The 67,797-nt window shown below is 49.0% G+C and overlaps 24 protein-coding genes across 24 annotated transcripts; 12 read left to right on the top strand and 12 right to left on the bottom strand.

The window, feature by feature from the left end:
- Nucleotides 1-249: 249 nt before the first annotated feature.
- ANOM_001688 (DNA/RNA non-specific endonuclease) lies at nt 250-1,329 on the top strand (the record flags this gene model as incomplete). Its single annotated transcript, XM_015546945.1, has 1 exon — nt 250-1,329. The coding sequence occupies one exon, from the start codon at nt 250-252 to the stop codon at nt 1,327-1,329; it is 1,080 nt and encodes a 359-aa protein (XP_015410830.1).
- Nucleotides 1,330-2,124: 795 nt separating this feature from the next.
- ANOM_001687 (uncharacterized protein) lies at nt 2,125-5,092 on the top strand (the record flags this gene model as incomplete). The annotated part of the gene is made up of 5 exons (XM_015546944.1): nt 2,125-2,215; nt 2,267-3,357; nt 3,547-3,674; nt 3,739-3,760; nt 3,818-5,092. 5 exons carry the CDS (start codon nt 2,125-2,127, stop codon nt 5,090-5,092), a joined length of 2,607 nt encoding a protein of 868 aa, XP_015410833.1.
- A 988-nt stretch (nt 5,093-6,080) lies between these two features.
- On the top strand, nt 6,081-7,761 carry ANOM_001686 (amino acid transporter; the record flags this gene model as incomplete). The annotated part of the gene is made up of 6 exons (XM_015546943.1): nt 6,081-6,253; nt 6,319-6,332; nt 6,395-6,467; nt 6,524-6,855; nt 6,916-7,059; nt 7,118-7,761. 6 exons carry the CDS (start codon nt 6,081-6,083, stop codon nt 7,759-7,761), a joined length of 1,380 nt encoding a protein of 459 aa, XP_015410832.1.
- Nucleotides 7,762-10,574: 2,813 nt separating this feature from the next.
- On the top strand, nt 10,575-14,617 carry ANOM_001685 (uncharacterized protein; the record flags this gene model as incomplete). Its single annotated transcript, XM_015546942.1, has 8 exons — nt 10,575-10,699; nt 10,753-11,215; nt 11,264-11,458; nt 11,507-11,765; nt 12,285-12,570; nt 12,621-13,974; nt 14,037-14,115; nt 14,169-14,617. 8 exons carry the CDS (start codon nt 10,575-10,577, stop codon nt 14,615-14,617), a joined length of 3,210 nt encoding a protein of 1,069 aa, XP_015410835.1.
- A 506-nt stretch (nt 14,618-15,123) lies between these two features.
- ANOM_001684 (putative MFS sugar transporter) lies at nt 15,124-17,293 on the bottom strand (the record flags this gene model as incomplete). The annotated part of the gene is made up of 6 exons (XM_015546941.1): nt 15,124-15,866; nt 15,920-16,327; nt 16,392-16,636; nt 16,693-16,837; nt 16,891-17,171; nt 17,229-17,293. 6 exons carry the CDS (start codon nt 17,291-17,293, stop codon nt 15,124-15,126), a joined length of 1,887 nt encoding a protein of 628 aa, XP_015410834.1.
- A 3,553-nt stretch (nt 17,294-20,846) lies between these two features.
- ANOM_001683 (TDT family transporter) lies at nt 20,847-22,343 on the bottom strand (the record flags this gene model as incomplete). The annotated part of the gene is made up of 5 exons (XM_015546940.1): nt 20,847-21,005; nt 21,061-21,346; nt 21,403-21,699; nt 21,759-22,127; nt 22,192-22,343. Coding segments are annotated over 5 exons (1,257 nt in total), but the record flags the coding sequence as incomplete, so codon positions are not given.
- A 632-nt stretch (nt 22,344-22,975) lies between these two features.
- Nucleotides 22,976-23,866, top strand: ANOM_001682 (MBL fold metallo-hydrolase; the record flags this gene model as incomplete). The annotated part of the gene is made up of 1 exon (XM_015546939.1): nt 22,976-23,866. One exon carries the CDS (start codon nt 22,976-22,978, stop codon nt 23,864-23,866), a length of 891 nt encoding a protein of 296 aa, XP_015410836.1.
- Nucleotides 23,867-25,286: 1,420 nt separating this feature from the next.
- ANOM_001681 (uncharacterized protein) lies at nt 25,287-26,312 on the top strand (the record flags this gene model as incomplete). The annotated part of the gene is made up of 2 exons (XM_015546938.1): nt 25,287-25,339; nt 25,403-26,312. 2 exons carry the CDS (start codon nt 25,287-25,289, stop codon nt 26,310-26,312), a joined length of 963 nt encoding a protein of 320 aa, XP_015410839.1.
- Nucleotides 26,313-26,692: 380 nt separating this feature from the next.
- ANOM_001680 (type 1 glutamine amidotransferase domain-containing protein) lies at nt 26,693-27,382 on the bottom strand (the record flags this gene model as incomplete). The annotated part of the gene is made up of 1 exon (XM_015546937.1): nt 26,693-27,382. One exon carries the CDS (start codon nt 27,380-27,382, stop codon nt 26,693-26,695), a length of 690 nt encoding a protein of 229 aa, XP_015410838.1.
- A 2,561-nt stretch (nt 27,383-29,943) lies between these two features.
- On the top strand, nt 29,944-32,096 carry ANOM_001679 (glycoside hydrolase family 15 protein; the record flags this gene model as incomplete). The annotated part of the gene is made up of 3 exons (XM_015546936.1): nt 29,944-31,705; nt 31,765-31,829; nt 31,878-32,096. 3 exons carry the CDS (start codon nt 29,944-29,946, stop codon nt 32,094-32,096), a joined length of 2,046 nt encoding a protein of 681 aa, XP_015410873.1.
- A 227-nt stretch (nt 32,097-32,323) lies between these two features.
- Nucleotides 32,324-34,574, bottom strand: ANOM_001678 (DUF4139 domain-containing protein; the record flags this gene model as incomplete). Its single annotated transcript, XM_015546935.1, has 2 exons — nt 32,324-34,411; nt 34,464-34,574. 2 exons carry the CDS (start codon nt 34,572-34,574, stop codon nt 32,324-32,326), a joined length of 2,199 nt encoding a protein of 732 aa, XP_015410874.1.
- Nucleotides 34,575-35,326: 752 nt separating this feature from the next.
- ANOM_001677 (HET domain-containing protein) lies at nt 35,327-37,168 on the bottom strand (the record flags this gene model as incomplete). Its single annotated transcript, XM_015546934.1, has 1 exon — nt 35,327-37,168. One exon carries the CDS (start codon nt 37,166-37,168, stop codon nt 35,327-35,329), a length of 1,842 nt encoding a protein of 613 aa, XP_015410869.1.
- A 565-nt stretch (nt 37,169-37,733) lies between these two features.
- On the bottom strand, nt 37,734-39,242 carry ANOM_001676 (uncharacterized protein; the record flags this gene model as incomplete). Its single annotated transcript, XM_015546933.1, has 1 exon — nt 37,734-39,242. The coding sequence occupies one exon, from the start codon at nt 39,240-39,242 to the stop codon at nt 37,734-37,736; it is 1,509 nt and encodes a 502-aa protein (XP_015410870.1).
- Nucleotides 39,243-40,552: 1,310 nt separating this feature from the next.
- Nucleotides 40,553-42,706, bottom strand: ANOM_001675 (uncharacterized protein; the record flags this gene model as incomplete). Its single annotated transcript, XM_015546932.1, has 9 exons — nt 40,553-40,955; nt 41,016-41,231; nt 41,293-41,506; nt 41,567-41,710; nt 41,769-41,930; nt 42,004-42,103; nt 42,155-42,205; nt 42,268-42,486; nt 42,596-42,706. The coding sequence occupies 9 exons, from the start codon at nt 42,704-42,706 to the stop codon at nt 40,553-40,555; spliced, it is 1,620 nt and encodes a 539-aa protein (XP_015410871.1).
- A 2,767-nt stretch (nt 42,707-45,473) lies between these two features.
- On the top strand, nt 45,474-46,620 carry ANOM_001674 (putative short chain dehydrogenase/reductase; the record flags this gene model as incomplete). Its single annotated transcript, XM_015546931.1, has 5 exons — nt 45,474-45,573; nt 45,629-45,677; nt 45,725-45,790; nt 45,849-46,289; nt 46,344-46,620. 5 exons carry the CDS (start codon nt 45,474-45,476, stop codon nt 46,618-46,620), a joined length of 933 nt encoding a protein of 310 aa, XP_015410872.1.
- Nucleotides 46,621-48,131: 1,511 nt separating this feature from the next.
- Nucleotides 48,132-50,426, top strand: admA (ADAM family of metalloprotease ADM-A; the record flags this gene model as incomplete). The annotated part of the gene is made up of 3 exons (XM_015546930.1): nt 48,132-48,195; nt 48,242-49,352; nt 49,406-50,426. 3 exons carry the CDS (start codon nt 48,132-48,134, stop codon nt 50,424-50,426), a joined length of 2,196 nt encoding a protein of 731 aa, XP_015410865.1.
- Nucleotides 50,427-50,528: 102 nt separating this feature from the next.
- ANOM_001672 (bZIP transcription factor) lies at nt 50,529-51,482 on the bottom strand (the record flags this gene model as incomplete). Its single annotated transcript, XM_015546929.1, has 2 exons — nt 50,529-51,253; nt 51,317-51,482. 2 exons carry the CDS (start codon nt 51,480-51,482, stop codon nt 50,529-50,531), a joined length of 891 nt encoding a protein of 296 aa, XP_015410866.1.
- Nucleotides 51,483-52,050: 568 nt separating this feature from the next.
- On the bottom strand, nt 52,051-53,281 carry ANOM_001671 (uncharacterized protein; the record flags this gene model as incomplete). Its single annotated transcript, XM_015546928.1, has 2 exons — nt 52,051-52,330; nt 52,380-53,281. The coding sequence occupies 2 exons, from the start codon at nt 53,279-53,281 to the stop codon at nt 52,051-52,053; spliced, it is 1,182 nt and encodes a 393-aa protein (XP_015410867.1).
- A 589-nt stretch (nt 53,282-53,870) lies between these two features.
- Nucleotides 53,871-54,787, top strand: ANOM_001670 (uncharacterized protein; the record flags this gene model as incomplete). Its single annotated transcript, XM_015546927.1, has 3 exons — nt 53,871-54,250; nt 54,310-54,541; nt 54,605-54,787. The coding sequence occupies 3 exons, from the start codon at nt 53,871-53,873 to the stop codon at nt 54,785-54,787; spliced, it is 795 nt and encodes a 264-aa protein (XP_015410868.1).
- Nucleotides 54,788-56,024: 1,237 nt separating this feature from the next.
- Nucleotides 56,025-58,081, bottom strand: ANOM_001669 (mevalonate kinase; the record flags this gene model as incomplete). The annotated part of the gene is made up of 7 exons (XM_015546926.1): nt 56,025-56,413; nt 56,472-56,725; nt 56,774-57,069; nt 57,150-57,284; nt 57,309-57,468; nt 57,532-57,929; nt 57,980-58,081. 7 exons carry the CDS (start codon nt 58,079-58,081, stop codon nt 56,025-56,027), a joined length of 1,734 nt encoding a protein of 577 aa, XP_015410844.1.
- Nucleotides 58,082-59,867: 1,786 nt separating this feature from the next.
- ANOM_001668 (uncharacterized protein) lies at nt 59,868-60,344 on the top strand (the record flags this gene model as incomplete). The annotated part of the gene is made up of 1 exon (XM_015546925.1): nt 59,868-60,344. One exon carries the CDS (start codon nt 59,868-59,870, stop codon nt 60,342-60,344), a length of 477 nt encoding a protein of 158 aa, XP_015410843.1.
- A 305-nt stretch (nt 60,345-60,649) lies between these two features.
- Nucleotides 60,650-61,858, bottom strand: ANOM_001667 (uncharacterized protein; the record flags this gene model as incomplete). Its single annotated transcript, XM_015546924.1, has 1 exon — nt 60,650-61,858. One exon carries the CDS (start codon nt 61,856-61,858, stop codon nt 60,650-60,652), a length of 1,209 nt encoding a protein of 402 aa, XP_015410842.1.
- An 892-nt stretch (nt 61,859-62,750) lies between these two features.
- Nucleotides 62,751-63,664, bottom strand: ANOM_001666 (putative short chain oxidoreductase/dehydrogenase; the record flags this gene model as incomplete). The annotated part of the gene is made up of 2 exons (XM_015546923.1): nt 62,751-63,318; nt 63,372-63,664. 2 exons carry the CDS (start codon nt 63,662-63,664, stop codon nt 62,751-62,753), a joined length of 861 nt encoding a protein of 286 aa, XP_015410841.1.
- Nucleotides 63,665-64,694: 1,030 nt separating this feature from the next.
- Nucleotides 64,695-65,503, top strand: ANOM_001665 (uncharacterized protein; the record flags this gene model as incomplete). Its single annotated transcript, XM_015546922.1, has 2 exons — nt 64,695-65,041; nt 65,098-65,503. 2 exons carry the CDS (start codon nt 64,695-64,697, stop codon nt 65,501-65,503), a joined length of 753 nt encoding a protein of 250 aa, XP_015410840.1.
- Nucleotides 65,504-67,797: the final 2,294 nt, after the last annotated feature.

Here is a 67,797-nt window from a genome sequence, read left to right as displayed (position 1 = left end):
TATCATATTTTGTGGGATGTAACCGATGCATTGCATGCAGGCAGAGTAGCGGTGTCTCCTTCCACATAAACTGCTCTTCATCCGTCCTCCTATTTTCTTTTCTCTGTTCTTCCAACATCCTGTGTGCTTCATAACATTATTTTCTTCCTTTTTCGTTTTCCATTTCTACTGCAGGAGGCAATGTTCAGCTAACTCATGACTAATTCCAAAATACACAACAGCAAGAAGGGTTGTTGACCACATTGTGCCATGTCTGGAATAAGACAAGCAGCGATAGCAGCAGCCAGCGCTGCAGCAGGCGCAGGTGCAGCGCTTCTATACACATCAACAGTTCAATCACGTCAGCCTGAACCGACACTCGAGATCATTCCTCCGGATTCGCAAGGTATCTCTCCGCTACCTGGTATCCGAACCAAAGCTCTTCCAGTCCCAATTCCCTCTCCCGGTCTTGCGATACCACCCTCCATTTTTCCCAAGGTCGATCCAACCGGCATTCTAAAATACGGCCACCCGGGCCCAGTGATTGACGAATTAAAAGCCCTCCCTTTCTACGGCGCCTACGACCGTCGCACGCGGAATCCACTTTGGGTTGCAGAACACATAACACCAGAATCACTCGCTCAGACAATCTCATCACGCAGGGACAATTTTCGGGAAGATCGCAGCATCCCCAAGATATTTCGCGCAAAGGTCAGCGACTACTCCAAAAGCGGGTATGACCGCGGGCATCAAGTCCCCGCTCAAGATGCGAGGTGGGATCAAAAAGCTCTCGACGAGACCTTCAAGATGTCCAACATGTGTCCGCAGGTCGGCAAAGGGTTTAACAGCGGCTATTGGCTTCGCCTGGAGGAGTTCTGCCGTAATCTGACCACAAAGTATCCCTCTGTGCGGATCGTGACCGGTCCTTTATACCTGCCGCGTAAGGATGACAATGGCAAATGGCGCGTAAGCTATGAGGTTATTGGCTCCAGTGAGGTTGCCGGTGCAGAGGATATCAGCCTGAGGGAGAATAACAACTTTGCGCCGAACGTAGCCGTTCCTACGCATTTCTTCAAGATTGTCTATGGGGAGGAAGAACCCCAGGATGAAGACGGGAATGAGAGTTCCACGGGTGAAGTTGCGCTTGGGGCGTTCGTCCTGCCAAACGCTCCGATAGATACCTCCAAGAAGCTGGCAGACTTCGAGGTCGATGTTGCCCACATCGAGCGCGCCAGTGGGCTGGAGTTTGTGAAGAATCTGGATCCCAAACGGCGGAAACGGCTCTGTGAAGAGGTTGAGTGCGATATCTTAGTTAAGGATTTCAGCGACAAGATGAAATCGAAGCTGTGATAAACATTGTCATAGCTTTTGTTTCTAGTGAGACAAAAGAAAAAGTAACGGAGCTTAACTTAGGGATATAATCTGTCTTCTTTACTTCAGGGCTTCCAACGACAGCATATGACATCTGCAATGAGGTTATCCCAGAGTGGAAAGGCTGGATGGTACGCCAAGGTGCTACAAGAAATATCTACGGATTGCTTGAAGATAGGAGCGAAGTCTTTTGTAAGCATGCACTTCCTTGTGTGAGCAGGTTTAATGTTTTACGTTTTGATTTGAGCATTCGCGTCCTCTTGCTTTCCATCTTGCTTTGTCTGTCCGATCGTTGTGGATGTCTGGTATACGTTAATCTATCCCACCTTCTCACGACTGTGTCTACTGGAGTATATTTTAGATGTGGGTCACCGAGTACCCACAAATTTTACGAAAATAGTAAACTACTGCATGCTTCGCCCAGTGTCGTCCAAGAGATGTTAATCCCTGCTTGCTTTCCAGTTTCTTGAATAGCTCCAAAGTGGTATCCTTGGATGCTCTTTGTTCCTGATAACGCTTACTGGTTCCCGCTAAATACAAGTGGGTTGTTCTCAAAGGTCTAGCCATGAGGGCCGAACGTGTTTGGCCAAAGGCCTGGATGGTGAGATTATAGTGTACCTTAGCTCGATGCCAACTACGCAACGAACTTGTCGCCTCGCGCAGCTTCGTTTGACCTCCAAGTGCTCTCTCTACTGTTCTCTACCACACATGCTTCAGCGAAACCCACAACTCTAAATCTATGCTGACAACTACAACTCTGCAAAGCGATAGAAAATGTCCGACTTCGACGCCCTCCTCGCCGACTACACTTCGAAAGAAAACCCGAAGGTACACGGAGTAATATGCAAATGCGTAGATAAGAATGGTATTACATGTTGAACATAACTCCATCCTCAGATCCTAATATGAACCCCAGGAAAGGAAATTTACAACAAAATAGCGGGCTACAACTCCCTCGCCGCAGATGCCGCACCCCTCCATGAATCCGCCGTCCTCAAACTCGCCAGCGCCACAAAGCTCATCACCAGCATCGCACTCCTCCAATGCATCGAAAAAGGCCTCATTACCCTCGATTCACCCCTCGCCGAGATCCTCCCTGAGTTCGCCAACGTCCAAATCCTCACCGACGTCGCGGGATCAGACTTCACCTTCGAACCAAACAAAACCGGCATCACGGCGCGACATCTTCTGTCGCATACTTCCGGATTGGGATATCCGTTCACCAATCGATTACTGGGTCTTAGGGCAGAGGCCAGAAAGCATCTTACACCTTCGCTCCGCGTGACGGAGAAATATGGGTATCCGTTAGTGTTCGAACCGGGCAGTGGATGGTTATATGGCTGTAGCCTCGACTGGGCTGGGGTGGTTGTCAGTCGTCTACATGACGGGATGTCCTTAGAAGAATACATGATCGAGAACATCTGGAAGAAAGTAGGCCTTTCGGCTCCCTTCCCGCGATTCAATATCTCAACCCATCCCGAATACAACGCACGGATCATGCACGGCGCCGTGCAAACCAGCGACGGACGACTGGAACCCTGCGATAGCTGGGCCTTCGATAACCCCGAAGATCAAGAAGGGGGCAGCGGCCTCTCCTCCACGACGAAGGACTTTCTCGCCGTGCTGGCAGATTTGATCTCGGAGACTCCCAAACTATTGAAACCGGAAACCATCTCGGAGATGTTTACGCCGCAGCTTGTGCCTGGTTCGGCCAGTGTGAAGATGCTCCTAGAGTTACGGCCTGCCTGGGCAACCGTGGCTGGGCCTGTGGCGGACGATGCGGTGAATCATGGGTTGGGTGGTGTGTTGTGTACTGGGCCGGTACCTGAGATAGGGCAGCCTGCGAATGTGCTGGCGTGGGGCGGGGCGACTAATATTGCCTGGTGGGTTAGTCGCGAGTTGGGTGTCGCGGGCTTTTTTGCGACGCAGCAGGCTCCGTTTGGTAATCCGACAGTGACGGGGCTTGTGAATGCCTGGAAGAGAGATTTTTGGAGGGGGTTTAATCGGGTGGGTCATGTCTAGGTAGGACTTCGTTTGCTTGGAGTATCCGTAGAATGACACTATTTAAGCCACAAACTGTCTGACACGATGTAAGTGGGCATGGTGAGACACTTCGGACCTGAATTGTCTTGGAGCTATATGAATTATGTAATAAATTTAAGGGTAGGCCATAAGATGGATAATAAAATGACTCAGGGTCGGAGCAAGTGCCGGCACAGCTCCGGGTTGCGGAATCCCCATGGGGAAGATGCCGGAGATACACCATCTGCGAACCACTCGGCGCAGAGCGAACATGATAGCCAACGTCCCGGTGGGGTTAACGGGTGGGGTGCAATAAAAAGCGTAGTGCTGCGGTTCAGTTAGAACAATCGCGACAAGCAAATTCAGGGGGTCCAGGAAGATGCTGCTCGTAAGTCCCCATCCCCGGTTTCTCTTATTCTTTTACCTAATGTGGGCCCTATCTTAGAATAGAGTAACAACCGGATACGCGGCAATTATTGCTCTCAGCATTGGCTTGGCTCATGCCACCGTATTCGATATACCTGGCATATTCCCGGCCATCCCTGGCGTGGCCCCATTCGAGTCCATCGACACGGCACAGTATTTCAAAAGAAACCCTGGAGACTTTGTCCATCCCGGGATTTGGCATACGCACGAGGACCTCGAGCGCATGCGGGACAATGTGCTCCGTAGCAAAGAACCCTGGGCATCGGCGTACCAACGCTTCCGCGCCGACCAATACTCCCTCGCCAATTACACGATGGAGGGACCCGCCGCTGTGATTTCCCGGGGTAAAATCAGTAACTATACGTCGTTTGCGCATGACGCACGAGCCGCATGGCAGAACGCCCTGATGTGGTATATCACCCGCGACCAATCGCATTGGAGCCGCAGCACCAGCATCCTGGACGCGTGGGGGTCGAATCTGACGGATATTGTCGGTATTGACCGGTCGCTGCTGATTGGACTGGACGGAGACCTATTCGTCAATGCAGCGGAGATCATGCGATGGGAAGGGAATTGGACTGAGTCCGGTAGTAGATGGCAGGGGGGCAGTGGGTTCAGCAATCAGCTGTACTGGCTGTTCTCCCGACAGTCCGTTGCCATTGGGCAGGCGAACTACGGAATGGCCAGCATTAAGGCATTGATGAGCTTCGCGGTGTATCTGGACGATGTGCAATTGTATAATTATGCCGTTCATGCGTTCATTCACGATCGTTGTGCCGGGTTATTGGCCATGTACCACCCCAAGACAGGGCAGTCGGTGGAAGCGGGGCGTGATCAAGGTACAGTACCTCCTTACTTTGCTGATTCAAGACCGACCGATAAGGCAAGCATGCTGACAGCATCAGGCCACACCATGTCGGGCATCGGGTGGACGGCATACGGCGCTCGTGTTGGGCAAAGCCAAGGCAGCGATCTTTATAGTCTCGGGGGTGGCTTGTTACTCCGAGCGGCCGAGTACGCCGCGACGTATAACCTGAACCACACCGTCTTTTATGACCCCCAATGGTACCGGTGTGAAGCAGTGCTGGTCAATGGCCCGTGGCAGAACATATCCGAGGCCAATCGTGGAGTCACCAGCAAGAACCCCATGTGGGACATTCTATTTTATGAATACGTGGTGACGCGGGGAAATGACGGGCCCTGGACCACAGCCGCGAAGGAGGCCCAGGGGTTCGCTGGTGGAGTCTCCTCCAACGACCACCCCAGCTGGGGAGATCTGATCTGGGCGCGGTAATTCGTGAGGTTCATGCGGGGTTCGTCGGTCACTCCGACGGAGTTGCGAGCACTAGTACAGGTCTAATACCTGGAGAGGAAGTCCTTGCGGATGTCACCCTATGCTGCCAGGGAGACGGGGTTGAGACGCCAGATGAGATAATAGATATTATTCATTTCCGTTCCGTTCCGACCGGGTAGACAGAAATTGGGTCAGGGTCCATCTCTCCATGACAACATGATCATCCCCATGCGTAGAAAATAACATGAGAGAGTCATAAACAAGTACTGAAGCATTGTTTGGTGGCGACATGAGTGATAATCTGTCATCCTCAACCTAATTGTTTGTCAGGGTCCAGCTCGAGACCATGTGCCGGCAACTCTGAGCCGAAGAGGCGCTAAGACCCGAAACGGGAACGGCGTAGAAGATTCCGTTTTGAGCATGCGGAGAGAAAGTGCCCAGACACAGACGAGTCAAACAGTCCAAACGTGATCCGCACGAAGCCGCCGATTAGAGTTGCGCCACCGCCGCATCCGTTGACAAACCTTAAAACCTTGGAGATCCGTTATGGAACACGTGCCAGGTCTGGAGCCGACGGATTGACAGGATTCAACACCGTGTGTCAATGATCAGGAGACCGTCGACACTAGTTTGCAATCGGTAGGTGATTTGACGTCTCATGAATGGCATTGTGTCTCGATCCTCGTTTGCCCAGGGCCTGTTTTCTCTGACTCACACTAATGCTGACGAAGTGGAGCCGGCAGCGGCTCTAATGCAGGTTGCGCCCCCGACATCGGACCAGTCGGACGGAAAACTCTTAATTTGCCTTCCGATTTGCCAATCATCGCCTGCTATTAACTAACGCATTCCTCCCGCGTCCATAAGGTTTCGCCTCTCGCCTTCTCTCTCCTTCCTCTGCAATTTATTTACTACTTTAACACGCCTTCCTCCCCGCGCACACACATCTTCAACACCGTGTGTGCATTTGGTTTGCAATATTGCAATCATCATGGCGTCGTCGGATGTCAAAGATATCGAACATGGCTTGGATCGGAGGGAGAATGACTCCGAGAAACCTCCTTTCGATGAGGACAACTTGAAGGAGGAGCCTCCTCAGCTCGAAATGGACGCTTTCGGTGCGGAAGAGACGGCGGAGGTCAAGTACAAGACCTTGGATTGGTGGTATGTGTGATCGACATTCCCGGGAATCCTTCTAGAAGCCCGACTGACACAACGTGCTATGATAGGCAATGTGGAATCCGTACGACTCCCCGCGCACAATGACGAAATACGTGAATGAGTATACTAACCCTCATGATATAGTCATGATCGCTGAAACGGTCTCCGTCGGTGTCCTATCACTGCCGGCCACTCTCGCATCCATTGGTCTTATCCCGTAAGCATTGCGCCACGTTCACTTCCTCTGACACCACCGTTACTGACCCGGTCTAGGGCAATCATCCTCATCGTCGGTCTTGGTATTGTCACCACCTACTCGGGTTATACCATCGCACAATTCCGACACAAATATCCCTACGTGCATAGCATGGCCGATGCAGGTTTCATCCTCATGGGTCCCATCGGTCGTTATGTCATCGAAGTCGGACAGCTGCTGTTCTTCTTGTTCGCTTGTGGCAGTCACCTGTTGACCTTCACCGTCATGATGAACACCTTGACGGACCACGGCACCTGTTCCATCGTGTTCGGTGTCGTCGGCTTGGTCCTCTCCTTGATCTTCTCCTTGCCCCGAACCATGAAGAACGTCTCCTGGCTTGCCGTGACCTGTAAGAACCCATTGATCTCTGTGCTATGATATAATCCGTCGGTTGACCATGGAATTCTAGCCTTCTTGAGTATCTTCACCGCCGTCGTCATCACTATGATCGGTGTCGGCATTGAGCGCCCCGGATATGACGAGATGCAGCTCACTCGCAAGACCAACTTCGTCACCGGCTTCACCGCAGTAACCAACATTGTTTTTGCGTACTGTAAGTCTTCTCTTCGATCTTCTATGTTCAACAACACGTGGCTAATATGTGCGCGCAGGTGGCCATCCCGCCTTCTTTGGTTTCATCGCAGAGATGAAGAACCCGCATGATTTCCCCAAGTCCCTGTGCATGTTGCAGGGCTTCGAAATCATCCTGTACACCGTTGCTTCGGCCGTCATCTACCGCTACGCGGGACAGAACGTCGCCTCCCCCGCTCTGGGCTCCGCGGGTCCGGTAGTGCGGAAAGTTGCCTACGGTATCGCCATCCCGACCATTGTCATCGCTGGTGTGGTTCTGGGCCACGTGGCCATCAAGAACGTCTACGTGCGCATGCTTCGTGGAACTGAGTTGATGCACAAGCGGAATTGGCGCAGCATTGGTGTCTGGATTGGTCTGGCCGTAGTCTTCTGGGTCATTGCCTGGATCATTGCCGAGGCCATCCCCGTGTTCAGCAACCTGCTCAGTCTGGTCAGCGCGCTCTTTGTCAGTTGGTTCACCTTCGGTCTTCCCGGTGTCTTCTGGCTTTACATCTATAAGGGCCAATACTTTGCCTCGCCGATGAAGATCTTCCTCACTCTGTGCAACGTATGCTTGTTCATTTTCGGTGTCATGATCTGTGCCCTGGGCCTGTGGGTGTCCGGCGTGGCCATCCACAACGATAAATCGCACGGCAGCTTCACCTGCGCCAATAACGCCGTATAAACCCCGGTGGTTTACGTTTCCATAATAATCTCCTAATCGGCCGATCACTCAAAGACTCTACTCCTACCAGACTTCCACCGTGCAATTCGCGACGGTTTTCCCGTGAGAAACCATGACGATGCATCCTCCCGTCGCGTTTCTCGCTACATTCATATTCCCTTGCAACAACGCCCGCATTCGTTGATATCTACGGACCTGAAAAACGGCCATTCATTCGCGACTGCAGTTGTACCGAATCAAGGGAAACACCCCACCGTTTCTAGCGAGCCCGCCCGAGCTCATACATCATCGGGCACGATATTAACACCACCCTCCCTGCATCACGGCGTGAATGGGTTTTAGAGTTGGGAGCATTGAAGTTTTGAGCATTGATTGTGGCCATTGTACAGTCGACCAATGCATTGTATTATAGATTATGCATCACAATTATACCCCCATAGAATTCTTATCTCTCCATGTGTAACGTTTGGTTTTCATCAGGTCCTGTGGGGCTGTTTCTCTAATTTAGCCGTGTGATTAGATTCTTCAGCAAATCTCACGTTCCTTGGTTCGTCCTATGCAGCAATGGCGATAGGCGGCACCTTAATCACGACGGTCATCGATCGCCGAACCTTAATAGATTAACATTCGGTTGGTCGCATCTGTCACTTACCCTTTTTGGAGATATGTTTGTCTGTAGGGCTTAGCGTGAAGAACTGCTGGTAGAACTACTACTAGTATATCTTCCTCCCCGACCAACCACAGTTCAGCAATTACCACATCTTATCCCTAGACCAGAAAATACTTACTGTGGACATACTGAGGTTGCTCCAGTCTATACTTGATTCTCATGTTGCACAATGATCATGTATCGATGACTCGGTACGCTTGGACTTCATATATATATTTCGTTGCATGTCCGGATAGACCGAAGAATAAATCCATGCGCGCAACAGAAGCGATTGTGCCCCAATATGATAAATCAAGGAATCCAGCTCAACATTGTCAACCTAACCATTTACTTTCCGTCATTATTGAACGGCCCAGTGCAGGTATCTGCTCGAATACCTACTGGTAAGTCTAACGTCGTGGTGTAACTTGGACATGCACAGAACCGGGCTAGTCCGACTCTGGTTAGGTACGACCGAGCGGGCGAGTTCACGTGGCAACTCCCTTTGAGGAAGGATGGGAGAAAGTCAATCGGGAGAATCGGCGACGACATGAGAAAGTTATTGATGACAAATTTAGGAATCTTAGAGCTCAAAATAAATTGACGCAGAGCGACGGCCCTACACCGAGTGCTTGACCCGTGCTTGTGGCGTGGAAAACCATTGCTGATGGCAAAGATTTGACCATGGTACACCACGGCATTTCATGCTATGATATACCTTTATATTCCCAGCTTAGTCATCAATTGGGAGAATAGCTCAGTTGGGAGAGCGTTTGACTGAAGTCTACTTCGATCAGCAACTACCATTAGGTAATCAGAAGGTCACCGGTTCGATCCCGGTTTGTCCCATTTTTGTCGTTTTTGCATCTTTAGAGACATGCCTAATCCGCGTACCGAGCAGTAATACATAAAGAACACTGGAAATTCGGAAAAATTGAGCACGGAACAAGGTGCGTTGCATAAACCACGGGCTCTAGTGAGGAAATTGTCATGAAGTTGACCGCCACCCCTACATATATGCATGGCATGGTCATACTCAATGTATAGCGCTTTGAACTTTCAGAGCAGTGCACTGGACTGATTGATCAAGCCTTGCGGTTTGATCCTTTACATCTATACTATCCAAATATGCTTTGTGGGAGTTGGCGGCCCGGCTGATATTCGAGAACACACCAAGAGAAGGGAAACGGGCAGTAGAAAGTGTTAAGTCCGATTCAGTTACATGCTTGATCACATTCTCACAATAAATCTGTGGACTATTCGCCGCCACAATTGGCCATCCTTTCTTTCCCTCTTCCCTTCCCTTCCGACTGCGTGGAGTGGGCCGAGTAATCGACGTAGCAACGGCTTAAAACCAACAGGCTTAAAACCCATATAAGCTCACATATATCAAGCAAAACCGGTGTAACGAAGAAGATGTTTTTGCACGGAGCACTTCATTTGGATAGAAGTTAAAACTTATCGTATCTCAACATCGGTTGAGTTTCCAATCGACCAGCAACAATAGCGGATGTTAAATATATATTGCTTTTTCATACCAACGTAGCGAATGCCTGGCACATGGACAACCACAGTACCCTAACGTATTATGAGCTGAATTATTCGAAGAAATTAATATATTTTACTTCAAGAACCCACAACCACGCAATGAACTATGAGTTACTATCGGAAGCCCTAATCCTGAAATATGGCCTGTTTTTACCCTATTTCCCAAATAGGCTACTAACTTGATATATGCCTAGATAGGAATCAAAGAGGTTACCGAATTAGGGTACCAGTTACCAAGATAGGTGATGTTCTGACCCATATTTACTGCAATATTGGTTCTATTTGATGGAGTGGCCAGAGTGGGTAAGGGAACGTGGCGTGTCTGAGGTGGGTACCAATAATGAACGAGAATCCCCAGCCTGCGAGGGTATTTATGTACAGACCACATCGTTTTCGTTCTAGTTTAGCTAGAATAAAGCGTATTAACCCTGGTTAAGGTTGCACAATGAATAATCGATATCCCATAAGCGCTGGACTATTTTGCAGATCAACTGATTTAGTGACGTCCGCGCCCTGCTCTCTGACACTTGGAGCATGAAATTTCTGACCTAGTGGAGTATTGCTGCGTATATAAAAATCCATCCCGTGAACTTTCCCTGATTGCCAAGTTGGTATTATGTTTACCCCTCTGATTAGAGACGCTGTTGCCCGCCAGAAGATGTACAGGCCCGCCACTAAGAATGAGTGGTGGTTTTGTGGGACTCTTTTGATGCAATTGTTCCTGGTCCTTATCTTGGAAATGTCAGTGTAATTGTCCACAGGCATTAATTCTTTATCCGTCTAACTAGTAACAGATACATCCTCGTTCAGTGGAAATCGTGGGTCCAGCCCAATATCATCCAAATCGCCCCTTCCTACGTGATTCCCGTGGGCATGGGTATTGTCATTTTCGCATGTGTTTACGAAGTCGGTCTATCCCTGGATGCAATCCACCACAAAAACAATATTTCCTTGCTTGCTATATGCCTCACCAACGTCTGCATTGTGGTGTATGCAGTCCTGCAGTACATTAAAATGCGAGATGTTACCTATTCACTACAAGGAACAACCGACGGGATGGGCAATCACCTCGTGGATTGGTCTCGGGATATCTGGCCATCAATGCAGCCGGCTGAAGTAGCTATTCAGGCTGTTCTAGCCGTTTCTTCGCTCGTTATCATACCTGCTGCCTATCGGCTACACACGGACTATGCTTGGGCAATTTATAAATGCATCCATGGCAGCCCAGAGCTGCGGTTGCGGTATCTAGCCTACGAGGTACGCATCTCGGACATGATCTCTCGCGATCGGACTGACCTCGTCCAGATCTACTTGGTCCTAATTAAATTCGATTTCTTTTTCCTGACTGGCTTTATCATCCAGTATGACCTGATTGACGTGCATTTCATGGGGCCTGAATATTCCTTGACAATGGCACTCATTCCCGTTTCATTACTGGTGATGGTCGCCGGTACCTACTGCGTAAAGTCGGGGCTCAAACTTGCCTTGATGGTTGTGATCGTGAGCCTCCCTTCACGTGGCCGAGTCCTAAGTACTGACGATATATAGGCATGCTACCTCGGATCAATTGCATATCTCCTTAGCCGGATCGTTGCGCTTTGCGGTAACTCACTGCTCGGCAGAACTGCAGGCAAGGAAATGATGTTGTTTTTTGCCGCTGTCGCGTTGGTTCTTATCGTACTGACTGTGGGGTGTGCAGTGCAATGCATCTTGAATCTCAACTACGGGTTAAAGGTTGCTCCAGGCGACAGTCAAGGGCAACAGAGTTCTCATGGTTTCCAAACACTTGCTGCGCCCATGAGCCCTTGTATTGATACTTTATCTCATCGTCGCCTGTCACTTGATTAGTTGCAAAGAATAGTACTCCGTGCAACGGCTTCCAGCGGCAACAGTTTTCCCGGTAGCCTGTTTTAGAGTCGGACTAGCGCCCGATGGCCTTTCCTGATCCCGTAAGGTGTGAAAGCTTACCACGAGCCGAGCGTCTAACAGCCAATTATAGCTCTTTGCCAGACGCTGCCAAGGCCGCCGGAGTCTTCGATCCGAAGCCCTAGTCTATTTTTGTCTTTCTGGAAAATTTCTGGTCTCCAACGTGTTGCCTGTGATGAATTAAAGTGCTGCAGATCCAGCTGAGCCACTTGACCCCAACATTCTTGAGCTGAAATGTTGTAAGACATACATCTTTCTCTTTCCGCTCACCCCCCGGCGAGTCTCGAAGGATCTGCATCCTGTGAGCCACTATCATGTGCTCCTTCTTAAGACATAATGTGCCACAGGAATAACTTCGGGGTTTTGTTGATATCACTCCTACTTTTACCTGTACATGCAGCGTTTATTCGCCGTTTAGACTGCAGTCCGTCGGACGTTGCGTCCGTCGATCCTATCTTTGAGCCACTTTCCTTCACAGGCTATCTAGACACTAAACATGCAAACACAACAATACTGTCCTTAACGTTAAAGGGCAATTATGAGTCCCATAATTGTGAAGCCTTGGGCGGCGCATTGGCGCGGATGTCAATTGATGCTAGAGTGCTTGGTCGTTCGGTCGTCACTGATGACCGCTTGTTGGATTCCAGTGGTATCTGCCCGGAGCTCTCTCCTATCGATTACCCAAGGTACGCAGTGCATCCCCCAACAGGAAGGTCACTCAACGCTGACGATCCAGGTGGGATCCTCGAACGTACGCAACGTACCGAGCCTCGTACTCATTGGATCATGCGTACCGCATGAACACCTTGGCCACGACCGTTCGCCTTCGGCTCAATGACACCGATATTTTATGTACCGCCGCTAATATCACCCCGTATATTGGCTCGACAGCATCAGGCTTATTGAAGGGGATCCCGCTACTCATCATGATTCTCACCGGGGTCATAAGCGGTGCCCTCATGATCTGTCGACGTCGTGGACGAAGAGTTTTCCGGTACGAGCTCGCGAATGCATCACGGGATCCGGCAGAGTCTTATTTCCCGGGGATAGGCGACTGCTTGCAGTACATCCAGTTTGTCTTTCTGACGGGATGTTTGACGCTATCCTATCCTGGGTTCTTCCGGGCATCAGTAGGCGAGCTCGCCTGGTCATCACTCATTCTAAGAAACTGGCCCGTCACACATCAGTTCATCTACCCCGGTGTTGAAGACAATATTTACGCCGTAAATGCGACTTACGGCTTCGAAGAGATGGCCCAGTATCTTGGGGCAACCACGATGAGTGATCTCTGGACCAACGCCGTCGTCAATCTTGCCCTAGTCATTCTCGGAGTTATAGTGGCAGCCCAAATCATATGGTTAATCAAATGGGCCTGGCAGCTGTTTCCAACCCGCGGCTCAACTCATGTGATAGATCTTCCAACGGAGTTCCTCACCCACATCCAGCACGTGGGCTGGAGTGTCGCACGGATCCTCCTGAACTACTTTCTCCATCCCATCGTTGCGTTATCTCTCTACCAAACACGCTTGGCCACATGGTTTCCCGTTTATCGCACATTTCTCGCTGTGTCCTTCGTCGCAGCTTTGGCCGCATCGTTGGCATTTATCGTTCGTTACTTGGCCAAGGACGACCGACAAAACACCTTCTTCAACAAGGGCTCCTACCCCAGAACCTCGTCCCAAGACTGGCTTTCTGATACGTTATACATGGTCCCGTTCCTGCGGGGCTTAGCTATCGGCGCCCTACAAACGTCTGGACTCGGTCAGATACTCGTTCTCATATCCTGTGAGATCTTTATCTTGGCCTGTCTGCTATGGAACTGGCGGGCACAACGGGCCTGGAGACATGCTTGCTTCGCAACCGTCCGCCTGGTCATTATCGGGATGAGCTGTGCATTCCTCCCTAGGGCCGGCCTGCGTGAGGGAAACAAAGCCTTAGTGGGATACTTTATTATATCCCTACACGCTGCCGTCCTGTTCACCGGATTCCTCGTCGATTGCGTCTACGAGATGGTCCGGTTTTCCTTGTCGAAAATGGGCATCATCGATCCCCGTCCAGCCGACCTGGATCATCACTCTGATAAAGCTCCTGTACGTCTCTCCCCAGAAACTCACACCGAAATCAAACAAAGAAAATACTAATGAAAACGAAGGTCTTTGGCATCGGCCAACTCTCCCGACGCTCAACCCGCCGCATGTCATTTGCACGTCTCCCCGCCCTAAACCCAGCAGGTGAGTCCTCCATCTAACGAACTAAATACTGCATAAATACTAAACCAACCCAGAAATCTCAATCCCCTACACTCAACGACCCTCAACCCCCCGCCGACCATCTTTTCTAGGTGACCTCCCTACCAGAGACGAGTATTCGTCTTTCTTCCGCGCCCCAAGATCAGAAACCACCTCCATCCGCTCAGCCTGGAGCGTCGTCTCTCCCTCGTCACCACCTCAATCCGAAAGTGAATCCCGCGGCTCCAGCATGGAATCTGTGGAATTGGAAGCTCTGGATTTGGAGTCTAAATCGAGTAGACATGTGGATTACTCTTATCGTGAGGCAGATCAGTATTATGGTCGGCCGCCGACTTCTGCGCCGGTTGTTCAGAGTATGGGGCAGAGTCGGGGTGAATCTTCGAACCGAGGGAAGGAAAAGAAGAAGGGACCTTGGAGCTGGAAAAGGAAGCAGAAGGAGAAGGGGTTTGAGGTTATTAGACCGAAGCGGACAGTTGATCAGTAATCTTATATTGGTTATATTTTAGTTATTACATGCCCGATGAGAGGCTTGGAATAATGTTGTATAATGTCTAAGTGTAACTTCAAACAGCACATCTTACGGAATATGTCTACTCAATATTGAGAGAAGTAGAGACCGTGTCATATTCCCTAAGGTCATAACCAAACATTAGACAAGGTAGTATTAAATGAGCCTGGAGTGAGCATGCTCAATCTATCATCGGATAAAGGGCCGTGGTCGAAATAGCGAGCATACTTTGAAACTACTGTATGTAGCATAATTGACAGATCTAAAAACATATCAACCGTATGATACAACATAAATCCACCAGCTCCATCACTCATTAGATATCATTCCTCGTCTAAAACACGTACGCCCGAGAGGTAACGCTGCTCGCATCTTCATCATCGACAGCATAATAATCAAAAGCCAAATGGAGAGTCCAGAAGAACACACAATTAAAGCCAGTAGCTAGAAAGGCAATACTCTATCTGTATTAAGCCCCAATCTCACACATTCACATTCTCAAGCTGCACAACATTCCCAGACTTGAAGTTCCTCGGTACGACATTGACCGCGAAATGCTCATCATACAGATCCCGACAGACGGCGTTCTTCTGGCGGAACACGTACCGTTTGAACCACCACGGCAGCGCCTCAGTGAGCTGGTACTTGGCATGAGCGCGGGTCGACACGCTGAAGACACGGTCCAACTCCTCGAGAGATCTCTGCTTGGTCTCAGGCAGGAAGAGGAAGATCAGGACTAAGGCGACAATGTTCAGACCCGCGTAGAAGCCGAACGCACCCTGCGGCTTGAACTCTCGCAGGATGTACGGGAATGTGAGCGATAGTACAGCGGCCCAGAAGTTGTTCGTTGCGACTGCCCATGCCATGCCAATTTCTCGATGGGACACTGGGAATACTTCGGCAGAGTAGGTAAAAGGCACAGGGCCTTCACCGGGTGAGTAGAAGACGTTGAAGAGGTAAATGAACAGTGCGATCGCGCCCAGATGAGCGCTCTTTTGCTCTTCTGGAATCCAGAAACAGAAGCCTGCTGCTAAGAGGGTCCAGCACATGTTGGGGAAGGTGGCGAGCAGGAGCCAGCGACGACCGAAGGTGTCGATGGTCCACACAGCGGGCCAGGCGAAGAGGAAGTTGACGAAGCCGAAGCCGAAGGATGCGAGGAGCGCCTCGATGTTGCTAGCACCGGCCTTGGCAAAGATAGAAGAAGAGTAGAACGCGATAATGTTGACTGCGAACGTTAGTATGACAGTACTCGTAGGAGGGAGCGTGGGTAATACGTACTGCCGCACATCTGCTGTCCGATCATAACAATACCAGAGGCCTGTGTAGCGCGACGGTTTCGTGGAACGGTGAATAGTTCGATGAAACGCACAATCATGTTATCGTTCTTAGAGAATTCCGCAGAAGTCTCAATGAGCTTCTTCTCCATTTTCATCTGAGAGTGGATCTTGTAGAGGTCACGGGCTGCCTGAAGAGGACTGTTCCGGAGTCGCAGCAGTGAGTTATATGCCTTGCGGGCCTTGTTCTTGGTCAGGAGCCAACGAGGGGACTCTGGACACCAATATACTCCAAGGAGCAATGGAACAGCGGGGATAAAAGCTGAACCAAGCTGGAGTCTCCATGCGATCGCACCTGTGTTGACCACGGCCAGATTCGCGCACGTTCCCAAGAAGATACCAAACGCAGTCCCTGATGAGTAGGAGAAAGGTTAGACACTGTTCGATACACGTCCATATGAGCATAGAGTACTTACAGATCTGCCAGGACATGACGAGACCTCCACGGACATTAGTAGGTGCATTTTCAGCCGAAAGGACCGGAACGGTCACTTCCTTCAGACCCATTCCAATTCCAAGTAGTACACGACAGGCCATTAACTGACCCCACGACTGGGTCACGGCGCACGCAATGGGAGCAACCAAGCTGAACACGGCAGCAATGAAGATAACCCACTTGCGACCAAGCCAATGGTTCAAAGGATCGGAAATCCAGCCAGCACTGCGAGGTATTGTTAGCTCGCCGACCAAATGGAAGTTAGGTAGGATATTACCCACAAAATAGCGATCGTCATGTAAGGTACGGAGTTGATGGCTCCGACAATCCACTGGTTGCGACTGCATTCAGCGGGAGATGTGCAGTCGGGAGGATCCTGTGGGATGCCGAACTGATGCGCAAAGGTAAGATTGGCGCCGTTGGAGCCTACAGAGAATGTCAGTGAAATGTCAAAAAGCTATCACACCGGCTGGATTTACCTGTCTGGTCCCATCCTTGAATAGCAGCAGCGATGGAATTAAGAATGATGGTGTAATAGAGCGCCCATGGGTGCTTCCAGCGATTGGTCGTCTCTTGGCGCAAGTACTGACGATCCTCAGGGCTCAACTCTGGGATGTCGTCGTACTGATCCGGCCTTTGGGCCACTAGGGCGCCCTTCTTCAAGAGAGGAAGGATATCGTTCAGGTCATACTCTTGCGCATAGTCTTCCACATCGCGAAGGAGTTGATCTCGAGGAATACCCTGCAAGGGGTTCTCGATGCTAAGGTTGAGAGATCAGCAGAGGGGCTACGGCCAAAGTATCTGGGGGAAGACATACTCAATAGGTCCCTGTGTTGTCACGTCTATCTGGCGCTCATGCGCAGCATACTTGGTTTCGTCCATTCTAAGAGATGAAGATTGTTAGGTGAAATAGCGCAAGGAGGGGGAAAATGGCACGACGCACATTACGTCCACGTTGCTCCCTGGCCCGAAGTCAAGGCACACAAGAAGATCATAGAGTTGTTGAATATTTTGGAACACTCTGCAGGAATCAACCGAGTACAAATACTCGATGCGGATCTGGGGTCGATGATCTGGGGTTGTTGGTGGTTCCAAGGATCCAATCTCCCAGTCTCCACAAATATGGAGGAAGGTTTGTAGGAAATGCCTCCCCCCAGACCTCACTTGTCCAATACACGCTGGACCACTGTTAATGCCGCACACCGGGCAAGAGCTGTAGCCCCACGAAGAAAGTATAGCGGGTTTCAAACCCGACGGTGGTCATTGACGGTTTGGCTTGGTAGAATACGGGTTATCCTTTGTTGCTTCACGCCACCGCCAAGTGCCATTGGTAGGGTTGAAGCCAAGCCCCCCATGGAACCAAATAAAAGCCAATCTGGGGAGGTCTGAATGCTACTCTGGACTAAGTCACTTAGTGCCCGAGCCTTAGCTTGCATGCCAGCCAAGTCTCTTTAAGCGAGTCGCGTGCCCTGTCATTGTCCGCATCCGGCAAAAATGAAGGCAAATCCATCTTCGCTTACTGGGTGATGTGCAGCTCCCCAGTACGCTAGAATCTCGGGCGATTTTCTCTGCAAGCTCGACTGACGCCTGTTGGCCATTGCATACAGATCGGAATTAACCCAATTGCTGCTGACAGGTACGGTCCTAATTCACTGCAAAGTGCAAGGGATTTGTAACTGATTGGCTGTTTAAGGCACCAGAATTTAGGCAGCCAGCGAGACGGTAGCATTTTAGGATGCGAGCCCTTACCGCGAGTCTAATCGTATTCACTGTCTCTATTTCTGCATGGACAGAACTTAAAATCTGTAGATGGTGTCATGCCGTTCCATCGCCCACCGCTACCGATCCATACCAGCTGTGTCACTCGGTACCACCACCATAGCAGTCATTCACCGGTGCTGAAAATGAGGATAGTCGAGTTCAGAAGTCTTGTTGGACCAATTTGGTTTCTCTGTCGCCACCATGGTGCAAGCCACAGATCACACCACCAATATCGTTGGCCTTTTTCCCCGGGCCGATGACGCTTTTGTAAATCCCTATCCTACGCCCAGTCCTGCCGTGACCTGCGAACAAAGACCTGTGAATTCTTCACTATACCAGTGACGGAAGCTTTTATTAGCCCTATTGGGTTCGTTTTCCCCCAGAACCCTCTAAGAAGCTGTTGAGGGACGGTATTCTTTGTCCTTCGTATAGAAAGTATAAGCATACGCCGGATGCAGCATTGACGCAGTTTCAATGTAAACCCAAAATTCCTTCGTCCGTAGACTGGTCAGGTGGTGTGAAGATTCGATGCATCATCAATGAACTTAGTAAAAAACCTTTTCTGCTGCTTTCTGTTAGTGCCCATAATCATTCTAGAAGCCTTGGCAAAGACTATCTCTCCCCCGGCCAATATGTGCCTGATTTCGAAGCTCGCACGGCCAGCCGAATAGAATTTCCCTCTAAAATGCAGTGCTTAGTGACTTTGCTATTGTAGATAAGCACCAACAGCTGGCATGACAATGCTGCAGGATCGCTTTATCATCAGGTTTATGTCTTACTAAGGGTCTTATACGATTGGTTAAGCTACACAGCTCTTACCATTGGACATAGAGGAGGTGTGCGCTCACAACTGTGTCTCCTCTTGTGTGAGGCTTTGCTGATGCGCGGCAATTCTCGGTAACATAATTCGGCAGCAATAGATTTTGCCTTGTCATACCTATAGCCCAAGATGAGCTAAGGCCGACCAAATCCCACCTCTTCCTGTCTCGGAAGATTTTTACCTAGGTTGACTAATAATTACCTCGCCGGCCAGCCACATGACTTGGTCTTTGTCGTCGATTTGGCGTTGTAGGGCCCTTGAATCCAATAATCCCGACCCGTGGAGTAATTTCACCTTGCGGTTTGTCCGTCCCTGTGCTTCTTCGAACATTAATTCTAACCGTATCTCGGCTCGGAGTATTTTATTATTCTATTTATAAATCATAACTGGGGAGTGTCAAAAGCCGATTGATTCCATCGGACTCGTGTTTGCGGTTCGGCTGTCAAACGACTGACTTCGCACAGGTGCCGGCATTATCAATGAATCCGGAGGTTGGTATTACACAGTCTCCCGGTATGATCCTTTCAATTGTTTAAGGAGAATGAACTCCCTTGATTGATTATCTTATAGTTCGTAAAAACTCTCATTCGGGTGATATATTTCCATACCAGAATGGCCGCCTTCCTAGAGGACGTTGGATAGGGCTGGCTTTCCAACGTGACTATCCAGCAGCTACCCCGCCAGAGCTTGTATCTAAGAGTATCTAGACTTTGGCCATTATCCGAGCTCCATTTCATACAGCGCACGTACATCTAGCCCCTCTCTCTTTGTATTGTCTTGCTGTAGGGCAATGGATTTGGCTTGTGTGCAGCGAAAAGAGTTTCGGGCATCAACGGTGGCTCACTGACACCGGCCAGAACTGTTTCCGGGACAGCGATAGTCCGACTTCAGCTTGTGACCTTTAGCGTTCGAGTCTCTCGTTCCTTTCTCCTCTGTTCCCATTTGGCTATGATGCTCTTCTCTTTTTTATCTTGAATACACCATGTCGATATAGTTTTACAGAAAGAGGCCCGGAACCCTCATAGACTTCAGCAGTCCGCTAAATTAAAACCCTATGATGGAGAAAGTGATGTAAGCAATGCACTGAAGAACCTACAGAAGAGGGCAAGCCGAACCTCAAGGGTGTAGTAAATTTGACTGGCTGCAGCGCAAGATGCAGTTTGCCGAAGATTCGTAAAGGACATTAGTTGGGACCTGTGGCGACAGTTGAATGGTTGTCACCTTCCACTGAGCATTAACAAGGACGTTTTATGATGATCATTGATAAATAGGTTCAATGATCTGCAGTTCTAGCGGACAGAGAGCTCGGGATCAAACGATTTTCGGTGAGAAATTGGATTTCTCTTCGCTTAGCTTTGCCGAATACGATGAGATTGGCAATAACAGATTATCAGCTATGTTGACGACCTGAGTTTTTAAATGAATCCATAGTCAAGTACTAATCGCGCTTATTGCGAAGGCCAGCTGTCTCAACGCTTCTGAAACATGATAGCAGAAACCAACCCTGGACTTTCGCTGAAGAGGTGGTGGCATTATAGTCTTTTGGGGGAGTAAAAAAGTCCTTTCCCATTCCACAGAACCGCCAAAGCGCCCCGTCTTGCCTTCGTGATTCATGGAATCGTCTTGGTTGAAGGCACTCATTCGGAGGCGAGGCAGCAGCACGCATCTACAATGATGTAGAAAGCAAGCATATCTCCCACAGATGAGACAGCCTTAACAGTTTATAATCCATCAGGTCATTATAAGTCAGAATTACCGATTGGCGGGTGTTGCGAGTTCAGACTCTATAGCTATACGTCAAAAGATCGACATGTTGTTCCACTAACGCTAACATTTTAATAGTAATCGACAGATTTATTTTCCTTCCACATGGCCCTGTTCCTCTCTCAGCCTCTGCTGCTTTTCGCGCAAGTTCGCCAAGCAGGGTGCTTTGAATAGACTTTTGTTATACACGCCTTTAGCGGTGAGACAAGTCACCAAGATCCACAATAACACTACACAGATGGAGAATATCTGTTGTCGCGTTAGCTGCAGTGAACAAAGAAAATGGTTCTTGACTTTAACATACCGTCCCAAGCACCCGGAAGAAACGCGATGGCATTTCTCGGCCTAGCTGGCAAGTGCTGGTGGCATAGACCCCGAGAGGGAAAGTAAATGCCCACCAGCCGAGATTGAACGGAAATTTTCGAGTACGAACGATCGACGCAACAGCGAAGAAAAGCCAGAGTAGTCCGAATGCCCATAGGAGGAGTCCGATGAAAAAGCCAAGCATTTCGAATACGTCACCAGTTCCGGGTCGCAGGACGTCGGTTTTCGGGAAGATGTTTTGGGATACTTGGCCTAGTTTTTGGATGCTATCATCTCGTGTAAGTATTCAGGGCTTGTTTAAGATGGCACAAAACACACATACCCATAGCTGCCTTGTCCGAGAGGTCCAAGAGGCAGGAACATACTCACTAGGACCTCTTTTGGGGGTAACTTGTGCAACAACAGCCGCATGAGGAAAATGACTATTATCATCAATGCAAGAGGTACCCCAACCCCCCATAGCACGTAGCTGACAACGATTGTTCCGAGCGCATATTGGGGATCTGGTAATACTTCCGCGACAATGGCGCCGGATGCTGCGCACACAACGCACGACACAACGGGGAGTAGCCATGGTGCGCCCATTGCGGACAAGGCGATATCGGATTTCCGTGTCATCCTAAAGCGGTCAGCATTGTAAGTCCCACGCACCTTCAACTCAGGGGAAGCTTTTCTTACATGATAAACGGCAACACGAAGCACGTTAACACGGAAAACACGGCATCAGCGATCCACAAAGCCCAAGCAAAGTAACTCGCCCAGACTCCCCATGCAGGTATACAGACAAAGCAGAACATGTTGATGATCGTAGCAAGGCCCATAGGGAAGGTTCCCAGGAACATTGACTGTGCTGGATGTGTGACCATAACTGGGAATATTTCGGGATATAAGAGATATCGAAGGGCTGTTATAAGTAGGAAGACGAGGAATAGCAGCACATTAAAAGCAAAAAGGACTACTGATATCCAGTAGATCCATTGTCCATTGTACGGCAATGTATTGAGAAGGATTGACGCGATGCCAGTTCCCATGTTTGCCGAAAACCATCTATACTTCAATCAGCCATTGTCAATCACAAAATGAGTATGATGGTAACTGAGCTGACACCTACGCCGGAGTGAAATTCCGAATGATATAACGCCAGCCAGTCTCATGTTTTGAGAGCTTGCGATCTCTCCCTGCTTGGCCTCCGTTTGCTAAGCATCTTTGCGATGCTGTATCTGTGGTTTCCTGGGCCATCGAGGCTACGGAGGGCAATATGGTCTACCAAGCCAGGGTAGCTCGTACGCGATATTCTTATATTCTTATGATATTTCATCCTTTCGGTACACGGCAAGCGGGCAATGAAAAAATTTCTATATGGTAATGGTTTTGTGTTTGCGGGGACGTGCAGCCCTGCCGAGACAAAGTCAGTCTTCATTACCCTATACTCACGCATCCAACGTAGGATATTTCGTTAGTCGGCCGAAAAGGCTACACAGAACAGTGATGAAACCTGGATAATATTTAGTCGCCGTCCCTGTTAGTCCATCGCTCAGTCGGCGACCGCGCATTCCCGAGCGGCGACCCACATCCAACCATTTTAGGGCTTGATGAACCATAGATCCCTGGATGAGCAATCGGCGATTGACTTACCCCGGCTTTCTTGCATACGCCTCGCCACTCAGAGCTGCAGAAGGATATGTCAGGTAGGATAGGGCTGATTTGTTCATGTAACGAAGCATGTGTACCCCGAATGACCCTTCTCGGTCGAGTGCTTGCCTAGCAAAGGCCTCCGTAGGTAGCCGTATATTAATGAACCAAGAGCATCATGGGTGCCTCCAGTGGACTTACAGCGCAGCTTGCAGCTCTGAAACCACACATTAAAATAACTGCACTCAAACTTTACCACGACTATGGAACCCACTGTGCATTCGATCTTCGAGAAACGAACATCCACCTGGCAGTATATTGTGGCATGCCCAGAAACGCGCGAAGCAGTCATTATCGACCCGGTACTGGACTATAGCCAGGAGCACCTAACGATCAATACAACCTCCGCCGATAGCCTTCTAGATGTGATCAATTCACACAACTACAAAGTAGTCCGCCTCCTCGAGACCCACGCTCATGCCGATCATCTTACCGCAGCTTCTTACCTCCAATCACGACTACAAGCGCATGGTACCAAAGTTCCTGTGTGCATAGGACGAAGGATTCGCCTGGTCCAAGACACATTTGCGAAGCGATATGGTGTCCAGGCTGATGAACTAGACCATGCGTTCGACCATCTACTAGCGGACGATGAGACCTTCCCTATTGGCAACCTCACAGCAAAAGTCCTACATTTGCCGGGCCATACCCCCGACCATGTAGGCTATTTCATTGGTAGCAACGTGTTTGCAGGCGACTCTATATTCAATCCGGACGTTGGTAGCGCTCGCTGTGATTTCCCTAACGGAGACGCTGAAGCTTTATATCAATCTATGCAAAAGCTGCTCGAGCTCCCTGCAGAGTTCAAACTGTACACCGGCCATGATTATCCGCCATCTACATCGTCCACGAGTCGAGAGCCCATGCCTTTTGCGACCGTGAAAGAGCAGCGAGAAAGAAATAAACACGTAGCAGGGAGCCGTGAGGAGTTTGTTGCATGGAGGCAGACCAGAGACTCGGGTCTACAGGAGCCAAGACTCCTTCACCAGGCTTTACAGATCAATATTCGCGGAGGAAAGTTGCCTCGGAGCCCCGATGGTAGCCGGAGGATCTTCCTGCAGGTTCCTGTTACATTGCCGGAGAGTTTGGCTTAGTTGAGCTAGTGTACTACCTTGCGACCATTTATATATGGTATTTCGGACTTTTCGATGTCAAATAAATGGGTGTGGTTACATCTGTGTACGAACACGTAGCAATCGGCATGTTGTGTGGAGAAGAATTAGATGTCCGTGAGATGAAAGATTGCTAAGTACTGCCAGGGAAAGTAAGAGATGATACCGGAACTCGCCGATACAACGATCAATAACTGGTCACTGTGACTTAAACTAGTTATTATTGCCCAAAAGAATAGTACATCTATCAGCGTGGTTGTGGTGGTGGGTGATACTCATTATTTCTCCTGATTTTGGCACGAGGTAACCTTAGGCAGAGAGCAGAAAGGTGCATGCAGTATCTCTAAAGAGCCAATGTTGTGCACAAGTATATTTCGAGAGAACCAAGATAAACTACCGAGACTTCGGTTAGAGGGTAAAAAAGCATACACAAACCAGCGAAGTCAGACTTGCCTTACAAATCCCTTGGTCCAAACCTCAGCCGGTAGAAGCCAGTTTGAACTTTGCCCAACAGCACTGCTCAAGAGAATCGAATCATCTACATACCACTCCTACTTGGTTTGATGTGGCTGATAGGGGTATAATATGCTAGTGAGTTATTCCGAAGTTATCATCGAGAAGCGCCAGCCCTGAGCGCTAGTGGTAGGTAAACTGGGACACGCGACGTTTAATGGGGGACCTCTGGCTCATAACAGGTGCCCTGAGCGATATACAGGCTATTCTACCTTGAAGTAGCACCGGCTTGAAATCAATAGACCGGAAGTGCCTTCCAAGGAACTCGTGACACTTGGTTTCACGCGTCAGCAATTACCTCTTCCTTAGATGAGTGAAAAGGACAAACCAAAGAGGGACAAGACGTGCAGCGAAAGACATGTCATTGAAGGAGATCAAAGAGACTTACGAGACCTTCGACTTCATGTAAATCATCAATTACAGGATCTCTTCGCATTTATAGCACTCGATTGTCCAGCAGACTAAAGACGTCTTCGACCTGTCAGCCGAGTCTCAGGAAAGGCATGCCTCAAATCCGATGTTATATGGAAAACTAACCTTACGAATGCCGTTGTGAGCAATGGCGACAACACATACGTCCGGATCCTTCACTGCGAGTTCCAGCGCGGTATCGGCTCTCTTGATGTCAAGATAGGGCCATAAAGACAATACAGAAGAAAATGAGATTTGAATGTGACGGGTGGTGGACCGAGGCACGCACAGTGCGATCGTGGATCTGATTTTACTTGCCACTGCGCGGAGCAACAATCCCTCCGGCGGACACGCGCAGGACACCATTATGACTATACGACATACACTCCAGAAGCCTTAATAATGAGTCGAGCTATCAGCGGTGATTCCGCATATTCAAACGAAAGCAATCACTTTTGATCTACATACCGCCAGCATCATGTCCACGACCGTAGGCCGCTCGTCAGCGGCATTCTCAAAGGCCTCCGGATCGTTAGTGACCATTAAGCCTACTCCTCACTCTGACGTGGTACTGATTCCTCTATGATTATGTAGACGCTGCAAGGGTCCGACCACCCAGGTTGAATTCGGAGAACAAAAGGTCGATGTCCCTAAAGGCGGTTACTACGACCGATATCGCATGAACCCAAACCTCGACGAGGTCGCCCGCGATCCAGCTGTCGGACCTGATATCGACTTCTTCCGGAACACCCCAAAGAAGCTGGTCGATTCGAGGGTGGGAAGAATATACGCACCCAACTTCTATTATCGCACTAGCAGCGTCCAGCTCGTCTTTCTTGCGCCCCTAGACCGCTTGCAGTCGAAGCTCCCGTCACCATTAGAGCCCATTACAGCATTGCCCGGTTACGGTTTGGTTGCCTTGACGTTCTACTCGTACCTTGTCTGCGACAATGACCCTTACAACGAGGTCTCGATCGCCGTCATCGTCCGTCAGCCCGGTCAAAATAGTTACAGTACGACCCAACTCCTCAGCTCCGTATGGAACCGGACCTTCTACGGACACGTGTTGGCTCTACCCGTCGATACCGAGATCGCTCGAGTACGAGGTGTATACGGATACCAGTTCCCCAAATGGCTCGCCAACATCAATGTGGAGATGGACGACCACAACATCAAGGCTGAGTTGACTGCGACCGATGGGACACCCGATTTGACCCTGGACGTACCCCTTCCGGCCTTGAGGACGATCACATCCCAATCGTCGATCGGGACCAACATCGCGATCAACAAGATTGACGGGAAATGGTACGAGGTGGCAGTTCAGACCAACCCACTCCTGGGGGCACAACGTCTTCTCCCTGGGAATGTCACGCTCTCTCGGAGTGAAGGTCCATTGAGTAAGCTGCTCAACGAATTGGGCGTTTCGACCATCGTACGGATGGACGTCCTCAAGGATGCGCAGATGGTCTTGAACATGCCCACACCCTTGGAGGCATTCCATTAATATCAAGTCAGATGAGATCGTAGTATCTATAGAGTGCATGTATCAGAGTTTTCGCCTGACAGGAATTATACGGCGACTATAATAAGTTCCCTTGGAGGAGAATGTATTTAGTACTCCACGTGGGAATTTTCGCGGACCTAACAGGGAGTAAGGCATATGAATATATAGTATATAGGGTTCTTCAGAACTCGTTTAATTGTGCCTTGTATTGATAAGTAGATACATATACAAAAGCTTAGGATCGATTGGCTCCAACGATTTCTCTTTTCTTTGCTTTCCATCCTAGGAGATCTCTAACACCGAAGAAGGCTTGTGCGATCCGGCTACCGGGTCGTCTACTCCAGGGTGCCTACTAACCAGGCAGTGGGCGACGGCGTTCATTAACGGCTGAGGGCGTCCACGACCTTTTTCGCGGTCTCAGTAGCGGACCCAGGGTTCTGCCCAGTTACCAGGTTGCCGTCGACCACGGTGTATGAGACAAATGGCAGCTTGGCCTTTTTGTAGTCGGTGCCGCGCTTCTTCAGCTCTTCCTCGGCGTTGTAAGGCACAAGCTTGTCTACACAGGCCAGGACTTCCTCCCGCCAGGAGAACCCGGTCATCTTGTGCCCGGAGACCAAGTAGGTACCGTCTGAGCGCTTGGTGTTGAGCAAGCCACAGTAGCCGTGGCAGACCGAGGAGACGATGCCACCCCGTTCGTAAATCTCTCGCGTGATCCGCTGTAGGCCCTCGTTGTCCAGGAAATCATACATCACCGCATGCCCGCCCGTGAAGTAGATCGCGTCAAAGTCAGCCGAATTGATCTGGTCGGGTCTGGCAGTGTTTTCCAAGAGTGCCATGCGTGCCGGATCGGCTCGCCACGCTTTCGCGGTTTTGTCGTAGTTTGGGAACTTCAGCGACCGCGGCTCCAGGGGGCAGAGCCCCCCCGCCGGGCTGACGATGGTCTGCTCGAATCCCTGCTCCTCAAATACATGCCAGGCGTGCGTGAGCTCAGACAACCACAAGCCGGTCGGGTGGGACGGGTCGTCGTAGTGCCCGACGTTTGTGACAACGTTTAAGATGCGCTTGACCATAGTTGTGAACTAGTAGGTTGTATGCTGTACGCTAGGACTGATAATTTCGCCTGCATCCATCGCCATTAATCAAGTCCGACGGGCAGATTATACAGGGTATTAGGGTTGAACCCCCTGAGTACTAGTACTCGTGGCGAACGGGACAAATGATCTACCCAACATTACGTGTATTATAATGGTTGCTCGGATAGTTTGTTCATCCGCGTCCGTCCGATCGACATTCAGTTCTTCCTACATCTTGCGCCAAAACAGAGCTTAATTTGTGGGTTCTGCTGCTGGGTCCACCAATCTCAATTGTCCCTCTCAAATCCGAGCCAAAGTCTCGTCACAAACGAACGAACGAAGCGAGCATTTCTCCCAGCGTTGAGTCTGGACCCTATTGCTCCCTCTACAGCTTGGAAAGGAGCCTCATAACCCCGACCCCGGCCACAGGATGATCATCTGCAATAAATGCCCGGGATATGTATCCTCCATACCTGGAGAGTCTATATTCGAGTGGTCAAAATTAAGAAAAGCCCGGTACCCCAACACATACCAGTAGGATCGTTTTCGCATTGTTGTGTTTCCTGGCTATAAAATCTTGTCCTGTGATTCTTGCCAGTGTTCTCAATATCAAAGCCGTCCTGAAAGGAGTAATGTACCACACAGTCTAACAGACAAGTCGACAACTTTGATGTTGTTGAAAAAGTTATTCCAAAAATGAATAATATTCTAGGGATACAGAGTAAATCTACTATAGTACAATTACAGGATGATTATTTCTGTTAAAATAATAATGCTCCAAGTTAGAAGGCGACAAAAGAAACAATTAAGCCTCTAAACACCCATCCAGTGTACAAGAAACGGGTGGCGGCAAGCTTCTGGGCCGCGGAGGGCTAGTCAGTCGCAAGGTACTTAGTACTCTCCAAGGGGGAATTCCCGTAACTTACAACTTCCAGGGATTGATTTAGGATGCAACTGGTGCCCTACAGGCGTGGAGGAAGTATGGTTTTTGGTAATATTCAACATCCCCATACCGGCGCTGAGATGCCGAAAGGCGAGTTCCCACTGGAAACCACACCAAAAATGCCTATATCGTACTCCAAGTTTTGATCAGCATATATCTACGTCTAGCTGACAATATTTGTGCGCGGTTATGTCTAGGGCTGCATTTGACAGCGGCGATGCATAGCACAGTGCGACACACCATGATATCAATAGAGGTCATTACCAAGGCGCATGTTGATCCAGCCTGGTTATATAATAATGGATGTTGATAGGCCTGGGCATATAATGGTTCGTTATGACTACCGGACTATTGCCTATGTCGCGATTATAAGGCTTGAGGTTAGAACCGTGTTTAAGGAAGAGTAGCTTATCCCAATCTATTAGCTTTGCTAGAGGTTTAGTATTGGTATTGGTAACTAATAATATGTCTATAACTATCTACCGCCCTACTTAGTAATGATTGATAGGCAATGAACTCGCTATAAGTATCTATACTTTAAGTAGGTCATTTTCTTACTCAGGGCTTCACCACATTTCAGCGGGGGTCTCAATATCGATGTTTCCTGGAGAAATCACCCAATACCGGAGTACTTGCTACCTTCCCAGTGACTTGTCAGAAGCGCGGGTACCCTGGCTGTCATACCCCTATACATCAATGCGAAGCGTTCCAGTCGGTGCGAACTGTATATCCATTTAGTGGCGTGGTGATGCGTCTGACGGCTTTGCATAGGATACGCAGGCGGATTGATAATTTCAGTCTCAGCCACGTATTATTCATTCTTGCCCAGCTTAACAAGTAATACCTTACCGTATACCCCCTGAGATTAGCTGCTATGATGTATCTACCCCTCATAGTACATGGCCAGGGCTCAGTGTGTCAGGCATTATAAGAAGGCCATATCCCGTCGAGACGTGTAGTCCACGATTCTTCCACATAAAAGCACAAATCAAGTGAGTGTGGTATGGCAAAGACGCCCTGAGTTGCACTGACCTGATTGCTCTATCCAGGATTATCCAAGAACAGTCTGCCCAGGACAGCTGGATCTGCAATAGAGCGCTCCCCCTACCTGCTACCCTCCGTAAGTGATAGAAGACTTTTTGCTGCAGTAACAGTTCACTTTATACACATGCCGATGGAGTATTTGAACCCTTACGTAAATTAAATGCGGAGCCTGTGCTGTCCATGGCTTGCCGGCCAATTTTCATTAGGGTAGTTGTGTACCGTCTATACATATCTAGATGGACCACTCCCCTGTTAATAAAGGCATACCAAAACCAAAAAACAAAACTACTAAGAATCGTGCACGTATTTATGTGAGAACACGTGCCAGATTATGTGATATGGTCAGAGTCACGGGACACCCTCGTATGGACTGTCCGAGTGATGTCATACAGGAAACCTTCCACAGGAACAGAGAAAGACATTGAAAGAGTTACATTCAAGTACACTCAGCAGTCTCTGTACTTGGTTTGTATAGGAAACCAATGGTGGCTATCCTGAACTACGTACATGGTCCAAGCCATACACAGCTCTCACCAATTATATATCTTTGAATCTAACCCGACCACGGAAAATGGCCGCCACATCTCCAAACTACTGCAGTATTGAAGATTATGGCATCATCGGGGATATGCACACATGTGCCCTGGTGAGCAAGAATGGTGGTCTTGACTTTATGTGCTGGCCAGCGTTCGACTCCCCATCCGTCTTCTGCCGCGTCTTGGATAATACCAAGGGCGGCCATTTCACTATCCGCCCGGCAGGAGATATCAAACCCATGAGTAAGCAACGATATAGAGCTTGTACAAACGTCTTAGAGACACGATGGATTCACGAAGATGGGGTGATTACGCTATCAGATTACTTTCCTGTCTCAAGCAAAAAGCCATCTCGTGCGCGGGATTCCGCGTCACCCTGGTGCTCCTGCGAGACGGCTGCCGATGGCACTGAGGGGGCGGAATGCCACTCGGGAGTAGTCAGGAAGGTGGAGTGCGTTCGTGGTCAGATGGAAATGGTTGTTGAAATCTTCCCTGCGTTCAATTATGCGCTTGAGCAGCATACCGGTCGATGGGTAACTCATGGCGATGCCGGCAGTCGGCTGAATGAATATCTGTTCGAGAGTGCTACGCAGCGCCTGCAGCTCAGTATTCTCACTAGCCCCGATCCATCTGGCGAGGGATCGAATGAAACTCCCAAGATCACATTCGAGATCCAGGACAGACCGGGGATGAAAGGACCAGGCGTGTTTATGAAGATGAAAGTGCTGGAAGGACAGGCCGCAACATTCGTGTTACACGACAGAGAAAAGACTCTTTTGGACGCGAAATCTCTGGAATCCTACTTGAACACACTGGAGCGTGATACTGCTGAATTTTGGGCCATGTGGATCAATCAGTGTACCTTCCGAGGGCGTTATCGCGAGCAGGTAGAACGAAGCCTGCTGATCCTTAAACTACTAACGTACAAACCAACTGGTGCTATTGTTGCATCCCCGACCTTTTCCCTCCCCGAAAGTATCGGCGGACCGCGGAACTGGGACTACCGGTACTCTTGGGTGCGTGATGCTGCGTTTGTGGTCTATGTTTTTCTCAAAAATGGATATCCGAAAGAGGCAGAGTCCTATATCAATTTCATCTTTGACCGGGTGTTTCCACCGGCGAACGGTGAATCTCAGACCAACAGAGCGTTCCTCCCGATCATGGTAACAATCCACGGAGAGCATGAGATCCCCGAGTCTGAGCTTGATCACCTGGAGGGATACATGGGTAGTAAGCCAGTACGAATCGGGAATGGAGCCGCCAGCCACACTCAGCTAGACATATTTGGAGAGCTCATGGATAGCGTCTACCTTTACCATAAGCATGGGCGTCCTATTTCCTATGACCAATGGCTCGCGGTGAGACGGATGACCAGCCACGTGATGGGTGTGCTCCATGAAACGGACAGATCCATCTGGGAGGTACGAGGGAAACCGCAGAACTTCGTATATTCGAAGATAATGCTCTGGGTTGCATTAGATAGAGCCCTGCGATTGGCAGAAAAGCGCTCGAACTTACCATGTCCGGATCGAATCGAGTGGCTACGAGCCCGAGATGATCTCTACGATGAGATAATGACGAAGGGGTACAACTTCAAAGACAAATATTTTTGCATGAGCTACGAGAGCCCGGATACCCTGGATGCAGCTGTTCTGATTGCCCCGCTTGTCTTCTTCATTGCGCCAAACGACCCTAGGTTCCTGAACACACTGAAAAGAGTCATGCTACCCCAGGCCAAGGGAGGACTATCGATGGCCAACATGGTCTCTCGGTACGATCACACCAAGGTTGATGATGGTATGTTCTTTGCGATTCACTCATATTTATGAACAGCTCTGCTAACCGATGGATCACAGGGGTCGGAGGTCGCGAGGGCGCTTTTGTGATGGTCACCTTCTGGCTAGTCGAAGCCATGATGCGTGTTAGTACTCCCTCGCTTGCAGCTTGTGGAAGTGGCTAACGAAACTAGGCCTCGAAAGCAATGTCTTACAACGTCGATGACCCGTTGTACCGGGAGCTGCGAAAGTTGGCGATGACTAACTTTGACAATATGCTTTCCTTCGCGAATCACCTGGGCATGTTCTCCGAAGAGGTGGCCATATCTGGAGAGCAGATAGGTAACACTCCGCAGGCATTTAGCCATCTGGCTTGTATTAGTGCAGCAATGAACCTGGGCGGAGTGAACTGAGGGTTCTTTTTATCATGCAATTTGTCAATATCACAGGCGGGTTCTGCTCATTGTATGTATATGTTGATTTAGGTATGTATGTAATTAGCACTATTAGGATGAAAAAGAAGCTGATACAAGTCGAACCGACAAGGCTAGAGCTAGTAAGATACGTATTCGACAGCAACTGACAATTTCGCCACATCTTCCATCAATCAGCAAGAACGAACAAATTCAAGTAGCCGTAATCACCGCACTTCCATCAGGCACCTTGCGTGATATTCTAACGCCATCCGTACATCCTTGCCAGGCGCCAATCTAATAAACCACTTGACTTCACCATTTCTCATCATCACTGCCTTCCCTCTGCCCCTATCCCTTTCCAGCGGCATATCCACCTCACTGCCTTCCTTCTCCAAGCCCTTCGGCTCTAGTACCTGGATGCGCATCTGTTCATTGTCCTTGAGCGGAATCTGATCCGAAACAATCATATCAATTGCTGTACTCTTCGTATTCTTTACCCAGCAACTTCGACGAAATACTGCAGCTTTTTCCTTGCTGATATACCCAGAAGCAAGCTTGCGAACAGTCGGCTTGGCATAAGTCACCAGAACATTTGGGTCAACCCCGAGGGAAATATTGAAGAAATCATTCGGTGCACAATTCGGCAGCGTAGACGACCCCAAGAAGGTTCCGTCAACGGATATGCCAGTCTTCCCGCGCAGGATATTGACTGACGAGGTATTCTTAACTCTGGCACGTAGGAACGCAGCGGCACGTATCTTGGGAACAATCACATGCGTTAGTGTCAGAGACTGCAGGGTCGACTGAGCAATAAGATGGCGCCGATGGCTGGTGGAGGGAGCAAGTGTGCGGAGACCAGAAAGTTCATAGGTTGTGGTCAGACCGTAGTTCTGTGGAACCGAATCCTGTCGCTCCAGGCTGGGTGACGCATTAGTTTCAGCGTCGCTGCCACTGTCATCGGCTTCCTCATTATCCTCATTACCCTCACTAACACCCCATCCCAGTGCTCTACGCGCTGAGGGGACCCATGAATGGCGGGAATCACGCGGTGTGGTTCGCGGTTCTCTGCGTGCCACAACCCCCCGGGCTATTGGGGCTTGTTGTGCCATAGCCTGTTGGGCTAGAGCTTGTTGTTGCAGTTGCTGCGCGTTCTGTACTGCGCCGGATTCTTGTAGACTCCTTGCGTTCGCTATCATCTGCGCGCGAGCGCGTGCTTGGACATCAACGGTCGCGGGATACGAACTCATGTTGGTCGCCATAGCATTGGGGTTTATCTCAGCTGGGCTTCGTAAGACATCCTGCCAAGAGATTGATTGAGGATCTGAAATCGAGCAGGTTGTGACATGCCAGGGCTGGAGAATGGGAATTGGCTCATCCAGACCCGAGAAGGCTGCATGAGAGGTTGAAAGAGTGATCTTAGCGTCTTTCCAAGTCTCCGAGCAGTTATTCTGAAAGTCCGCGTTGTAGATCAACGATGCGGTGGAAGCCGGTGTATTGATCTTCAAGTTGTACCGAGGCGCCCAGCTCGGGCCAGGAACGATATACGTCAGGTTCATGGTCACTTCAATCGGCTGGCCACCATATGTAGCATTCTCAGTTACCGAGCTCCGGCGACTGGACTCCGGAGTGGCCGACACATGCCCATCCAGGTAGACCTCGACTTGACCGACGCGATCTTTCCAGAATTGCCGTTTCTCGTTGATATCTCGCTTTTGCTGAGCTCTTCGCTCCCGTCGCTCCCTCACGCGCTTCTCGCGAGCTCGCCGAGCGTCCTTCAATGCAGCCTCCTTGGCCTTAGTATGGGCTGATTCCAACCGCTCCCTCTTCCGCTTAACTCGCTCAAGCACTTTCTCACTATCAACAATCTTAACCTCCGTATCCCTCGCGCGATCCCCTTCCGTCTTCCTCTGCTGAAGATACATTTGCAGGAAATCATTCAGCTTAGCTGGATCAGAATTAGTCGAGTCAATACTCTTCCCATAGCCCACAAGAAACTGCAACACAAACAGCGACGCAGATTTATCATCCTGTGCCTTGGCAATAGAGGTGTTTAGGGTCTGCTCTTCTTTCAGGATAGCCTGGAGCTCAGAGTCATCGATATTGATACCTTCTTCGTCGGTCGTCATGTCCTGATCGATATCACTTTCCTCATCGACTGTGAGGTCAGGATAGACGTCATTGAATTTCTCGCGTCGGGGTACGACATCTGTTTGCATGTCTGTTATGATAGCAGGGCCGGAGCCGTCGATTTGGACAGAGTCCAGGTCCACGTTAGGATCTAGCCCTTGGATTGTGATTACATTTTGGCCTGGCTGGTACATCTCTTAGAATATGGTTGGATAAGGTATAAGGTCCAAGACTTACATGAATAGTAGTATGGATCTCACGGGTGATTGTTGCCCTCTGGGGGGTGAGTATGACCGATTTGGTCGGGAGGTTGGAGATTTGGATCTCCGATTGATGGGGATCAGCCATGGTTGGCAGACAAGGCGAACATGGGCATGGGAGTCACAGAAGAACAGTGTAACAAAGTAAGGAAAGCTGTCCAGACACTGTTCGAGGAACATCGACGTAACTGCTGGGGATACGAGGGCTTTAAATAAACAACAAGGCAAGGCATCCGCGGGGTGAGCCTTAGCATTGGGTTGCACAACGTCACACTGGCTGACTCATCCGGCTGTGCACAAATGCACGTGATCGATATACAAAAATAGATTTGGCATCAAACTTGGTGAATGGCACGATGGCATGGTGGTAGGTAAGTGGAATCTCTTGACTGACAGGTGAATATCACTAGAACCGACATAGCAAAATGGTGAAGTGGTGTTTTATCTCTCGCGAGGTCAGCATAATATCATTTCTAAGTTTAGTACACCGTTCGAAGCCATACTTCCCGATTTATATATTAAGCTAATATCAGTAGGGTATTAACACTAGATTGAGTATTTATGAAGTCTGGTATTGAAAGGAAGGTGAGCTAAACTGACTATCTAACATAGACTGATTTAACCTATTTGTCTCGATGGCTGTTATTTACAGCGATGCATGGCAGGCTATGGAAAGCCAGGTGTAGGGATATAAGGTGCGATAATGGCTTGCTTGAGTCTTCTTCTTTTACCCCGCACTGGTAAATTTACATAAATACTAAAGCTTTAAAAGCGTGAGAGGAATAACCGAACGCATTGCACTATGTGTAACCGGCCACCAGGACGGACGGCTGCTAGATGCTATCTCAAACGGATCGTCTCCTTATTCTTCATCCACTCTCCCATAGTATCAAAGACCTCTCCTTGCATAATGCCATCAACAACACTGGGTCCGATATACTTCCGGTGCACGCCATCCTCGTGCCGAGATACAACCTGCGGAAGAGTCGCTCCCAGAAAGACACACACCGTGTCTCCAGATTTAGTGTGACATGGCACTATAGCCATACGGCCGTTGTTGGTAAACGCAAAGCTTCTGCCTGGCCATCGAATCATTATGAGATTGAGATAGCCCCGCCAGAAGCGATGCTGGTCGAGAAAGTATTCCGCCGTGTTTAGGTTGACAGGGCGTGGATCAGCCCCATCTTCATGGTTTTCGTTTGCAGCGAGCTCTAGGAATGTGACAAAACTGCCTAGAACATCACCGTCAGGGCGCCCAGAGAATTCGGGTGATTCGAGCCAGCCACAATGGCCAATTAGAACCCCAAGGAGGCGTTGGCGACTGTCAGCGTCGTGGGGAATGTAAGCCAGGCAATCCTTCAGAGCTCTCAAGATGCGATGTGCATGAAAAACGTTTGAGCTCTCGCCAAACACCTGGCTGAGGGGAACGACATCTTGGATTGTATCCACATACAAGCCAGCAATACACAGGATCCCTTCATCGCTGTTGTTGGCCGTAAGCGACAGGTTCCCAGCGGTCGATGGGAGGGACGTTGCAGCCGGTCTTCCGGCCTTACAACCCACGACGGGCAGATAGCGGTAATTCCAGCCGCTGCCCCAAGGCGGGCACCATGAAGGGATACCTACGTGAGGTGTTGTTGGAGGAAAGCGTAATGATGGCCAATCTCTGACCCTCTCCAAGCATTGGCGGAAGAACCTGGCGTGAACGATGCCGTAATTCTGCTTGGCCTCATCGGAGTAGTCCACCACCACCTTCTCACGCATGGCGTCTGGCAGCATGTCGCGAACTGCATAGACATAGTCTACCTTCACGGAGGCGCCCTGGCTCTGCATGATGTCCATCATTGCGTAAAGCCCCTCGATCTCCTTTTCGGCCTCCTCCAACCCATCTTTCAAACGGCATGAGCTCCGGATGAGTTTGATCCCATTCGTCGACCGGCTTACCTGATCCTCACCCATCGCATCAACGTGCAAGCCGGCGATATTGCTGACGAAAAAGGATTTTGACGCGGCAAGTGCAAAATTCACCACAACATGCCATTCGACCTGCTGCGCACCGCATAAAAAAACACACTGGGGCGCCAAAACGACTTCCTGAACAATCCAGAGTCGCTGAAACCAGGGCCGACTGTAGAGCAGCAGAACGGCGCGCCAGAGTTGATCATCAGGATGCGGAAGGCCTTGCGTTACGATCTCGTCCGTGGTTAGCGGTTTCCATCCTGTGCTCTCTTTCAGCGCCCAGATCTTTTCCGTAAGTTCGGGCAACAGCGAACACGCCATATCGCTCTCGTCAGCGGCGTCTCCTAGCCAGATCAGGACTTGGTCCGCGCAGGAATACAGCTCTCCCATCCCCGCGACCTGGTGCGCCTTTTCCTCTGCGTCGCTTTGATTGATGCATATAGCATCCACCCATATCCATCCCCCGCTAGAATGTGCGTGGATTCCGCGCAGCGCTTGACCCAGTGTATGGGAGATGCGGAAACGCGCACCGTTACAGACACTATCTTCCATCTCCGGTGAGGTACCCCATGCGTACGACAGGGCTTCATACACGGGGGCCTCATAAATGGAGAATGTCTGCAGGCTGAACTTAACCTGAGGTTGTACCTCCTCAATCCTGATGACACGGAATTCATCGGGCTTGATGCAAGAATAGACGTGACAGGGTATGTCCTGCTCCATTGCCACTTTTATGATATCCTGTGGGGGCAGAAAGAGATGGATCTTTTAGATAGCACCACCCGTCCGATAACGATAATCATCAGGGTGGACGTTCCACTTGGCGGGATCTGAGTGGATTGAGGCGATGCCAGCCTCTTCAAGCTAGTCTAACTTGTCAAGGCTTAGTGGTGTGCGTGATAACTTCGCAGCCCAGTGTGTGGCGTCTCGGCTTACGTGTTTTCTTTTCGCTCCTTTTCATGCCAACACACTATATAAGATTTAAAGTAAAGCTTGAGATATGCAGCTTCGCATAACTTATTCAAGCCAAGTTCATTATATTAGAATTGTCTCGTTGCCTTGGGGTAGCTTTTCTGGCCATAACTTACTGCTGCAACATCTCAATACCGCTAGTCTGGTATTGTAGGCCCCTATATTCTACAGGCTTTTTTGTATAGTTACAAGGGAAGGGCGAGGCTCTCCACTAGCTGTGACCTAATAACTCAATTCCCTTCAGTGGCCACCTATCCCGCAGGCAGGGAGTCCACCAGCTGGTCTGGAACATATTTGAGCACAAAGGAAGGTAGCACTATGGAGGTCCATAAAGCGCCCTCCGAGCCTTTCCCCACTGCATATGCTCAAAAGAGCCTTTAAACCGACCCCCAGGCCTTAGCGGCCGAAATACAAGCCCTTTCTTCAATTCTTCACGGGTGAAGCTCCTGGTGTGCACGCATTTCCCTCCAGCCTTCGCCAGGCACCTCCAACGTGATTGTTGATCGGTGTCCCAGACTGGATGAAGGTTCACAATTCCATCGACTTCCTGCTCACCCTGCTCTCCTTGAGATCTGGCATTCGAATCAAGGTGACCAACCCTTGGTGCATAGTTCACATGCTTTCCATACAGGTTTGAGAGGCTGAGGAGCTCTAGCTTTGGCATGGATTGGTCTAGATGCGACATGATCGGTGTCCATGAACCAGTGGTCAAAGTACACTCATGCAGCGTGAGAGACTGTAGATTGGCATGCCTCTGGATAAATAGCAGAATTGACTCCCCTCTTGCCTTGAATCCCGAAAGTGCACATTTCTCAAGCCTGGGGAACTGTGTCTCTTGGGCAATACTTTCAATGATCCGGTCGTAGCTTTCTAGTGTCCCGTCTATTAGGGTATGACGGAAAGATAGATCCAACTCACGAAGAGCTGAGGCAGGTTTGAGCAGGGATGCAATTCCTGGTGTCCCACCGGCTAGCACTGCACGAGCATCTTCGCGCGATAGAAGTCCCCTCCAGCCTCCCATGTCATCTGATTCGGAGATTTCAAAAGTGTCCTGTATCTCCCCAGACATACTAAGCTTTAGAGATTCCAAGCCCTTGCCTAGTATCTCTAGCTGGCCTGGGCTGAACCGGGATGCATAGGTGGTGATATGACCGGATGGAATGCAGCATCTGGGAGTATCGCGATATACATCGAGTTTCTTCACTGAAATGCCGCTCTGAACTATCGCCGTCAAAACCATAGACAGTATTTGCGAAGCTCGCATCCATAGCGGGTGCCACTCCCCATGATGAGCTGATTCCCTGTTCGTACGTCCGACGATGAACGCACCATCTAGGTGTATCGAATCCAACTTGTTAAACCCCTTGAACGCGAGTTCAAGAAGCTGAATCATCTCACTTGACGACTCATTGGCTCTTTCTTCTTGCCGCTCCCTCAACCAGCTTAGGTCGGAGATGGCCTTTGACAGTTCTTCGGGGGAATACTCGACCTGAGAAGATATAATAAAGGGCCCGTCGAATTCCCGCGTAGTATATTGTCCAGCCTTCACATTCTTCTCTAACTCCGAAGAGTCCAAGCTTGTTGCTATGAAGGTCAAAGAGTGGATCCTCTTGCTGAGAGAAGGATTAGAAGCCAAAGCATGAAGAGAACGAAGATTCTGTGACGATACGTCCAGAATTGGTTGTTGAATGGAAGCTAAAAACCGAGGCCCGATGCACATCCCTGCCAGTCTTCGGTTTGTTAGACGAAGTGCTTTGACTGAGTCAAGATCCAGACATGTCAGGATGGTCTCGAAAACCTCCAAAGGCAATATCAGACAGTGCATGATTTTGGTCTGTGTTGAAGTTGTTGACTGAGCAAGAAGTGAGATTCTGAGGGGTTTGCTGGCGGCTACTGCGGACTAAATATAGCCTGGGGTTAGCTTGCAATTATTAAGCTAGAGCTGCCACCATTCCATACAACCATAATTATGTAATAATGCTTTGGCATGTGCTTTGCCAAAGAGGTAAGCTCCGTATTAAAGGTATTAAAGAGCGCTACGGGTATGAGATGTAATTTACAAGTCCTTGAAGTGCAACCCCACCTGGTAACGAGTAAAGACTCCAGCATCACCATCACTTTCACTGAGTCGTGTTACCAGCTCAGCCGGGTGCTTATAGTAAACTCGGCCTCTTCCTGGGGTGTACACTGGTTAAAGCACGTATTTGTGTAAAAGGACATTACTCAATACCCGCGCGATAGGCATGATCTGTAAAACCTGAAAACTAAGGCTCCGTTGCAAGGCTGTATACTGGTTAAGCAGAACAAGTTGAGAATCGATAAGGCCCGAGAAAGAAAATGGTTCTCAGAGCTGATGGATTAGACATAATATTTGAGCCATGTACTGGAACAACATGGAAATCGCACAGGTTTTATTTGTAGATCAGTACTTGGTGGCAACGTTCCGCTATGTGCATCATACGGCTGGAAATATGATACCTGTTAGAAGGAAAGCATGTCAGTGACCAGATTCCTTGTGAGTAAGAGGACACTTGATAACATGGCTCAAGTCTGCATTCACCAACCGCGAGAATGGCCGTATGAGAGGTATGAAGAGGACTCGATCAGTTGGCTGTTCCAGACAAAGTTCAACCCCTAATTGCCCATGCATGTTGAGTGACACTGACCCTAACTGTGCTTCCAGATACTATGGGGCATGCATTGCTTCATCTTGACCACAGTAGCCATGGGGACAGAGTAGTATCTGTGTCCATGTTTGTAGCACAAGTTTTCAATTATTGAAAATATAGTCCGGGTAAATGCGAATAATTCTTTGTCTACTAACACAGCTACTAATCCCTGAGCTAGATAGCCTTATAGGTTAATTTTCGTTTCCGTATAAATACCTGGTGCGGCTGCTGATCTATACAAGTTCTATAATCTATCTCTAGAAAGGGGACATATTGGTTATCACTAAATGGCTACATTATCTGGGTCTGTGAGAGTTCACAGCCTATAGCAGACATAATATTTTTCGGACCGGTCCAAGCCAAGACCACTGATGCGAGGAAAGAACAAAAGCTTCGTGATGGCTGACCCTCGTGTTGGACTTCCAATCAAATTGTACTTTCGGATAAACGGTCTCAATGGGATATCTCATCGACTCTCTTGCATTGTCTCCACACATCTGCGAATCAGGTCTGCCTGCTGCGTGATATATTGTTCAGTTTTCTCCACAAATCCATGTATACCATTAATGTCATCTAGCTCTGGCAGACCGTTCTTTTTAGCCGCTTTGGGATCCGCCGGCCAGCCAGGTATTTCATGACCGACATTGAGCCGCCAATATTTGGCGCGCATAATTTTCGGTGCATATGCATCAAGCAGGGTCCGGAAGAGAATGTGCATAATCTCAGAGTTGGTTGCATTCGCAGCCAAAGAAACTGGCATGTTAAAGATACCACCCAAGGCCCTATTTTTAGGGATGCCTGTTCCAATACTGAGAAAACAAGAGATGGGTCGACCAGCGCCATAAACGCTTAGTACTTCATTCCATAGCCTGAACAAACATATATCAGCATTGAAGAGCGTGGTATCATAAGAAGACAGATGAACTCACCATCCCACAGGATTGTTTGCGCCAAGGCCACCATCGATCAGCGTTTGGCCTCCAACCAGCATAGGGCGAAAGTACGTTGGCGCGGCAGATGTTGCCCGACCAGCTTCCCATATTTTGATATTTGGCAACAGAGATGGCTGTTGAGTGTTGGTGTAGGAGCGGAGGAATACGGGGCTTTTATTGTTAACTGCCGTCTCATCAATGGAGAGCACGAAGCTAAGCAGAGATGTTAGTAATGCAGTAAGGTTCAGGGAGAAGTAACAGTGAAGAGTAATACACTTTACACTCGTTGCCCTCGTCTAATAGAGGCTCATGCTCATTCTTGGTACGTTCTTTGATAACACCCCGGAGAACGCCTTCTAGTTTGGAAGTATTATACTTGGTCACATTCACCCAATTCTCAGCTGCTTCCATCCAAGTGTTTGTAAATACTTGGTTCATGAATTTCTCATATTCATGAATGCACTCGTCAACTGACATCCTCAGTCGACCTAGCATGATCGCACATAGCCTGGCTCAACATATTAGCATTAAGTCTTCCCAACACATACTTAGATGTACTTGCCCCCCAGTGCTAGTGCCAGCAATCATATCAAATACCTCACAGGGTTTTGCTGGCTTTCCTTTGGTCCCGAGCTGCTGCATCACGTTGCGCAAGATATGGAGCGACGATAATCCACGCACACCTCCTCCATCTTTGCTAATATGTCAGCATGCCTGAGATATTTAAACAGGGGAAGGAGAGGAGCTGACCAAGACATAAGACACGTAGCGGTTTCTCGTTAGCAGCATCGAAGCCATCGGCACGCATGGGAGGGGTTTCAAGATCATAATCAGTGTCATTCTTCTCGTTCAGCTCTTGGAGTGCATTTTGGAGGTACTTGAATCGCTCAAATCTGGCGGGCTCGTATATGGCTATATCGACGGGTTGGGTCCATTAGAAAGAACTTGAAGAAAAAGTAAGAAAAAGTATAGGTGGATTCCTAACCTGGCTCTTTGCTAATTTGCACAGCCAAGTATCCCTTTAGAGCTCTAATTGCCCACATTTTGAAGCGAGCACAAATTCGAATGGCAATGACATTTCCCACCTAATTATCAATCAATAGGTAGAGATTCACTGGAAAGGACGGCGCACATACCTCAAGTGAACGCAGTGAATTATGTGTTTGGTCGAAGACCATACCATGATTCTGAACAGAAAAGCATCATCTTAGCACAGGACTACATGGCATTCAACTCATGTAGTACGTACCGATTTAAAGTTCGGCGTCTTCATTGGATTGAGGTGACTCTTCCAAACATACTGGATGTTGTTCTTGATCATTGGTTCATCCTTCTCTTCATTCTCAAGAATAGCTAGTTCAAACCATGTCCAGGTTCCCGCGTCTCTGTCACCGACGAATCCCTGGTCTCCAGATTCGGCAAATAGTTGGAGGAATTGAATACGGCGAAGGACGGAAGGAGTGATAGGCTGGTAATATGTTAGCCGGGAACCGATCTATGCGGGTTGTCCAGTGTGCAGAGTTTACCGGTAGTCAAAACCATATCGCGGCTTTGATATTACCATCTTCTGCTTCTACTTCTTGAAACTGTTCGCACTTGACAACATACTGCCCACTATCTTCTGAAGACAGCTTGTTTGGAAGAGCCGGGAGATTTTCCACCTCTTGCCTAGTAAATGGGCTTAGCATGTTAACGGTTCACCAAATGTTCTCTTATTCAACAATGCCTTGGTATATGGGCATAGGATTTATTGATTGATTGACCGATATTGTGGTCGGTGAACATTGACATTGAGAGGCTTATATGTGCATTGGGTGTGAGCATCTCAGCTGATGATCAGCATGGCAATTTCATATTTTCTTTCCCATCCGTAGCACTACGCAAAGAGCGGTAAAGATCCACCACGATCGGCATTGTGGGCCCACAGATATTGAGCAGCTATGTTACGAGCTCGAGGGATACTGATTTCAAAACATCCTCAGCCGCAGTCCCGCAGCTGCTAGGAGAGAACCTCTCGCCTATTCCGCCGCAACACGTTGCCTGACCCACACGGTGGGGCTAGAAACTGACATGAATGAGAAAAATGACCCCTGCAGCTGAACGCAAAGGTGTGATTACTCGACTTAGACCCGCATATTCTGCCTTCTGACCGGCTACATTTGTGACTTGCCGTGCATAGAGTTTGCTCCCATGGCCGCCGTACTGTCCGAGGCAGGGCATCGACCTATCATTGTTGCCTCTGAGTGAATGGGACAGGCCAGGTCAACTCCACAAAGGCTACTCGCGTACATAGAAAATATTTCACAGGTGAGATCGAAAGCCAGCTAGTTTGGCTTGTACTAACACAGTACATTCTGACACTGCTTTCAGGTACTGTTTTCTTATTGCATATGTCTATGCTTTCGCCGGAGATGAAAACCATTTGACGATAGAACCAGTTCTTCTGGTAAAACACATTACTCATATTGAGCTCACGGTATTCGAGACCTTCGAGGCAGAACATAATGATTATGGGCTCATACCAGCAGAGACCACTAGTCTGTTGAGGTGCCGCAGTATCCAGTCGTCATACTTTAGGTCTGTGTCTACTATTGATAGGGCTACGCAGTATGTGATCAATTGAGTTGGTGGCTGGCTACACTGGAAAGTTCCGGGAGCTCGGACCTGGTCGGCAATCTGTTCAGTGGATAAGTAAACCAGTCGGCAACTAGGCCAAGATACTAGTTGATCTTCTGAAGACTTCCGGTATTATAATTCGTAGATAATTAAACGGAGGGTTACAGTAGATACATTTAATTGACTAATATCCAATGTTTTGCTGTAGGTGCACTTGGCATACATAAAACCAATGAATTTCGGGTGTGCAATGTCAAGAGCCTGTTTGAGGCGATCAGAGCGATCAGAAAATCCGTGGAAACTGCAGCTAAACGTACTATACCTTTTGGATGGATCAAGTACCCTGCAGCACAATAAACATTCGGATAATATGGTATTCTTTAAGCTTCGGCAGAGCTACTTTAAGGCACAAATATTCAGGGCATAAGAATCACGAGCGACATAACTGAACTAAGGAAAGATATTCAATACAAAGGGGCAGCAAGGACATGGGGAGCATTCTGCTAGTACTAAGAGCTGTCTCCCTGCAATACTCTGAGTGGGCAGGTTTATCTAGCTTGTTTCGGTCAGGCGGTTTAAAGGAAAACACCAGCCTTCAGGTTTGAAATGTATATCCAGGATATATCGAAGGAATGAAGGGTTCGTATGAAGGATTTGCCTGAGAAAGATTAGTGGGAACCGAGAGGGATGCCGTACGCTATGTCTTCTACTAGGCTATGTGCTAGCGTGAGGTGTATGACTAGGGGTTAGGATTTTCTATTTCTTTCTGCCATACAAGAATCCCACCTTTTCCTTCTTACTCATGTCTGCCATCCATATGCCCCTTAACATATGTCCACGGCTCTCTTATCGTCCCCGGTATCTCTCCTCTGCTATAATAGCTCCAGAATCAACATCAAATCAGGATCAGCAGCGCTCAATGAAGCTCAACAATGAGTCGAAACAAAAGCATATTTCAACTAGGGCCCTTTCTGAGCATCAAAGTACCGAGAGTGTCCAAAAGCATTGCCCCGATAAGGGCGTGTCTCGTCCAACACATCCATGAGATGTTATCTCGGATTGTTGGTCACTCTCTCCGCCCCGGCTATATCAAAGGATCTCGCCTTCGTTCCCCGTTCTCAGCTTTGCTACGCATCTCTTTTCAGTAACGCTAATATCTTTCCCTTCTTCCCAGTCTGGGATTGCGCAACGTCTAACATAGTAAGTCATGGGACAATCCATACGCACAATGTGTACTAAAAGCCGTGGTAGCCTGGCCATAGACTACCGGAGTTCAAAATATGCAGCAAGACTCTTGGTGGTCATTGGACTAGCTCTGGTGTAAGTGTACTTGATCATCGGGGTGCCCTTACATCCCACTTTCATGTTGCCTCGCAAAACTATTAACCAATACAAAACTCCCTGCGCTTTCCACTGGCCTGTTGACCACGTATAAGCTAACGTCGGCCGGCTTATGGCTTAGTAGTTAAGCACAAGGCAATCCCGTCTAATGTATATCTTGGTTTTGTGTGTGATTATCTGCCATGTTATTTTGCGTTTCAAGGTAGCGTGCATACTTCTTGCTGGGAGAACTTTACACTAGGTGAACGGTGGATCGTAGTGTGGAGAACCCGCGAACCCATGGTCTGCTCCGTAATGGGAAAGCAGAATTGTTGGCTCGCATAAGCAACTTGCATTAGTGCCATTTTAGTGCCCGGTATGAGATCATACCCGATACTACAACCCAGATCTTCTATGAATCATACCAGAATGTGTGAATTATAAGAATTAAAGGGCTCCCCTTGCGACTGAGGAGTAGAACACTTTTTCAATATCTCTCTCCCAGTGCCAGAAAGAACCATGTCCCAAGCAGAAGGTTATACGCATAATGGACCTGTCGACTGCAGCCTGCCTTTTGACACCAAGAATCTGCAGGGAAAGACGGCAATTGTCACTGGAGGTATAGTCTCATCCGTGTGGTGTGCCAAGCTGTAGGTGATAACTAACTTAAGCAGGTGCCAATGGTCTCGGCGAAGGCTATGTTCGCGCCCTAGTTGATAGAGGGTACGCCGCCAATCCTAATCACAAGGAGTGCCTAACACACTACGTAGCGTGAACGTCTGTATCGCGGATTTGAATCAAGACAAGGGAAGGAAATTAGAAGCAGAGTTACAGGGGTCCGTAGCTGTCCTAGGGTTGCTACTATAATGGCCTCACTAATTAACCATCCACAAGCACCAAGTTCATCCAATGCAACACCGCCAGGTGGGATGATCAAACGCGTCTCTTCCGGGAAGCCGTCTCCTTTTCACCAACAGGCAAGATCCACTACGTCGTCGCCAACGCTGGCATCCACCGACCAGATGAAGTTTTCCTGTACTCCGGCGACGATCAAGAACCAGAAAAGCCGGACCTGAGTACCATCGACGTCAACATCCAAGGAACACTATACACAGCCAAGTTAGCATCCCACTACTTCATCAAGCAAAACGGACAGACTCCCTCACCCGAACAAGAAGATGCATGTTTGGTTTTAATCGGCTCTGGTGCAGCCTTCCTCGACTGCCCTCGCGCGCCTCAGTACTGTGCCAGTAAATGGGCTATGCGGGGTATCATGCATTCTCTCAGGAGGACGGCATTCTATTACGGAAGTCGGGTTAATATCATCTCCCCATGGTAAGTAGTCCTATTCGCAGAACTTGAGCGACTTGTCCATTGACCTATACGTAGGTATGTGAAAACGAATATTCTCTCTGAGGAAGCATTTGCCCATGTTTCTAGCCTTGGGGTAGTATTGGCCACAGTTGAAGATGCAGGAGAGTGTCTCTTGCGGATTCTCAGCGATACTGGTATCAATGGACACTCTATCTTCGTCTCGGGGAGGAAATGGGCTGCCAGGGGCTATTTAGATTTAGATTTGGAGGATTATGCGGGCAATGCGCTTATCCAGGACATTCAGGAGGATCAAATGAAATCGGCACCGCCGTCACTGGGGCTGTTTTTGTGAGGGCAGCAGTTATGGGTTCGTACTGAATATTAGGATCGTACTCATTTTCAAAGAATAGATGAATATGATAACTTGTCGATGGCATCTTTCTGCAGTAAACACCTAATGGTCCATTACGTATGCTGAAGCTAAAATGATGGACACAAATAACGATACCAAGAGATAAAGATTGATGAACGGGAAGGATTGAACCACGGATAGAACCAAACAGGATGACGACTTGAACCAAACGGTGAGCACCAAAGGGAGAATAAGTGTATTGTTGCAATGTTTATCTTTGCGCACTCATCGGTCAAGAGCTTTGGTCTCTATGTTCGGTCCCTGATGCCTCAGATTTTTCCTGATGCCAGACATTCGATGCCGTAAGCAAGTCTAAAAATACCGAAGGACAGACCCACGTCAATGAACCATCTACCACAGCCATGACATATCCAAACTGGAGCCAAACAAGGGCTAGCCACCCAAGGTCTGCAACACAGCCACGCCAAGATGGTAATCAGGTTGCATTAGTGCCGGGAGCTAAAAACCCTAAGCGACCCAAGTTCTGTGACTCGGAGATAATGGAATAAATCCGCCCCGCTGTGGTCATCCAACTCTCGGCAGATCTGCGGTACTCAAAGACTATAGGATATGGCTCGAACCGATATCTAGTGGCTTTGCGGTTCTTGGTACATTCCATGGTCCTTCCACGCTGGGTATAGGATCGAGCCCGTAACGGTTACTTCTCAACATACTAACTGGACCGCTATGATGCCCAACGCAGTTTGAGCAATCACCTTTGAAGAAGGATTATATTGAACTTAGTAACCAGAATAAAATGTGATCGAGCGCTATTGATAAAACACAAACAAAGATGTCGCGGCTATTCTCTACAGTGTTGAAACTTCTCGCGCCATGTGGAGTCACAAATCTTAGAAGGAAACACTCGCCCATCAGATAATTAACCTTAACCTATGAAACATGATAAGTCAGGCATAGCCACCAGCACTCTCAATCCATCATTAGGCAACACCATATCGATGAGATCAGCCAATGCCAACCGACCATTCGGAAAGACTTCCACTCGCTTGGCACTTTCTCCCCGCTCCGAGAGATCCGTAGCCACTGCAGGATGCGGTGCCAAGTCGGAGGCGAGGCTGTGCTCTCCACTGTTCTGCTTGTTAGGGTACAAGAGGAAGGGTCGAGGTAGTGCTGTCAGCGCAGCGGGTCTTGGGGATGACGAGTCTGTCTTGGCTTACAGAATGTATTTCGCTCGGTATGTGGCAGATGCCCATGGGGCTTTATACTGATGCCTGGTCTATGTGGGTCGAGTGTGGACTTACTGAACGGTTGATTTACAATTTTGTGGTGCTCGGTAGAAGCTTGGTATCGCTATCGGTCGAATCTCATGGTATGCCGATTATAAATCCATTGCGAACAAAAGACCACGATGAAGTATATATATCTATATGTGTAACCTGTATAGCGTAGTTGTCTTCAGTAGCAGAGCTCCAGTCTCGTTATACCTAATCATGAGAATATATCCAGTCCTCCTACTATTCGCACCTCTATTGGTCCTCCTCTCGCATGTTCAAGGTGATTAGCATCCCAGCGCAGGGCTTCATTATACTGATACGGCCAGGGCACTCGATACGTTCCCCGCCATCACAAAAGGCAAGCCAGCTGGAGTCAGTTGTCATACATACACCGTCCCAACAGATCGCAAGCGAGTCCGAGTTCGATATCACATTTAGGATCCGAGGGCAGGATGACGAAATCAGGCTAAAGCTGGAGCGAAACTCTTACCTACTCGTACATCGCCCTCAAATCCAGTATCTTGACACAGAAGGAGTCGTCAAACGGACTGAGTCATTTATCGAAGAAGACCAAAGGGTATTCAGAGGTGGAGTGTGGATTCAAGTACCAGGTCGACGTTGGGAAAAGGTTGGTTGGGCACGGATATACATCGTTCGTGATGGGGATGATCCTCTGTTTGAAGGTACATTTAGTGCCTTTTCCCATTACTATGATGTAAGAGTATTAAGGGGCACGGTTGAAGAAGTTGGTCTCCCTGCTAATGACGGCTCCATGGTGGCATATCACTCTTCAAGGACGGACCTGCGCCGTGATATAGAAGATTCAACTGAGCCATCCCACTGCGCTGCCGACCAGCTGATACCCCATTCCTTGACCCCCCGGATGATATCGGTTGAGGACTCCTCCCACGGGTTGTTTCCGAATACACCTTCTAGTTTGGAACGGCGTCAGTCAACTCTGGGTACAGATGATCTGGTCAACAGTATTGGCAGTCACGCTGGCTGTCCTACGAGCAGAAGAGTCGCATTAGTCGGAATCGCAACCGACTGTACTTATACAGCATCGTTCGAATCGACGGAAAGTCTTCGTCGAAGCCTTATCAACATGGTCAATACCGCATCAGAACTGTTTGAAAGTACCTTCAACATATCACTTGCTCTTCATAACTTGACGATTAGCGATGCAAATTGTCCAGGCAGTGCTACAGATTCCGCACCGTGGAACGTTGGATGTTCCGAGGGAGACATGAATTGGCGCTTGCAACAATTTTCTTCCTGGCGGTCTTCACTGAGCGATACAGAAAACGCCTACTGGACGCTCATGACCGGCTGTCCGTCGGGGTCAGAAGTTGGTATTTCATGGATAGGCCAACTATGCAACTCTCAATCAAGCACCAACGTCGTAGCACGAACGTCAAACCAGTGGCAGGTATTCGCGTAGGTATATTTGCCAGATTAACATTTCCAATGCCGACTGACTTTTTGCATAGTCACGAATCGGGTCATACATTTGGTGCAGTCCACGACTGCGATTCCAGCACATGTTCCTCCAGTACCCAGTGCTGCCCATTGTCCTCGTCCACGTGTGACGCGGATGCTCAGTACATCATGAATCCATATTCACAGTCCTCACAGACAGAATTTTCGCCCTGTACAGTCGGGAATGTCTGCTCCCTACTAGGGTCACGATCAATGAGAACAGGTTGCCTTCTAAGCGATACGAGCAACATACCGACCCTAACGGCCGGAGAGTGCGGGAATGGGATTGTCGAGGCCGGCGAGGACTGCGATTGCGGTGATAATTGTGATGATAACAGCTGTTGTGATGGATCAACATGTCGCTTCCGCGATGGTGCGGTCTGCGATGATTCAGCCGGACCGTGCTGTACAAACTGCCAGTTTGCATCATCCGCCACGGTGTGTCGTGAGAGTACTGGAAGTTGCGACATCCAGGAGACATGCACTGGGAATTCCAGCGCTTGTCCTACCGACAGATTTGCACCAGATGGGCAAACATGCGGCAACTCATCCGGTCTATTTTGCGCCAGCGGAGAATGTATGAACCGGGATATGCAATGTCAACGGTTGCTGAACACCAATAGCACGGGCGTATCCTCCTGCAATAGCGACTCGTGCACCCTCAGTTGCTCAGTTGACTGGTATGGCTCCGGGACTTGCATGGGCATGAACCGGCAGGTGCAAGACGGGACTCCCTGTTCGGACGGGTTCTGTCGAAGCGGGAGGTGTCGGTCTGATAGTGAGGATAGCAGCTCATGGGTGGATCGCCATCGGTCTCTGGTTATTGGACTGTCTGCCGGAATTGGTGGGGCCTTGGTCCTTGCAGTGCTATTGAGTATAATCTTTTGCTGCTGCTGCCGTCGTAAGAAGACCCCAACGAAGGGCATTCCACCAGCGCCTCCCGTGACAGGTCAAGTCCCCCGTGTGCCACCTCCATATGCTCCTGCCAGCCCTACCAGGTCTATAGCACCACCAAATTATCGGTATGCATGAATGATCCAATATCTGAATACGCGATATACAATTCCTGAGCGTTAGATTACGAAGCAATGTCAAAACTATTCGAATGCCTTAATTTGCTCCACATGTAGTCTTCTACTGTAGCTGGAGGACCTGTCTCCAAATAAGAGGCCGTTCTCCTCGCCTCATTCTCCAAAGATTGCTAGAAAGTAACAGCTCTGAACACCCCCGGAGCAGCCAGCCCCACTTTCTCGCAAATCCCTCCGTAACCTCCCAGTTGTTCGGGTCCGAGGGTTCTCCCCACACGAGTAGTGTGGCGCCCGTATTCCTAGTATCCCAGAAAGCCATCAGATCATGACAAAGATCGTCGTCATCTAGCATATCCCCGGCAGTAATAAGGTTATCTCGCATGTGCGGGAAGGGAAAGAAGTCCAGCCAGGGATGATGCGGTACACTTCGTTGGATCAGTGTTGGGCGCAAACTCGGCGGGATATTACCCTCTTGGAACCCAGGTTGAACGAGATTGAATATGGAGATCGAGTCGTCACTCTTGGTCCAGTCATTGGTCATCCCTATGGCGCATATATTCTCAATGATGGCTCTATGAACGTTCAGACGGCTGAGACTGATCAAGTGCTCTGTTTTGGGCGACCCCCGGAGAAAACTGTCCCGGGCTGTCGCTTCGAACCATTGTCGGAACTGCAGTGCATATGGTGGGGCATGGGCACATTGAAGGTCCTCTGCAGTTTCCACATGAGATCCATCGGATGGGCTTCGTAGTACAATTTCTGAGCTTCCCGTAGAGGACGCAGCAGATGTGCCTTCCGGTGGTTCGACGACTATTCCCTTCCTCCTTAAGCCTAATATTCAGGTCAATGATCATACCCCTCTTCCCTGTGCTCCTGAGGAACTAGAGTGCTTACGGTATGCCCTCTGACTATGTCGATTTTGCAGTCGCCGCCGTTCCTTGCGATCTATTATTCCCGTCCAATCGTCTCCGGCGGCCCGCACCCAGGCCTGCTGGGGCATATGTTCTAGTCGGATACTAGAGGGCCTTGTAACCCCTTTGACTTCTGGAAGGTTGTTCATTGTGAAGGTAATCCTGCTGATCTATGCACGAGGTGGGTTGGTAAGGAAAGTTAAGAGATTAATGCAAGTTGCTGACCGTCCCGAACGATGTCCCATAGTAGTACCAAGTGGATGTAGACGCCACCGTTTGAACGGTTCCACCCAAAAACTCTATTGCATTTGATACTGCCCAACATTGGAGAACCATTCAACGGCCAACCACACTAATGCAAGTTGCTTACTCCGCTAACTCTATATGGTTAGTTTCTAATGTTTTCCATGTTTTTCGTTTTATTTATTTATTTATCTTTCTCAAGTCCGTCGACCACCTCGTCAAGAACGTGCGGTGATATATGAAACAACTCAGCTCCAAGACACGCTGCTCTAAAGCGTATTCTTTGTAAAGGTGTTGGGGTTGGTCGCTGTCTATCAGTTGAGTTACCAGTCGCACTGCCTTGTAGCACCACTATAAAAAATAAGACCAAAACACAGGACGAACATAAAGGAAGACGAGGACGAATGACACGAACAATAGCAGACCATAAAGACATATGACCACATAACTAGGCCCAATACATAGATGGTACCGTCACACTACCTGTGAGTTTTCTGCTTCGGCTCGAAGAGTAATGGCCAGAAGGATAGGCCCTATCTCACGGATATGAGAAGCAAGCAACGTGTCGAAAGGGCCGAACTGGTGCATTGTCAGGAATGACAGGGGTGGCTTGGGAGGCTCTTGTCCACTTAATTTCTGGCCGGTAGATTCGTTACGTGCGGGCAGCGGGTTATTCAGGTATGCCAGATAGTCGTCGTTGTACTCAGCAACCGTGACATAAATCTCGTGTCTGTCCTGGGACACATGAAAGCGACTATGGCACCGTCAGCATCACAGCAATCCACGGGACTAACAGAACCTACACCTTCCGTCTCTCAGCCCAATCACCGTTGCTTTTGATCCAAGCGACCATCTGTGCAGACTCTTGAATTTGGATAGCGGCCTGCTTTGTGGATCGTGACACAGGCTTTACCTCAATCAGAACACTGGGCTTTCCACGGGAATCATCCAGATAGCCGTCTGTTCTTGCCTCGAACTGGGCGTCTTTGAATGCCGCAGTTAAGGCTATGCGATGCATCGTCCAGCTCGATGAAAGGTTGAAGCGCATCGTGAGCGCATTCAGAAAAACCACAAGGGCCGTATTCACAATTTGTTCATCCTTGCTAGGAGGATACAGAATATTCACCAGTTCCTTGGGAGCCGGACTTATTGGCTGAAAGGGGGTAGATTCCAAAGGGGTCAGCTCATCTTCAAGGGCTAAGTCATCATCATCACGAGCCCCTTGAACGACAGGTGTATCGTACAAGGTCTTGGGCCTCTTTGAAGGCGTCGCCAGGTAGAGATTGGCTAGCTGCGATTCTAATTGGCGGGTGCGAGTACGGCGAACTATCGGTGTGGCCAACTGTTCAGCAGTCGCTAGGCTTTTGGTCTTTTCTACCTCGAGCTGGTACAGTCGAGCGATGGAAAAATCACCTTCTGGTATCACACCTGGCGCGAAGTCGTCGCAGAAGGCCCTCCAGGAGCGATGCCCAGCCAGCATCTCGTCAGCACGGCTAATCCAGTCGGCCATTCCAAACATGGATTTTATCTGCAGTTGATTTGTTTCATACGTCTTCCATAAAACTCGTAGGAGTAAGAACTGATCATACCCCATTTGCGAGGCTGAAGCAAACTCCGCTCCATGCACCGTCTTGTCCGTGAGATTGCGTAGACCTATAGCGTTCTGCCACTCCCGGTTGGTTGCGGGCAACTTGAGCCCGTTCATGACAGAGTTTGAGGAACGATTTGGCTAGAGGGATCGAAATATTTCGCTGTGCGGCATTTGAAGATTTATATAATGCTCCAGTCTGCGGTAAAAGCCAGTTCTTACATTCACCTTTGATGCTGAATTACTACTTTCCGGTCTTCCATGGGAATATTTTAGAAAGGAAACGCTCTACCTTGGAGTGGCTTTAAAAATAGCACAATATTCACGCCAACCCGACGCCATCACCATGCACGTATGTCAACTCCAGCAATCACACAAGGGCGTCTACAGGCCATTCAACGCACGGGACGTTCAGTCTACCTTGGTCGGCGGTTGCAGCTACAAATTGAGTCTACCAGAGCCAATCACTAGATATATGCGACAACGCGACCGTCCAGGGTGCGAGAAACCATCGTGTCATGTAGGGTACGGAATCGGGACGGCGCGAGATGAATGCCTGAGCGTTGTGGCTCCGTGCGTCACGCGAACCGCCAGTCTTTTAATTGGCCGTCGCCCAGCAACGGATCAACCAAATATTAGTTTAAGAACAACAGCCTTCCGTCCTTCACTCCCATCGTCAAAGTTGGACTCCACAACAGTAACCGACATGGACACCGAACCTTCAATGCGCCTTGAACGGCGTAAAAGATTATTGCAGTTAGAACGGACCATTGAACAGCTCCAAGTTCCAGAAATCGATCTCTCTAAATTGCGTCAGTTCAGCATTGCTGTCCAACCGATGACGCTCACTGGAAACTCGGATTCACGGCCATCTTTCTTTGCTCGGTCGCGGTTACTTCCTGAACCCGATGATGAGCTACTCGAAAAGGAGTACCCGACGTATCCCCATCAGACCGATCCATCGTACAAAGAGCTCGAACCTTTCCTGATCCCCTCCTATCGCGCGATGGGCTTCTGCGACTACCTGACATCTTGGATGTTGGACGAAACCTGTGGCAGAATGCCAGGTCCATGGTCTTCAAAATGGTAAACCACTTTGCGGCATTCGCTATGTGGTACCCTTTACGGCTAACCGAGGCGCACAGTGTCGGAGATTATACCACCTACAAGAGTCTCTTTCAGCACCACGAACCTGCATTTGGAGCGCTGTATATGACCGACCTTGGCGGCCCGGATTATCCCCATACGAAGGCAATCGTCTACAACAACGTGAATACAACCGATCAAGCAATACTGCGAGGGGAATTGCTGTTAATTTTACGCTTGATGATTGGACAACTCAGAAAACGACGTTTCATCCGACATATGGTAGCACCGGTAAGTTCGCTATGCTCTCCGCGCCCATGGCCTAGCAACTAATCCATCGCGCAACTCGTGCAGGTCCTTCTTTTCTCGATCGTTGGACCACAACATGCGCGCATAATCGAAGCCATCTTTGATGGTTCCAATCTTATTTTGCGAGCAACCAAGATCTTTGACCTTCGCTACAAGAACGTTCAGGGCTTGAAAGATTTTGCGGAGTATTATCTGGGACCCCCGATCGGCGATACGGTCAAGACATGATTCCGGTTTTTTTTTCAATTCACCTTTTTAGATGGGTCCTGGCGTTGGTTGGTCGGCTTATGATGGAATGGATAATATCTTGCTTTGGGGTAGGGCGGTGTGGCGTGAATATTTAGCAGGTCATGGGTCACGACTACATACGAATAATGACTTTTAATCAACCGTGAATTTCTTCACAACTTTAGCACTAGTACATTGGTATAATACTAATTGTAGGGTGCTAGACACATTCACACATTTGCACTGCCGTAGCATGTTGTTGGGCCATTTCTTCATCTCCCAGGGCCTTTGTTTCACCCAGCCATTATGGAACCTTGGGACGTTTCGTATGACTTTGTCTACACCAAAACCATCATTCTATTTCTAGATAAGAGCTAATTTGGAAAGACATGGTTCGGACTTTTTTTGGTTGACGATATTTCTGCACGATTTTAACATCACCTTTGTTATCTGCTGATATATATTTCAGATGATGCAGGAACACACAGAAAGATTTTAAGTTGCAGGAATGTCTACTGACACCACCAGCAATTGTCCAGATTCCATAATGAGGACTTGAATCCTTAATTGATATCTCGTTTTACTCTCTATAGGATTGATTTGTCTTGGGTTGTACTTTGTGGGGGTCGATCGACCCAAGGCCCACCTACTCTGGACTAGACCGATTAAATAGTAACATGTGGGGCGACTACGCCGTTGATCAGCCATGATAAACCGGTCTAGACTAGATGCATTTAGCTGGCGTTAATGACTATTTCAGACTTAGGAAATCATAAATCAAGGACTGGGGTTGAAGGGAAGTGTACTAGTAGTGTCCTGAGATTGTTGTTTTCTCTTCGCTGGAGTTAAGCGGAGATAAATACAAATGCGCGCACCATCGGGAGCGCGCGATCGGTATACCGAGAAGCTCAATTGGACTGCCGACGGTCGCGATTGCGTAAAGTTGGACATTCTACATGCGTGGCGACATCAAGAGAAGTATAAGAATTTTTTTTTAAAAAAAAAAAATAATATCCCTGCCTGTGAAAGTGAGATCAATCGAAGTTGTATACTTCTTAACCTGAACTCACTCGGTCAGCTACAAGACAACTGCAGAACAAAGATCCCCATCCTACAACCATAACATTTGGTGGCCTGACCACGAACTGTTTTCTTTCCGGCCGTCAGACTACTTCATCAAACTTATCCGAACCAAACAGCGGATCTAGTGGCACTGAGAAATCCAGATAATCCGTAGTCAGAGCGTGCCGGGAATGATCGTGTTGTGTCGGCTCCCCAGGTATCGCAGGTTGACCGGCTCGGCGAGGTCGAAGCTTTGAATAATCCAGTCAATGTCATAAGGTGGAAATTTATATTGTACATCATGGTCCAAGGGGAGTGGTTGGTGTTGGCCCTGAGAGTGTCCTGCGTGGTGGCCGACATGATATCTTGCGTCTCGCATGCCGTCCCCTTGATAGGCCATAGGTGCAATCATTTCATTCGGACTGGAGACTGCGATGCTTGAATCGTCAATATCGATGTTAATCACCTTAAATGAGTTTAATATAACCCCCAGGGCACGCTTCGGTCCTAGATATAGCTTTTGATGCTCTTTCAAGACAGTCGTGGGCATGGGAGCCTGCAGGGCTATGTGCAGCTATGCGAACGTCAATAGTGGCGCTGACGTACGTAGCGTAGGATATACTGTACGGGGCCAGTTGAGACCCGATGAATGTGAACGTGTCGGGGTATTCATCAGAAAGCTTCTGAAAAGTGTTGCCATTAGCTGCTACTGCGGCCCATGATCTGGCCAGAGCCGCCGGTGGGATAGCTTCTATTTGAGCTTGCAGAGCTCTGACTTCATCGTGGAGCTTCTCATTTTGATCACGGTGAACGTTCTGGTCGTGCTTGACCTCTTCAATCTCGGCCTTGGTAGATTCGATTCGCAAAAGATAGAAGCTAGGATGACCTCAGTTTCATCTGGGAGAAACATCTCGCGTCCAAAACCCCCAGCCTTCCCGATTGTCTTGCACTCCCTCTCCAATTAGCTGGTTGATACCTTCAACGCCTTCAGCCTTTTCAAACATCACCTGATTAATCTCTTCGCCAGGCTTTCCATCAATGCCGTTTGTAAATACGGCGGGCCAAAGCACCCCAACTCCGTCGCCAACTAGGATAATCTCATATTTCCGAAATCCTTCTGCAGTGAACGTTCGCTCCAGCTCTTCAATAGTTTGATCTTCGATATCCGGTCGCAAGAAGATGATAGCACATCCACCACCTCCAGCACCGGTGAGTTTTGTCTAACCGATATTGGCATAATCGACGAGCTCGCGAATACGCCCTAGACGGGGATGAGAGACTCCTAACGAAACCCATCAACCATACCAATCAAGGCTCCCAGATGTCCTAGAGCATCAGCGGCACCACTACCATGGAGCTCAGCCGATGAAATCAGTGCTAGTGCCGAAGTTGCAATTTTGCCAATTCCGTCCAAGATCAGGTCTGTTATTTCAGGCTAATTGGTTTTCAGTGTTTTCACCTTGTCCACCTGTATAGCGGTGGAGCGCGGTTGTTGAGTATCGACGAGAAGGAGAGGTAGTCTCGGGAACTTGGTGAGACGGATGACGGACGACTGTCCAGAAGCGTTTCTTTGGAACATCACAACCTTTCCACTCGCCGAGACCGTAGTATCAACCCCACTAGGGTCTCCATGTATACAAAGCTCGCCCACGAATGCCCAGCGGTTAATATGCTTAATCTACATCTCTGCTTCCTCAAGAGGCTGACCCGGTTGGGGTCCAGCAAGGGCGCGTATCTGCAGGAGCAGCGCTGTGCTCAAGCGGACGCAAACACTGACACTGCTGCCTAGACATGTGCCAATAGGAATGGTCGATCGAAGAGTGTAGATGAATCCAGGGCTTTCCACGGGGCCTAGGGAGAGGCAGAGGTAGAGGTAGAGGAAGGCGGTTGCAGATTTGATGTGGATTTTGCGCTCCTGCTCTGGAAGATGCTTCGACACAGCCTCTGCATGTGGCAGGATGGCTTTGAGGAACTGAGCGTCGAGGTAGTTGACATCAGAGTAATAGAACCTTTTCTTGCAAGGGTGGTGGAAGACATTCCATGGCAGAGCGTCGGTTTCCCACGTATGATTTAAGCCAATCTCCCTGAAATTCAGCTGGACGGCACGTCAAGACTGGTGAGGGTCGTGACGAGGAGACAGGATCGGAGAGAGATAGCGGCGGCAATAGCGGGCTGAGCATACACTGCGGCATGTTCACCGAAGACGATGGCTTTTCCGGGTGCGGACACCATGAATGTGGGGGCGATGGGTCATGAGCATTTTCTCTCCATGTGGACTGGACTGAAGAACCTGTCGATGGGGTTTTGCTAGTTGGTCTGTTGATGAGTGTTGCTATCCAAGTGGCAGGAAGATATGTATTCGTTCACGGAGCCAGTAAGCGGCTTGGCCATGTACGCCGCCCTGAGACCCTCCTTGCTTTCTCATAGCGTTTCACCAACCCGTATCGTCCATAGGCAGACATATCCTTGCTACTACTTGCTACCAATACGCGTAATAGTACCATAGACCGTTCTCTATACTGCGGTCACACGAGGTTTTGGGGCCTACCTTAGTTACAGGATGATTCTACGTGACCACTCATGGACTAACCACCGTTCTCGAATGGTAAACTGGATGTATATACTCTTTGAAGATCAAGACAATATTCGTTGCGCTCTGCAACTGCTGTTAAACTTCGATAGAAGTCAAATCAACCAGGGAACAATTCACTATGTATGGCCTAGGAATACTGATTCCCGCTGTGAAAGATTAACATTGGCTGTCTTCACACCCTGGATAAACAACACTTCACCCCTCCTAGATAATCTCTCAGTGATACTGTACGTAATTGTTCACTTAACTATACTTGTCTTTTCCGGCGTACTTGCTCTTTTCTCCGCCATTATTATCACCATCATATCTCTCCAACCCCCAGGAAATCCATCCTACAACCCAAGAACCCCAAACCTCGTCTACCCGCGTGCTGCGTAGCAGTGCAAAGAATTGGCCATCTATCACCCCACAGCAGCATTTTTCTTCCCTAAAGAGCGAAATCCTTGCGACTACCTGGCCCTAACGCCTCATACGAGACTAACTTCCCCGTGAAGTGGGCATTCTACTCGCCAGGAGTCCCTCAGAGGATGGGCAAGTAGAGGCGACGCGTGTCTAAATAAACTATGATCTATTTAGTGCGAGCTTGGAGGTAAACATGTCTTCAGACAGCCACCAGGTGTCAATAAATTGGGCGGCCAACGAGTTGACTGTAGCCCGTATCGACGGGTTATGGACAATCCCGGAACTTGCCACTATTACATTTACAGGAACCCCCGGTAAGAAAATTGATATTCTCTATGACTGATCTCTGCTTACTTTTAATATAGTTTCCCCCCGTACCAGAAGGTGTACAAAGAGCCTGATCATGCTTTTATCCAGGGGCTACTAAAAGCTCGAAATATGCCTACTGCTATTGTAGAAGCAGGATACACGGAATCTTGGCCATGTCTGATGCTAGACCGATAGCCATGGCTCGATTTAATGCCGACTGTCAATGTCGTCCCGTTGCCTACATGGAATAGGCGCGCACACAACACGATGGCAGGTTATTTGGAGATCTTGCGGCGTGATAAATCTTCGATCCATGTCATGAGTAATAGTTACTACAAATCGTTATAATGGTGAAAGCATTCGCAATGTCCTCTCTCTATTCCAGAGTGGAAGCACCATGGCAGTCTCACCCTCTTAACTTGCTATGACAGGCGTTTATCCTCCCGTGACCTACGTTAGCTTTCAAGACTTGAAAGCACGCGTTATGTCGACAGCTGATGCCCTATCGCGACGTGACGTGAACCAACACATCTGTCTAAAACATGTTGTGCAGCGGGAATTTGAATCGATCGAGCAAAACCGTGATAATACCGGAAATACTGTTCGATTCACGTACTTTCCTGACATCGAAACGCTGATTGTGAAGGTCCCCTCAAAGCAACAAGAAAAGCCCACGCGACGATAGGCGGCCGCCTTATACGCAAAGTCGCTAGAATGGGTGTAGGGGATCTTGAATTCCAGGCACTGGGGGCTACCACGTGCACCGGGCCAACTGCCAGCAGTAAGGAGGGCGACTCGAGTTGGATCAACGACTTGGTAAGGCCCGGCGGTTGGCCATTGCTGGTCGTTGCAGCGGGCATGTCTGAATCGATGCCCCGCCTTCGGTGCGACGCGTCATGGTGGATCTCGAACTCGAATGGTGAGGTTCAGATGGTATTGATCATTGCGGTCTCGAGGAACCCGAAGAAGGTAGAAATCGAAAAGTACGTGCCCATGCAGTTTCCGCAGACTCAGGCGCAACCTGGCCCGGTATACCAGGCGCACAAAGTGTGGACCACCATGATTGACCAGCAGGCGAATCCTCCAACAGTTCTGGGCGCTCCTCTGCGACTCGAGTTCGATAAAGTCATTGGCCGCCCTGCGATTCCCCCAATGGAACACAAAATCGTATTTACAACCGCAGAACTCTAGGAATGGTCTAGATACGTGTTTATTTAGTCTTGGAGCTATGGATTTCAGGGGAACAGTGTATGGCGTAATGTCTTTGTATTGTGCACTTACGTGCCCTGTCGATGCTGTCACTCGTTACCAATCCATATCCAATTAGCTCTACATTAATACCATACAAGCTAAATTTCTCAATGTGAGCATGTGCATATTTTAATTTGTACCCAGTTGCCTACATTGTTGTACCGTGGGTATATACACTGCCCTCTGAATGTTTGCCTACCCGGCTAGAAGCACCATTCTTGCTCAGATACTATCGTTAACAATCACTATAACAAGCCGAGAGCTCTCTCATACTGCTTCCACTTCATCCCAACGGGCTGAATAAGTGTGTAACTGCGCGAGGTCTCATTCATACTTTGGACCCCGTTGATCAAATAGAGCGGAGTCATCTCGCCATCATCGCTGAAAAAGATCTTTGGCCTCTCACGGCGCTTCAGGGTCTCAACCGACCCGTCAGTATACGTGACAGTAGAGTTAAAAGCCTCCTGCAACTTGAAATACCAAGGCCCAGTCAGATTGCGGGCGTACATATGAGCACCGACTCGCGGCCATTTCTGCCCATCGTGTTCAACAATATCGATCATCCAGTGCGTCAAGGTATGCCAGTTCCCCCGCTTGTCGCGCCAGAAGAACGGGTCTTCGGTCCACGTGGGGCTATATCTGGTCGTGTTCCATTTCTGCGTGTACAACAACTTGTATTCGCCGTCCCATCTGTCGGCGACGAAAATGGCATTTCCTTCCACTCCCATCATAACCTGGCTGGTTGGGTCTTCGGGTGACCAAAGTGGCCACGGAGCAGGGTTGGTCGATTGTGGCTCTTCAGAGTTTAGAATCATTTCAAACGGCGTCCAAGGCCCTCGAATGCTATCAGAACTGGAGACGGAGATATTGTTCGGCCACTTTGTGTACGAGATGCTTTGGCATTTCTCCGGCTTCGGGGCATCCACGCCGATGGTATACATGAGATACTTATTGTCCGCTGGACTAAAGAAAACATAAGGGTTATGGCGAAAGGCTGGAGCCACCGTGTCGGCGAAATGGTAGGGACCCTGCGGTCCATTGCGTGACTCTGCCCTCATTATAAAAGACTGTGGCCTCCAACCACTGAGACCACAGCCGTAGCTGAATTGAGAAGCAAATAGATGGAACAGGGTAGGGTCGACTGGGTCCTGGAAAATCTGCCCTCCCCAGGAGGAGTTGCCGTACTTGCCGTAGTAGCTCGGGTCGGTAACATTCGTGTAGTTGTAACCTGTGTACCTGGTAGCCGGAGCAAGATCCAGCCTACCGCAATCTTCGCCGAACCAGCCGGGGTCACATTTGCATGTTTTACTTAGGATACCTCGTCCATTATTGCTCTTGGGACCATCACTGCTCCTAATACAGACACCATTGAGGCTGCAATCTTCGTCTGTCGCACAGGCGCTCGCGAGCTGGAGGACAGCTAGCCCTATGTATGCAATATCTAAAACGCGCATTGAGAAGTCTGATACCGCTTGGTCGATAGCTGTAGTTTGCAAAATAAGAACGGGCTTGTCCAATCCTTCATAGTATAGCTAATACTTATTCATTTAGTCTTAACCGCGGCGTTGAGTTGCTTTAGGATGAGAAACCCCGCTTTGCCGTCTTCTCGGGATAGAAGACACCGACGGAAAAATTGTGATCCTACACGTTTCATGCTGCATTTACATGTACATGCTCCTGGCAGACGCCTGCATTTATCATTAGTACCTTTCCTTGGGAACAGATACTTCAAGGTCCAATGTAGTCAAAGCTTTCGTTCTAGATATTCCTATAAATATGCGATATTGGCCGACCTTAGCTCGCTTGCACTACGATGAACACAATGTTTCATGTTAGTAGACGCCTCTATGATTGAATATATAGTACATCGCCGGTGAAAGGAACAATAATCGGGCTTCTTGTTCACTACCTTCTCCGTTCCCAGAGCCGGTCGGATCGTCCGTACGATGCAGTTCTCAAATAGGCGCTTATCAGGTGTGATCCCTCCAATAGACACCTAGTCCAGTTCACCACCTAGTTAGTCGGAAGTTTAGTATGAAAGTAGAACCTCCGTTACTACAATGATGGCAAGTAGTCAGTCAAACAGGAAGGTAGGTCTACCCAAGGAATTTCCCCGTGAACAAAACATGCCATCATGATCGTGATAAGGGGACCTTGCTCAGCTTCCGTACTTAATGAGGGCAGCACCAGGGTAGACTTTCTTGTCTCTCGCAGTGTGATACACCAATGCGATCATTTTTCTGATAATGCCAATATCATCGGTGTCAAATTCTAATAAATGTAGTATTTACATATACCGCAGTCTCCATCGTAGTTAATCCCACTTCTATGTTCCCATGTCGATGCCTAATTATAGTTGGTGCTCAGTGCGAATTCCCGGGCAGCATTGAGATCAGCAGAAGCCTTATCCAGTTTCGCCTGCATTCTTTGCACGCAATCCGGACCCAGTGGCAATCTCAGAACTTTCCCCTTAAGCCCACCAGCGGCCCCCTCGCCAGTGACAACCTCAAAAATCCTAGCGACCGCCTTCTCCGGATCTCCCTTTTGTTTGCCCTGTGCTGACTCGAAATTACCCAGCATTATGTCCACCGGCCCACCTTTATAGGGCTCGCTAAGGCCACGCTCGTTCCTTTGAACCGCCGACAGGAAATTCGTACGGAAAGCGCCAGGTTCAACCACCAGAACTGAGATATTGAAGGGCGCAAGCTCACGACTCAATGATTCAGATAGACCTTCCAGCGCAAATTTACTAGCAGAATACAGTCCACATGAAGGCAAAGCATCTTGACCAGCGATGCTACTAATGTTCACGATCGTTCCGCTGCGGTTTCCGCGCATACCGGGCAGCACGGCACGGATTACTCGGAGAGGTCCGAAGAAGTTGGTCTCCATCTGGAGGGCGCTCTCTTTGTCGCTGTACCGCAATATCAGTCACTGTTGGCTTTTATGAGAGGAGCAGCAACTTACTTCAGGTCCTCCACGGCGCCTAATAACGAGTACCCCGCATTGTTTACTAATACATCGATTTTGCCGTAAAAGCTCTCGGCCTGTTTGACTGCCTCGGGAATGGCATCGGCTTTCGTGACGTCTAATTCCACGATCTTTCCACCCTTATCCTGGAAGGCCTGGACGGCATCTGCGGACTTTGATGCGTTGCGAACAGTTCCGATTACATGATGTCCGGCTGTTAATGCGTACAGCGAAAGGGATAGACCAAGTCCTGACGAGGCTCCGGTAATGAACCAAACTAGCGGTGCCATTGCTAGGAGGATATCTTGTGTTAGAAAGTATCAGGATATAAATGTGGCCGGTAATAGTCCAAATAGTTGTGGGGGACAAGCGTCCTTTAAATAAGAACGGGGCGTAGAGATCCGGAGATAACGGATCTTAGTGGGCCAAATGGCGTTCCATCTTCATGCATTCATTGATTAGTAGCTAGCTCAAGTACTATATAACTGAGCTACGGCCAAAGGAGCCGAATGCCAAACCAATCAGGGACCTTCAGCCGGAACGCCCTGCCACCAACGGAGAATGGCGGCTTTACATCGGGGTTAAGGATGTCCCGATTATGACCGAGCGCAAGATATCTTTTCTCACGTAAGAAGAGAAGGGGGATTCATTCTCAGTCCATTACTCATATTCGCCAGGGCTAAATCCCGGGGGAGGTCATGTGACATCTCGATATAAAATAAGTTTCCCTCCAGCTCTCGTAAGTAGAGTACTAGATTACCCCCTATTGCATTTTGGCTAAGCAGTGAAGTCACTTTGGTTTGTCCAAAGGTTATGCTTTGTCACTTTGGTGAGCGTGAACCACGTTCCTTAGGGTTTGCTTGGACAAGCCCTCGTCTTGCCATAGAAGATGACGAACGAGTTAGGGTTGAGTCAAGATTCTTCGAGGGTGCCACCTGATCTGCATCCAGAGACAAGATCGTAATAACGGCTCATGAGAAAATTATCTGCTGATCACCGACGTGGCGAAGTCGATGTGGCGCAGTAGCAATACCTCCAAAGGCGCCATGACTTCGCCCTCTAAAGCCAAGATTCTACAATGGAGAGTGCTCGACATTTCGCAGTATATGCCTCCGATCGTTATTTGCCCAGTGCAGATCAGTACCCGCTACTTGTTCGTTGAGCCGCGAGTGGCCCATCACAGTGATGGGAATACGAGGAGCCGAGAAATCGGGCACGGTACCCACCGCTTGTGTACAGAGTGAAATAATATAAGACAGAGACGATGTCAGCGAAGTCTGTCAAAGGCATTGTTCCAGTGCTTCGCCGAGCCTGTCCATCATGATGGTACTTAAAAAAACACTTCTTTTATTGTCTATCCTGTCAGCGGGGCCCGTGGCGGCGTCCAAATACGATATCAGGCTGGACACGACGGCGACAAACCTCGGCCCGCTCACCACACGCTTTACTCCTCCAGCTTCTTGTTCCGATATTCGCACAAGAGATTTCTATGGCTACTACCCTAAGCTCGAAATGGGCTGTGAAGGACCGGGAGGAAATGAATGTTGCCCCCCAAATTGGCGAGATGATGTTTATTACAGCCCTGGGATGTGCCCGGCGGGATACCAGACTTGTACATTGCCAACCTCCAAACAGCGCATTGAGACGACTGCCATGTGCTGTCCGGAGTAAGTTCACAACGTGCATCCGTTTAATGCATCTCCAGAGTGCTCATGTACTATAGCAATTTTGCCTGCAATGGCCAAGGCAGCTGCACTCGCCCCTTAAACACGAGGATCGCCCTTACCATGACTGGCGCTACACACACCACCACTCGAACCGCATACGCCATAACGGCAACCCCGATACAAATCCGCTTTAAAGCTGCCGAATCGACGATCGTCCCAATCCCGACGGCATCTTTACGGCTTCCCAGGGGATATCTGTACAAGCGCGAGAAAATTGGTGTCGGTATTGGAGTTTCGGCCGCCGTTATTGGAATCGCGATTGGTGTATACTTCTGCTGCTGCTCCGGCAGAAAACAGAGAATGGCCAGGGTACCAACAATTCCACCGGAGAATTATTCTACCACCGATACTCCTGATGTTCCTCCGCCAGCTTATCCGGGACGGATGATGATTTGGGCATAGGGTCGTCAGTTCCAGGTAGCGGCCCTGAGAGCTGGTCAAACGGGGGACGAAAGTAGTAGCTCACTGATACCCAACTTGAACTCTGATGCACATACCATTTGTTTCTAAAGTAAATCTCATCAAGTAGTAGCCCATCAGTTGAAAAACGTATGAAACAGCCAGCACTGGGACCACCACAACTCCACCAGTGCCTCTTGGCAATCTCGTATTCTGGCCATTCCTGGCTTCGATAGGCTAAGATCGCCAACGATGTAACAAATAGACTTGGAATTTCTCCATTCGCTTGCCTTCTAGTACTTCGCTTGGGCCCTTGTGATTGAAACAGTATTATATATTGATGAAGGGTCTCTTGGCGAACGCCCTTTATCTTTTCGCAAAGACTCCACAGACATAATACAGTGTACGTATTGTTCTTCTTGGGATGCAATCAACTCAACGAAAACACTGGATGAAAGAAATAAGTTGTACTAGCAGGAATCGCATAGGTGGCGCCCATAGTTAGAGTATGGGGTGAAGAATACAGAGGGAGTCAACCGATGGGTACCGTTCTCCAACAGTTCTATGGCGAATCATTGGACAAAGCGGGCGGGAATGCATACAGGCCCTTCAAAGTTCATAGCCTATGAATTGTTTCAATATCACTCGCACAGATCGAAATCCTTCTCTTTGCCACATCTTAGCCTTGTCAATATCCACTCAGTCTGGGTTCAAGATACGCTGTAATCGGACAGTGTGTTTTGTATGTTGATACGAGCGCTCTGTCATTTTAGACTCGAATGTCGGACATACATTACAAGGTGTAAGAATGTCTGCAAGATAAATCTCCATAGAACATTTAATTCTGCCACACACGACACGGCGCAACCTTAGCTAACACTATACAATAAAGCCGGCTGTTTTTATCATCCAGCAAACAGAGATACGGATTAATCACATGTATCATCTGCATTTTGTATCGATTGAGTTTAGGATTTGTTGCAGCGCGGCAGGAGAGGCTGAAACGTTAACATGGGTCAGGCTGACTGCCACACGAGAGCATAGTCAGCCTTGCAGAGTATCTTTAGTCCTAGGGATGGTACGGTCAGACTCGGCGTCGTCACAGCGTCCCTGCAATACATCATCTCTTCACCTGATTAATGTCGCACGTAAAGGGAGTCTACATACACTCTTACTCGGTGTAAATATGATCTGGCTTCAGTTATTGTTGGAATTCCTGGCCCACGCTCAGACGGGGTATTTGTCTTCTACATAAACCCAATTCACATCTTACGCCAACTTCTATATGAGAGGAACATACAAGACACGACTGAGGGTTGAGGTAAGTGTAGGTGTGGCAGCACAGCATGGCCCCCTGGGATACGTCGGCTTCAATAACCCAAGATTTAGAACATGGGACAGTAGTGAAGAATGCTTGGGTCTGAAGCAGATCTTAGATATTCCGAAGGACGTGTAGAGTGCGGCAAGTTCCATGATCTTGAGCATGAAGCACTGAGGATGGAATACCAAATACAATAAGACATGCACCGATATCATTCAGTGTATAGGAGTCAGGGTAGCCGAATTGCCGGCTTCATTACCGTGAAGAATGTCGACTTCACAGGCACGAACTAAACTGAATTAGGTCGCTCCGCGGCATGTGACCCCCGCAGAGGCGGCCCTCGGAACCGAATGCCAGCCCTGGAGGATATGGTACTCCCCACTTGACACCATGGGCTTGCCACTTTAAACTTGGGGTAGCTGCAGGTTCGACTGGAACCTAGGCCCTTATAGGCCCGGGGCTAGACTCCGGGTCAAGTCCATCCAATTCCATCGCCGAGCGAACACCTTAATTTTTTGGTTCTCGTCCGATAACCTGACGGTTCTCTGGGGGGGAAAGGCCCTTTAACCATAGTATCCTCTTGACGATTACGTCTCCATAAGTTTTGCCAGAAGAGAGGAACGAAAGGCGTACTTTTCAAGACATATAGACCATCGGGGCTTAGGAGCATTCAGGATTCGGCTGGTTCCTCAAACGAGACCGGTGCTAAATACCTCGACGAATTCCATGTCGCGATCGACGAGTCACAATTCAATGCGAAATGAATAGATATCAAAAAAATTCTTACAGTAACAAAGGGGGCATACGAGAAACAAATGGCAGATATGAGTTTGGTGGTTGATGGAACGATCGGTGGACGACTCCCGGAATTGGCGAGGCTTGGATAACAGACCCATGGGTCGAGAGTGCTGGAACTACGCTCTTGGGCGTACTCCGAAGTAAAGAATTCAGCAGCGAAATTTAATTTCACCAAATT

Source organism: Aspergillus nomiae, assembly GCF_001204775.2.
Source record: "Aspergillus nomiae NRRL 13137 chromosome Unknown contig00022, whole genome shotgun sequence".
NCBI lineage: Eukaryota > Fungi > Ascomycota > Eurotiomycetes > Eurotiales > Aspergillaceae > Aspergillus > Aspergillus nomiae.
Note: the sequence above shows the minus strand (reverse complement) of the source record. Positions and strands in the feature narration are given on the sequence as shown.